Below are 72,089 nucleotides of genomic sequence, written 5' to 3'. Positions count from 1 at the left end.
TGGAGGACCTCGTTCGCCTGAGGAAACAACAGGGAGTGAAGACTTGTCAGGCAATAAAGATCTTGTCTCTTGCTGGGGAAATTATTGTTCAATAAAATCACAAATCAAACCCTGTAAGTTCTTTACCCTTCTTAGGATCCCACAGTGGTTCCTTTTCTTTAGTGGCCTAAACTAAGTCCAAGCTTTTTAGTGAGTTATGAAAACTCTCTACAGCAGCCTCTTTCCTAGCTCTCTAGCTGCCTCTCCTAATGAGGCCACCTGCCACCACCCCAGGTTACAGACAACCACATTCAAGTGCAGTTCTACCGACACATACCCTCCATCACTTGCAAGATGTGCACATTCTTTTTCTCCTGACTAGATGCCCATCTACCCTTTCTTGACTAGAATATCATTTATTGATACTTCAACTTGTAACTCCTACCTCCTCTTCCAGGAAGCTTTCCTAAACTTTCTTCTGAGTTTTGAATGGCTGCCAAGTACATAGAGCTGCCCTACCAGCTCTACCATTTGATGGCTGTGTGTTCTTAGGCAACTTATTTACTTCTCAGAGCATCATATATCTGAATTTTATAATGGGTAAGACAGTAGTACCTAATTAATATTATTCTGAGAATTAAATTGATAATCCACACACAGGATCTAAGAATACACTTAATTTAGGAAGTGAATGCTCTGTATACGTCAGCCATCAGCATTACAATCACCATCATCACCATCATCTTCAATGTATACCTGTATGATAACCATTATCTCACCATATCCAATTGACTATTTGTGCTTCTCAGCTAAGATCAAAAGCTTCTGGAGAACAACATTGTTTCTTAAATACGTATCCCCTATCCTGAGCACAAAAACTATTACATTATCTGCTAAATGACAGAAATGTTATATTTCATCTGGAGTTCTATAATAAATTCTATCTTTGGGAAGAAATATTTCTGGTTCATTTAAGAGATTCTAAGTAATTGTGGAGATAAAAGCTAAAAATGTAGAGATATTGCCATGCTCTACTTTCTCTCCACAAATGGTGCTGTGGTCTGAGATTTTCAAAAGAACCACCAAAGACCCTCTGACTCCCTCTGCTGTTTGTCCCCACTCCCCTTATTTCTCACCTTGACTCCTTTCCTGGGCACCAGCTCATAGTCCCGTTCAACCTTCTTCCTTGCTTTTAAGTAGAGACTGTGTCCTCCAGGCACACAGAAAGTTCCTCTGGAAATATTTTCCAGCAGGGGCTTTGAAAACTGCCTAAGCTCAGCTTGGCAATATTTGACAGATGCCTCTTCATTCTGCAGCAAGAAATCCTTCTTCTTTTTCTCTATGGTACCCTGACAGGGAAATATGGAGAAATCCAATAGAAAGAAGCTGTTAGAAGGGAAGGTCCAACTGTGATCCTCTTAGAAGAAGCAGTCTGATATCATCAGGAACTACTAGGACCCAGAATAATAGACTGGGAGTCAGGAGGCTTGTTTTAGTCCTAGTTCAGACCAACTCTCTATGTGACCTGTGGAAAGTCCCTTAATTCCATTGGGCTCAGGCTATTGGTTGGTAGACATTAACTCCATGGTTGCTTTTCACTTTTTTTTTTTTTTTGGTGAGGAAGATTAGCCCTGAGCTAATATCTGTTGCCTATCCTCCTCTTTTTACTGAGGAAGATTGGCCTTGGGCTAACATCCATGCCCATCTTCCTCTACTTTATATGTGGGATGCCTGCCACAGCATGGCTTGATAAGTGGTGCTTAGGTCGGCGTCCAGGATCAAAATCTGCGAATCCCGGGCCGCCAAAGCAGAGCACGCGATCTTAACCACTACACTACTGGGCTGGCCCCCCTTTTCGATTTTTTAATTGAGGTACAATTGACTTATAATATTAGATCAGTTTCAGGTGTACAACATACTGATTTGATGTTTGTATTTACTGCCAAAGGATCACCATAAGAAGTCTGGTTAACATGTTTCCTTACATTGTTACAAAAAATGTTTTTTCTTTTGATGAGAACTTTTAAGAACTACTCTCTTAACATCTTTCAAATATGAAATACAATATTATCCATGGTTACTTTAATAGTAGTACGATTAACAGTGATCCATCTATCGACAATGAGCAACGGAAAGTTCAATATGACTAGAAGTTGACTTTGCTCTGCAAACTTCGGTTGCTATGGATAAAGATATATACATAGCAAATCACCAAGCCAGCCCTGGTTGTCTGTGGTTAAGGTTCGGGGTTCTCACTGCTGTGGCCTGGGTTCGTTTCCCAGTCAGGGAAACACAGCACACATCTGTTGGTTGTCATGCTGCGGCGGTTGTGTGTTGCTATGACGCTGAAAGCTATGCCACTGGTATTTCAAATACCAGCAGGGTCACCCGTGGTGGACAGGATTCAGTGGAGCATCCAGACTAGACAGACTAGGAAGAAGGACCTGGCCACCACTTCTGAAGAAATTAGCCATGAAAACCCTATGAATAGCAGCGGAGCATTTTCTGATATAGTGCTGGAAGGTGAGAGGATGGTGCGAAAAAACAGGCAGAGTTCTGCTCCGCTGTACATAAGGTTGCTAGGAGTCAGAACTGACTCCACCACACTAACAACAGAGCAAAGCACCTGCCACTAATGAATTAAGTGGTCTTTCAACAGAGTTTTGAATCTTTCATGAATTTTTTCTAGTGAGGTGAGTGTGCAAAAATATAAAAGCAGAATTTTTTTGCTGTACTTGTAAATTACAAGCCAGTTGGCTTTCTTTCACACAAATGGAGAGATTTTTGTAACTTGTATGATGGTCAAAAACAGACTCAAAGACAAACTTTTGGTGAAGGTGCCTATGGTGAGTAGAGTTATGATGTCCTTCAAGAGTTCTCTCCCCTGGTGTCCACACTCCACATAGTCCCTGGGTCTGTGAATACCATGAATATTAATCCCATGATTAGATTATGTTATATGGCACAGGGTGTCTTTAAGAAATGGAGATTACCCAGGTGGGCATGACCTAATCACATGAGCCCTTTAAAGCAGTATTCTCCAGTTGGTGGCAGAGAAGGTAGTCAGAGCGATTAGAAACAAGAGAAGGATACAACACGCCATTGCTGGCTTGAAGGTGAAGAGAGTGCTCCCCAGAGCCTCCATATGATAATATAAGCCCATCTGAACCTTGTTTTCAGCTTGTGGTACACTGAGCAGAGCACCCATACACCTTGTGCTGGGACATGACCTGAAGAACTGTGAGCTAATGTGTGTGTTGTTGCTTGCACTGCTTGCCCTAAGGTAGACTACAAAGAAGGACCTGGCCACCCACATCCAAAAAAAAATTGGTCATCAAAACCCAATGAATAGCAGTGGAGCATTGTCTGATGGAGCCTGGAACACGGGAGCACGGCACAGGAAGACTGGGCAGGGTTCTGACCTGTGGTACACAGGGTCACTAGGAGTGGAAATGGACTTAATGCATAACAAACAAACAAAAAGCACATGGTAGTTTGATTTTCCATATTAGAAAATAACTAACCAATCTTTTAGAAAAAGGATGGACTGTAGCCTTAAGAGCCCTGTCACTCACAAGAATCTGAGCTTCTTGTATGGTGAGGAGCAATGAATCATGGAGTGAAAAGGGGGAGTCTAGGATCATCCTGGAAGAACAGGAATCAGGAAGGACATCTGCTAAGGCACATTACCAGGAGCTTCTTCTGGACCTCCTGCTTGTCATCCTTGAAGGAGTGCTTCACGAAGATTGCAGTGGCTTCCCCCTCACAGGCTGCATGCACATCTAGCAGCTCCTGGAGCGTGACTGTGGGCAACCTCACTTGCTGGGTCATCTGCTCACTGTAGTGGTCGGCTGCCTTCTGCACGGCTGCTGAGTTCTCACACTGGGCCAGAGTGATCACTGCATTTTCCAGACAAGGAACTGTTCCACTGTTGATGGCCTTTACGTAGGTCACCACCAGAGTCCCTAGCCCTGAATAACACACGATATTAGGGAATAGAGAGAAAGTTCTCACTCACTGTTTTACAAGCCTTAGACATCAGCATTCTAAAAATCACAAAAATTTTATTGAAATGGAAATGGAAGGCTATTTTGAGGATATGCAGACAACAGATTAATGGAAGAAGGGTAGAAAACCAATGGGCTACAAACTGTAATCTGAATGACTAAACTTTAAATGAAGACTAGACTAACAAACGCTGACTTTGTTAGGTAGCAGGAGTTGGTGCTCCATGAGACCTCTCATCAACAATTACTCCTTCCTTCTTTCCTTGCTTCCTCCCTCCCTTCCTTCCATCTCTCTCTGTCTGGCTCTCTCTCATCTATCTATTAATTCATTCTCTGGCTTTCTGGCACCAGAGGATAATATAAATTCTATCTCCCAGTTTCTAAGCCTTTAAGATCTAGGTGCTAAAATAGGGGACAGGTAGTGATTCTCATCCTGGGTCCCTCTTGTTTCTTTTCTTGCTATATAGCGGTAATTTTTTTCCTTAACATTTAAAATATTATTTATTTAAAGTTATAAAGCAATAAAAATGTTTTTTGTAAACAAAGCAAATGATCCAGATAAAGTGCAGCCCATCCCCCATTATATTTCCTTCCTCAGAGGTAACTTTTATGGTAAGTTTCAATATTAACGATGTTGTGGATGAGAATAACTTTCTAGTGAAAAAACAGGTTGACAGTAAGTAGTCTGGCTGGTTCTATTAAGTCTTTCTTGATTTAAACTTATCACCACTACTCTTGATACCACTGATCAGTCTGCTTTTATCATTTGCCTAACAGCAGGAAGAATACTTATTTATCGAATCAGATTTCTCTTAGGATGGGTCCTGGGCATGTACATTCTAACAGAGCTCTGCAGATAATAAATCTGCACACAAGCAGCCTTAATTTAGTACCATGGCCTTATGTGATCACCCTAGGTGATTGCACCCACTTCCTTGGTTTCAACCAACTTCTCTGTCTGGAGGAGGGCCTGAACGAAGGTAGTAGCCTGAACGAGGAGATACAACTCAAGATATTTAAGGGGTCAGAAATCATAATATCTACGTATAAAGGAAGAAATTGATGATGGTTTTTGTGAAAATTTCAAACCTACATAAAAGTTGAGAGACTAGAATTAGGTTGAACAATTTGAAACTGCCAATATTCACCCATTTTTTTGATCTACAAAAAGGACAATTTCATACGATTCAACATAATATAAAACACTCATATACACGTTACCCAGATTCATAATTATCAAGATTTTGCCTCTTTTGCTTAATCTCTTCCCTTTTACTTTTTATCTTTTTATTGCTGAGTGGTTTTAAAGCAAATCCGAGACCTTAAGTCATTTTACCCCTATATACTTGGCAGATAGCTCTAAAAAATATTATGGAACTTCCATGTCATTATCACATTAATTAACAATAATTCTTTGGTATCATCTAATATCCAATCCACATTCGTATTTCTCTGGTCGTCTTTAAAAATATCTTTTTACACGTTGATTGATTGGATCAAGTCCCTCAACAAGGTCCACACATCGTGCTGGTGGTTGTGGTTCTTAGGATTCTTTTCATCCTGGAGCAGCCCTCTGAAACACCCCCTCCCACGTTTTCCCCATGACACTGATTTGTTGAAGAAACTGGGTCAGTTACCTATCCTGTGGTTATGACCCACATTCTGAATTTGTTTGTTTTTCCACGTCACATAACCTGGCCCTCAATCTGCCGTCTTTCCCATAAACTGGAAGTCACGGGGCCTGCACTTATAGCCACTGCAATATCTTTTCTTGAGTAGACAGAGCCAGCCATGACCGAACTAGACAGGGGTGAGTGTGCTATTTTGGTTATGCCACTTACAAGCTGTGGCACCTTGGGCAAGTTACTAAACCTATCTAAGCTTCCACTTTCTCCTTCGTAAAACAGGAAGATAACAATTCATAACTTGAAGAGATTTGTAAAGATAAAATGAGATAATGAATACACAATGCCCAGCAGTACGCCTGATAAAGAGACAGGCAAGCAGTTGCTCAGCGAATGTCAGATCTGGCCAATGAAAGAGATGACTTCAGCTTATAAAACAGAAATATTCCCTCCAATAAAATACTTATAAAGTATCTGATAAATTGCATCTTTTTTTTGACATATCGAAGAATATGTACAATATTTAATCTGTAAGGGATTAAGCAATACCTACAGCAGAAGTAGAGAGTCCGTGGATTTTTGAAGAATAAATTGTCTTCAGGAATTTAGTTCTACTGCCAAGGGAGCAGAGTCTCCTCTGGGCCAAAAACATGCTACAGGATAAAAGAAAAATTTTTAAAGGGAGTAAACCTGTGATACTTATATCACTATCAGACACTGTAGCTAGCTGATAGATCAGAAGCTTATATAAAATATATACACAAATTTTTGATAGCTGAGTTTTCTATGATGTAATCTCATCACTAGAATCATTCTAATCACTTTTTTTTTAATTTTTTGTTTATTGCAGTAACATTGGTTTATGACATTGTAAAAATTTCAGGTGTACATCATTGTACTTCTATTTCTGCATAGATTACATCATGTTCACCACCAAAATACTAATTACAACCCATCACCACACACATGTGCTGAATTATCCCTTTCACCCTCCTCCCTCCCCCCTTCCCCTCTGGTAACCACCAATCCAATCTCTGTCCCTGTGTGTTTGTTTATTGTTGTTATTATCTACTACTTAATGAAGGAAATCATACGGTATTTGACCTTCTCCCTCTGACTTATTTCACTTTGCATTATACCTCAATGTCCATCCATGTTGTCACAAATGGCTGGATTTCATCGTTTCTTATGGCTGAGTAGTATTCCATTGTGTATATATACCACAGTTATCCATTCGTCCCTTGATGGGCACTTAGGTTGCTTCCAAGTCTTGGCTATTGTGAATAACGCTGCAATGAACACAGGGGTGCATGTATCTTTACAAATTGGTGTTTTCAAGTTCTTTGGATAGATACTCAACAGTGGAACAGCTGGATGATATGGTAGTTCTATCCTTGATTTTTTGAGGAATCTCCATACTGTTTTCCATAGTGGCTGCACCAGTTTGCACTCCCACCAGCAGTGTATGAGAGTTCCCTTCTCTCCACATCCTCTCCAACATATGTTGTTTCCTGTCTTGTTAATTATAGCCATTCTGACGGGCGTGAGGTGATAGCTCATTGTAGATTTGATTTGCATTTCCCTGATAGTTAGTGATTTTGAACATCTTTTCATGTGTCTGTTGGCCATCTGTATATCTTCTTTGGAGAAACGTCTGTTCAGGTCTTTTGCCCACTGTTTAATTGGGTTGGTAGTTTTTTTCTTGTTGAGATGCATGAGTTCTTTATATATTTTGGAGATTAAGCCCTTATCAGAAGTATGGTTTGCAAATATCTTCTCCCAATTGTTAGGTTGTCTTTTCGTTTTGTTGATGGTTTCCTTTGCTGTGCAGAAGCTTTTTAGTTTGATGTAGTCCCATTTGTTTATTTTTTCTATTGTTTCTCTTGCCCGGTCAGACGTGGTGTTTGAAAAGATGTTGCTAAGACCTATGTTGAAGAGCGTACTGCCTATGTTTTCTTCTAGAAGTTTCACAGTTTCAGGTCTTACATTCAAGTCTTCAATCCATTTGGAGTTACTTTTTGTGTATGGTGTAAGGTAAGGGTCTACTTTCATTTTTTTGCATACGGCTATCCAGTTTTCCCAACACCATTTGTTGAAGAGACTTTCTTTTCCCCATTGTATGTTCTTGGCTCCTTTGTCAAAGATTAGCTGTCCATAGATGTGTGGGTTTATTTCTGGGATTTCGATTCTATTCCATTGATCTGTGTGTCTGTTTTTGTGCCAGTACCATGCTGTTTTGGTTACTATAGCTTTGTAGTATATTTTGAAATCAGGGAGTGTGATACCTCCAGCTTTGTTCTTTTTTCTCAGGATTCCTTTAGCTATTCGGGGTCTTTAGTTGTTCCATATAAATTTTAGGATTCTTTGTTCTATTTCTGTGAAAAATGTTGTTGGAACTTTGATAGGGATTGCATTGAATCTATAGATGGCTTTAGGAAGTATGGACATCTTAACTATGTTAATTCCTCCAATCCAAGAGCACGGAATATCTTTCCATTTCTTTGTGTGTTCTTCAATTTCTTTCAGAAATGTTTTATAGTTTTCGGTGTACAGATCTTTCACCTCTTTGGTTAAGTTTATTCCTAGGTATTTTATTCTTTTTGTTGCAATTGTAAATGGGATGGTATTCTTAATTTCTCTTTCTGCTACTTCGTTGTTAGTGTATATTGATTTTGTATCCTGCAACTTTACCATATTCGTTTATTACTTCTAAAAGTTTTCTGGTGGACTCTTTAGGGTTTTCTATATATAAAATCATGTCATCTGCAAATAGTGACAGTTTCACTTCTTCCTTTCCAATTTGGATCCCTTTTATTTCTTTCTCTTGCCTGATTGCTCTGGCTAGGACTTCCAGTACTATGTTAAATAGGAGTGGTGACAGTGGGCATCCTTGTCTGGTTCCTGTTCTTAGAGGGATAGCTTTCAGTTTTTCACCATTGAGGATGATATTAGCTGTGGGTTTCTCATATATGGTCTTTATTATGTTGAGGTACTTTCCTTCTATAGCCATTTTATTCAGAGTTTTTATCATAAATGGATGCTGTATCTTATCAAATGCTTTCTCTGCATCTATTGAGATGATCATGTGATTTTTAGTCTTCATTTTATTAATGTGGTGTATCACGTTGATTGATTTGCAAATGTTAAACCATCCCTGCATACCTGGAATAAATCCCACTTGATCATGGTGTATAATCTTTTTAATGTATTGTTGTTGTGATTTGCTAGTATTTTGTTGAGGATTTTTGCATCGATGTTCATCAGTGATATTGGCCTGTAATTTTCTTTTTCTGTGTTGTCCTTGTCTGGTTTTGGTATCAGGGTAATGTCGGCTTTGTAGAATGAGTTAGGGAGCTTCCCCCCCTCCTCAATTTTTTGGAAGAGTTTGAGAAGGATAGGTATTAAGTCTTCTTTGAATGTTTGGTAGAATTCACCAGGGAATCCATCTGGTCCTGGACTTTAATTTTGGGGGAGGTTTGTGATTACTGCTTTGATCTCCTTACTGGTGATTGGTCTATTGAAATTCTCTACTTCTTCTTGATCCAGTTTTGGAAGGTTGTATGATTCTGAGAATTTATCCATTTCTTCAGGATTGTCGAATTGGTTGGCATATAGCTTTTCATAGTATTCTCTTATAATCTTTTGTATTTCTGAGGTGTCTGTTGTAACCTCTCCTCTTTCATTTCTGATTTTACTTACTTGTGCCTTCTCTCTTTTTTTCTTGGTGAGTCTAGCTAAAGGTTTGTCAAGTTTGTTGATCTTTTCAAAGAACCAGCTCTTGGTTTTATTAATTTTTCTATTGATTTTTTGGTCTCTGTTTCATTTATTTCTGCTCTGATTTTTATGATTTCTCTTCTTCTACTGATTTGGGGCTTTGTTCTTCTTTTTCCAGTTCCTTTAGGTGCATTGTTAGATTGTTTATTTGAGATTTTTCTTGTTTTTTGAGATAGGCCTGTATTGCTATAAACTTCCCTTTAGAACTGCTTTTGCTGTATCCCATAAATTCTGGCATGTCGTATTTTCATTTTCATTTGCCTCCAGGTATGTTTTGATTTCTACTTTGATTTCTTCGTTAACCCAGTCGTTGTTCAATAGCATTTTGTTTAATCTCCACGTATTTGTGGCTTTTCTGATTTTCTTCCTATAGTTGATTTCTAGTTTCATACTGTTGTGGTCAGAAAAGATGCTTGGTATTATTTCAATCTTCTTAAATTTATGGAGACTTGTTTCATGGCCTAATATGTGATCAATCTTTGAGAATGTTCCATCTGCATTTGAAAAGAACGTGTATTCTTCGGTTTTTGGATGGAATGCTCTGTATATATCTACTAGGTCCATCTGTTCTAGTGTGTCGTTTAAGGCCAGTGTTTCCTTATTGATCTTCTGTTTGGATGCTCTCTCCGTTGGTGTAAGTGGAGTCTTAAAGTCCCCTACTATTATTGTGTTACTGTCTATTTCTGTTTTTATGTCTGTTAATAATTGCTTTATATATTTAGGTGCACCTACATTGGGTGCGTAGATATTTACAAGTGTTATATCCTCTTGTTGGATTGTTCCCTTGATCATTATGTAATGCCCTTCTTTGTCTCTTTTTACAGTTTTTGTTTTAAAGTCTATTTTGTCTGATATGAGTACTGCTACCCCAGCTTTCTTTTCATTGCCATTTGCGTGGAGTATCTTTTTCCATCCCTTCACTTTCAGTTTGTGAGTGTCTTTAGGTCTGAAGTGTGTCTCTTGTATGCAGCATATATATGGGTCTTGTTTTTTTATCCAGTCAGCCACCCTATGCCTTTTAATTGGAGCATTTAGTCCATTCACGTTTAAAGTAGCTATTGATAAGTATGTACTTACTGCCATTTTTTAACTTTTTTTTTTCTCAGTGTTTTAGTATTCCTTCTCTGTTCCTTTCTTCTTCTATACAGAATTGATGGTCACCTTCTCTCAATCCCATAGAGCCGTGCAGGCTGCTGAGAACTCCTGCCCCTTTTCTTTGTTCTTGGCTGCCCACGGGCATTCTAACTGTACTGGTTGTCTCAGTGCTTTGAGTGAGGGAAGACAGAAGTAGGTCTTTTGGGCAGCACCAGGAAAGGCTAGGAATGTCGGATGCATGCTTCACTCATTCTTTATCAAGGGAGAAATTGTGGGCTGAGTGGATTTCTGTAGGTGCTGAGCTGTTTCAGCTTGACGGAGGGACTGACACGTATAAAGTACAACTGCTATTTTTAGCCATTTCAAAGAGGTTTTTCTCAGTTTTGTGCTCACTTGGGGTGTTGCAAATTCTTAAGTGGATTCGAGAGGTCTCATAAAGGTATTTTGGCCCAAAGGACATTGTTTTATTTGTGTTTCTGTGGAGGGATGAGGGCTGGGACTTCTTCTCCATCTTGCTGATGTCACTTCAGAATTTTTTATTTCACTACAAATTAAATTTCTTTAGAAGTTACAGGACAATTCAGGTCTTCTATTTCACCTTGTGTGAGTTTAGGTAGTTTGTGCTTTTTGAGAAATTGCTCCATTTCATCTAAGTTGTTGAAATTATGCATGTAAAGTGGTAATAATGATGATTTTTAGTTTGTCTATTTGTATATCAAATATTAAAAAGATTTCGTAAATCTTTATGCATGTGTTTATTTTTCAGTGAATACATTTTCATTGGCCTAATTGATTATTGACCCTGGAGGTGTGTAGGGCACTTTCACTGAGGGAGTTCTACTGTTTTGTCAGGATCAAATTTCCTGGCATGTTCTTTCCTTGTAGATCAAGGGAGTTTATATTTCCTTCACTAAACCCATAGAAGGAAAAGTAACAACCTGTCAGTTAAAACAAGAGAAGACATACTTCTCTAGGCTGAAAAGAATTTTGACACAGGAATATCATAAGTGTCAACAAAAGTAGGCGCTAACACGTGGTAGCTTTGCCAGACTGAAAGTGTGTAACCTTGAATTGCCCTTTTCTTGCCTTTGTAGCACTCAATGACCCATCTCAGATCTACTGTATCAGAAAGTCAGGGGAAGGGTAGGAGCCAGGGAATCTATATTTAATAAATTGATTTTAATGCACAGGTGGATTGAAGACCACTGTTGAAAGCAACATGCCTCCCTAGAAAGAGAGAGCATTATTTTATTGTCTATCTGTAGATATTGCAGAAAAAAGCACTAAACCAGAAGTCAGATGATTTGGAATCTGGTATAGACTCATGCTCCCAAGCTAGGAAGGAAGTTACTGAATTTTGCTTGGTTTCAATCTCCCTGTTTTTAAACGGTTAATGAAGAAACCACTATTTGATTTGAAAACAGAGTTATTCTTTTCTACCATGAAGTTTCTTCAAGTAATAAAAATGTATTTTATTTACTCCTTTGTTGCAGTGCAGCTTGGAAAAGAAAATACAAAACACATCTATATCTAAACACTCCATCTAATATGCTGTGTTTCACCTGGTCCCCTATCAAGTTAGTGTTCAAGTAAAGAAATACTGCTTAGCCACATGTAGTCAACTGTGGAAGGAGGCATTCTCCATCTGATGGGAGGGAAGGGGGTTCAATGGAATAAAATGTCCTAACACAATCAGAAAAAGCAGGTTTATTAATGTGGATTTAATGGCATTAGCTGCTTCCCTGCTTTTCTCTCATCATGTAATATTTTGAAACACTGCATAATTATTATCACAATCCTAACACATACAATCTAATCCATATGTTCCTTACAATGTAAGCAAGATAAAGCAGATGCATCGAACTTTGACCAGTGTTTCTGCAAACTATGGCTTGTGGGCTCCACCTATTTTCGAAAATAAAGTTATATTGGAACACAGCCAGGCCCATCCATTTATGTATTTTCTGTGACTGCTGTTGTACTACATGGCAGAGTTGAGCAGCTGAGACAGACAGTATGGTCCACAAAGCCATGAATAGTTACTATCTGGTCTTTTACAGCAAAGTTAGCCAACCATTGCTATGAAAACTAAAGTCTTATTTTTGGTGAAAGCTTAAAAAAACCACATCAAAAATAAAAAGCCTAGTGAAGCATATTTTATTTTATTATTAAGAAAATAACTCATAATTGCTTTAAGAAACACCAACCATTTACCTAGGACTTTTGATAATTAGGATGAAGTCTACATATACTAAGTAATACCAAGAGCATTATTTTATTGGTCAAAAAAAATGTCTAAAACAATCCATATTCTCTTTGGGGAAAATCAATAGGCTTTCAAGTATGACTGTTAAAAAGTGGGAAAAGATAGCTTATGCTTTAGGATTATAAACAATCTAATAAGTTATCTCAGTTTTGTAACACATTATCTGTCATCATTTAATGTCCATCTTTGTGAATTATACATTACTACAAATACACAATGCATAATTGTCATCATGTTACTATTAGTCCAGTGTCAATTATTTAAAGTTTTAAAGTGTCCCATTACAGTTATAGTCTGGGCGAATTGAGCAAAAAGGGAAAGTTTCCTTTTTTAGCCCATTTGTTTATGACCCAACTCATGCTAATTGTTTCTTCCATCTTCCTATGGAAATTCTGTAGAGATTCTAGATCTCTATATAAGATCGTTGGCTTTAGGTTAGAACCCATCAGTGAGGATTTTCCACTCCCAGGGTCCAGGAATCACATCACTGCTCACAGACTCTACAGTCTTGATACAGTGGAAAACTGTACCTTGTCTTCACTAAGAAGTTAGGATGATTGTTCTGGACATTGGAATCTATTGTACACTTGGCCAAACTGATGCCCAACTATGTCTCAAGACTTTTACCTAAGACTTTGCTCTTGATCCATTTGTCTACTAGTTGTCATCTGGAAGAATAAGCTTCTCCTGAGTGGTCCCAGCTCATGATATCTCCTATGTTGGTACAGAGGTAAAATCATTGTTATACAATTTATAATATTGTTAGGAAGATGGACATGATTTCAATTATAGTACTGCATATCTTTGCAAATTTTTGGTGTTATAAAAATGCAAGACCTAATTATTATCAAGTGTAGTGACATTTTTCCAAATTCTAAAACAGCTTGAGTTATGCCTTGGGTAAGAGTGACCAGGAAAGCTCTATTCTTTAGGCCTTTAGCTTATGACACATCTCCCTCTTGCTTCTTCCATACTCTTCTGGATGTTGCGTATCTCATTTTGAAGTTGTCTGCGTTCCTTTTCGAATCCTTCCTCTAGTAGTCGGCGTTTTTCCTAAAAAGGGACAGATGGAGCCTGAATAAGGTGTAGCATTAAGTAAATCTCTAACTTCTATCTAGTTTCCCCATTCATAGATTTTTTTAGTATTTAATTTGTTCTCGAAATTTTCTCTATCCTTAGTCTTCGTTACACTTTCTCTTGGGCAACCTAGCTCTGTGATTACTTTACCTAAATCTCCTTGAACTAAGAGAGATTTTTGGCTTATACCTCCAGGTATATTTATGATCCTAAATTACAGGTCTTGATCTTTTCCTCATTAATTTTACACAAGCTTTGTGGGCAATCTTACTCATATGTTTGGTTTCAAGTCTTATCTATGCATTATAGAACTTTTATACACACATACACACACACGCACATGCATACATATGTAACATAGAAATAAAGGATTCCCAAAATCTGATGAAATATCTGAGTCTTAGATAGGGAATTTGATCTACGTCTCCACAACTTGGTGGTGGAGGTAGCAGAATATAGATAAGGAAATCAGGGCCCCAGACTGATCATACGGAATTTCTGCACATAATTCCCAACACAACAGAAACTGGGAGCAGGACATAGAAAACAGGTAGGAGTGGCAGACTGTCACACAGATCTGAGAGTCAGGGTGTCTCTCTGCTCACAAAAGTTCTCCTAGAGCTAAAGTAATACCAGGTGTACAGAAAAGAGAAATCACTGTGGATCCCACTAAGTGGTGAAGACAGTTCAGATATCTTACCAAGATGCGTGACCCTATAAAAGTTATTTAGTCTTTTCTGAACCTCTGTTTTTTCTCTTAAGTTATAGGGACATAGAAGTTCTTGTATTAAGCTAGAAATACAGATAAGACATTTTTATAATGCCTAGCAGAAAGCAGCTACCATTGATTGAAGGATATACTGATAAAGGACTGGATGTGACAGAACTGCAAATAAAATCTCTTTTTTTTTCTGTGAGGAAGATTGGTCCTGAGCTAACGTCCGTGCCAATCTTCCCCTATGTTATATGTGAGATGCCACCACAGCATGGCTGATGAGTGGTGTGTAGGTTTGTGCCCGGTAACCGGGCCTGTAAACCCTGGGCCGCCGATGTGGAGCATGCGAACTTAACCACTATGCCACCGGGCCGGCCCCCAAATAAAATCTTTTAATAACCGGACACAGGCAGGGCGAGGTCAAGCAGGCACACAGAATTGAAAAGTACAAGCGGCAAGCAGGTTCCTTCTTCCGGGTTTCGTGTTCTCACTGCAACTCTAAGATGTGATCAGGGAGAGTGGAGGGAAAACAGAAAAACAGAAACCTCAAGGTAATGTAATGAAATACCTGAAGTTTGAAAGCGAGAATCCTCTCCTGCTCCTCCAGCAGCTGGGCTCTAGTCCTCTCCATCTGCTCAGTCAATTGTTTCACATGTTCCTGATGACTCTTTTCTTTCTGTGCCATCATCTGCCCATGCTTTATTCGCATTTCCTCCAACAGTTTTGCTGCAGCCTGTGCAGCTTCTGCTTTCACACGTTCCACTGTCAAGAGGAGAAGGAGGAGAAAAATTTATGTGGGTGAGCATGTTGCGTGTTTCTTCCTTGTACACTTACCTGTCATTGTTGCTGCTGACTGCATATGCCCTACTCAGAAATGACTTCAGCAAGGGACAGGCATTTTTGCTCATCTTGCTCTAGTTTAAGGATCCCAGCAAAATTATTTAAACTTTTAAGAGCTTTTGAGGTTATCTAGTCTCCTGACTCACTCCTCACCTTCAATCTCCTTTTCCTTTTCTGTGAGAGCCTGGTCTGTCTGTCGAATTGCATCACTAATAGACTCCTTGGACTTCAAGTATGTCTGAAGAGTCTCTTCAGCCTAGGAGCCAGAGATGATAGAGTTAGTAATAGGAAATGGCTGTGGGCACTTATTTCTATTTGTCCACCATCTTTTCCTCTAGGAATTGCTCCTTTTGGCTCTGGTGTGCCTGATGGTCAAGATTTCCTGTCACAGGAGTGGACACGCACTCCAGACTGGCCAATCATGGCACGCTACTAAGAAGAATCCTTACAAGAGATTGATAGAGATATAGATGCTTTGTTCTCTTAGACTGAGGGCTGTAATTTTGGAGCTGTTGGTGCTGTGGTTCCATATGGGGTGAGCTTGCTGGAGCATGAAGCCATCATGTAGAAAGCAGATCAGAGAAAAGGAGGCAGAGGGAGGGAAGTATGAGGTTGAGGGGAGCCACAGAGAGACAGATGATGAGGACATTATCTGAAATCTTGGATCTAGCTGTCCTTAAAGCCAGTTTGAAGCCTAAAGTGATGAATTACTATTTTTGTTTAAGTGACTATCATTGAGTTTCTGTCCCTTACAACGTGAAGATCCGGCTGTTATAGTGGATTGCAATAACAGCCTGGTGATTAATCTGATAATACAATTTTTAACTCAATTGTTAATAGAATGCACTCTGTTGGACGAGCACATAGGATCTATCTGGTATAACAGGCTCCCTGCACATTATTGAATGAAAGTGTGAATGCTGTCAGTCCTATAATTGCACATCTGTGTGCAATTACACTTGGTGACGTTGGTGTTTCGAGGAGGCATGTCAACAGCTTACCAGAATCAACAGAACAATCTTGGTTACCTGTATTCCCTTCCTGGGTTCCTGAAGGTACTTTTCCTTCAGCTCTTGTGTCTTCTGGATGAAGAGACGATACCCTCCTGGTTTGGAGTAAATCCCCAGCTTCACGTTTTCTTCTAGAGGACTGAAAATATCCTTAAGTAAAGCTGAGCAGCGATCTGATGATAATTTCATGTTCTGTTTACAAAAGTCATCCCACTTTTTTTCTAGCTGGTCCTTTAATGTAAAAATAGGAAGTAAAAAGGATAGGGAAAAGATGTTAGCCTGACCTCAGAATTTCTTGAAAGGCTTCTCAAAAAAAAAGCGTTTATGACTCCTAGGCAAACTTAGAGGCACCTAGCAGGACCGTATCCCTCTTCCTGATCCTGACTTTCTTCTGAAGTCCCTTTCTCCTTGGAGATGAAGTTCAGAGCAGAGATTACTAGCTTTATGCTACACCTTTAGAGATAAACTTCTGCTTTTCAGATTGGACAAAGGATTGCCTATGGAATAAAGGTGGCTCAACATAAGCCAGCTCAAGATAACTATGACTATAATTTTCTTGCTTTTGGCTAGAATGTCAAATCAATTTGATAACAGTGGGCATGTAACTTGATTAGAAGCTCTCATTGTTACTTATATGCATTAATTGAATTATGGGGAAGATTATTAGTTTATTTGTGAAAGAAAATTTGTTTTAAAACCTGGAGTCTATCATAATAAAATTGTTTCTTGTTATTATGATAATAACAAATAGTGGTTATCCCCATTTTAAAGACTAGTCAGAATTGCTTCTCTCAAAATAAATATCCATTTCATTTTCTAGTAGTACTTTGCTTTCTGAGACTCTATCCATATAAACTTGAGAAAAAATTTACCGCTAAATCCTTTTGAAATAAATGGTCTTCATCTTTGAAGGAACTCCTGAAGAAGACTTCGATGGCCTCTTTCTCACTGGCCCTGTGCAGGTCCAGCAGCTCCTGGAGGGTTTCTGTGGGCAGCTGCACCTTCTGGCTCATCTGCTGGTCATAGTGGGCCACGGCCTTTTGCACTGCGGCCGAGTTCTCTATCTGGGCCAAGGTCAAGACTGCATTCTCCATGCAGGGCAGATCCCCACGGCTGATGGCATCAACAAAGGTCAGCACCAGGTTCTCCAGACCTACAAGTGGAAAAAAATGATGATGTTTGTTGTAGGTGGGGGGAGGAAACATTCTATTGTGTGTAATTCTGATGATGTCCATTACTACCCATTTGCCTCACAGCATCAATGTCTTTAGCATCACCTGAAAGCTTGCTAGAAATGCAGACTCTCAGCCTCTGCCCCAGATCAACTGAATTAGAACCTCTTTGGCAAGATCCTCAAGTGATATGTATGCACATCAAAGGTTGAGAACCTCTGTTGTAGATAGCATAGGCCTGTGTTCATTGAGTGTATCCACTTTATCCCTAAGCACCGTTAGGACAGGAAATGTACTTCTCTCATCTATGTCTATATCAACCCTGGTCCATGGTAAGCATTTGATCAATACTTGTGGAACAAACAAAAGGAGTCCTCCATTTTGTTTATTCTGGCAGAGCATTGTCCCAGAGAACTTTCTGTGATGATGAACGTGTTGTATATGTACTGTCCAGTATGGTAGCCACTAACCACATGTAGGTATGAGCCCTTGAAATATAGGTGTGTGATCAGAATTTTAAGTTTTCTTTAATTTAATTAATTTACATTTAAATTTAGATAGCCACAATTTTCTGGTGGCTACCACATTGGACAGTCAAGTCCACTTCACTAGGGCAATTTTAAGCAATAGACCTTTTTTCCTTTGGCCTTTCCTATCTTTTCTCACCCAAGAAATTTGACTAATAAAATCTATTAGAAATGTTGTTGTCATCTAGAATTTAACACGATAATAGCAGTAGATTTGCATTTTTCAAAGGTGAAACTAGGTAGATGTTATTCTACCCTCCTTTAGTCTTAACAGTGAGAGTAAAGACTGGGAAGAGGACTCACGAGGTCCGTTGACCTTGATGCCTCCTGAAAGAGTTTTAGTTGTGGAGTTGCTGAAGATGTAGGAACAGAAGACTGCAACTTGTTGCACAAATTCGGGCTCTAGCTCATCATCATGCAGCATCTCAAGCTGGCCTAGCTTCTTCTGGTAAGTGGGCCGATCGAAGACAAAGCATTTCTTCTTTGGGAAGAACTTCCGGATACAGAGTCGGGGCAGATTAAAATTTTTATCTTTTTGACTGGTACCTGGAGGAAGATAAGTAGGACTTTGCCTAATATAGGGGCTTGCAGACTTTTTCTGTAAAGGGCCAAACAGTAACTATTTTAGGCTTTGCAAGCCAGGTCTCTTTTCCAAGTACTCAGTTCTGCTGTCGTAGCATGAAAGCAGCCCATAGACAATCTATAAATGAACGGGCATAGCATGATTCCAATAAAACCTTAATTACGAAGACAGCTGGCAGGCTGGACTGGCCATCATTTACCTGTGGGCCATAGTTTACCAACCCCTGGACTAGTGCACTCTTCATGCTTCAATCTATTTTCTTCAAGTAAATGCCTATTCTACTCCACATTCTTTGGTTAATTACACTATCACAAGCCGTAAGCAGGGAGATAAAATCAATGTGATCACAGCACAGGGAAAGGTGAAAGAAAAAGAAACTTGTTCTTAGCACAGGGTAGAAGATAATTTAAAATCAAATTTATTAATTTGGATATTAAACAAGCATTAATTCTTAGTAATAGCCAGCAGAGAATAAATAGAAAACTATGAATATAAGAAAACTGTAAATAGAAAACTAAAAAGGGATAGTTTCTAGTGTTTTGTCATTCCCATTTATCAATTCTAAGTCCTCTTTACCTTGCTTAAGCTTGAGTGAATTCTCCAGGTACTCATCTGCTGTGATGGGTTGTCCATCTACTTCCAACTCTAGGGAGAAATCTCTCAGCGTCCACACAAAGTCTGGAAAGAAGCTCACAAAGTCAGCTGAATCCTCAACCTCATTATCAACAGATGAGGATTTTGCCCTGATTCGATTTGACAGCTCTGTCACGTAGCTGAGTAATGAACTAAGGAAACCGGCAGAAAAGAACAGTGCCCCCCATCCCATATTAGTTCCACATATTCCAAAACCTTCATTTCATCTTTGTTCTTAACCCAGGTCTCAATGCTTTGGTAGCTACATGAGATCTTTCCCATGCCCTTGAATGATCTTTTATGTTTTCTCTTTTTGTGCCTGATTCACCAGGATTCAGAGTCAGGCAGCCAGCTTTTTAAATACAGTTCTCCTTCTGACTTTGGTGCTGTTCTGGACCACAAAAAGGATACTGCAGTTGGTCCATGGCCTGCTGGTTGATGGTTCCCATGCTGTTGTATATGAAGGTGCTGCTCAGGAGTATTGCTAGAGCAAAGATCCAGGAGTCATTCTGGTCGTCACCCTGGAAGTCAGAACACATTTGGGCCAGGAGTAAGTTTAATTCTCATGGCATTTTTCAAATGAGTATTTGTAACAGTATGCTCGTTTAATTAGACTGTCTTTTTAGACTAATGACCTATAGGAGGAACGCAAATCCAAAGAAAAATGATTGTTAGTAAAGGACTCAGACTTTGAATAGTTTTCTGATTATCATTTTTGGGTTACACTGATTTTTACTAGGCCCTCTCGTGATCATTGGCAGATCATGGCAAAAAAATAGTCAAGGTTGCTGGGCAGTCTAAGACCTTAAATATAATTTAATGTTAAAATTTTCTCTTATTTTTTATAGCAAAATTTTGACTTATGTAAGAATAATAATACTCGTAGCTGTTTTTTTTTTTTTTTTTTGGTGAGGAAGATTGACCCTGAGCTATCATCTGTTGCCAGTCTTCCTCTTTTTGCTTAAGGACGACTGTCCCTGAGCTAACCTCTGTGACAACCTTTCTCTACTTTTGTATATGGGACACCGCCACAGCATGGCTTGACAGGCGGTGTGTAGGTCTGTGCCTGGGATCTGAACCTGCCAACCCTAGGCCACTGAAGTGGAGCATGCAAACTTAACCACTATGCCACTGTTCCGGCCCCTTTGTAGCTACTTTATTGAGCAATTATTATGCACTCAATACTTCCTATTACTTATCTTATTAAATATTTAAAACAATTCTATGGGGCAAATATAGATCTGTTACATCCATTTCAGAGATCCGAAAACTGAGGTTAAACAGGTCAAATAATTTGCTAAGGTCACTGAGGTAGTGACAGAGTTCAAATTTAAACACAAGGGTATGGGGCTTCAGAACCTAAATCTTTAACTAAAGTTCTCTGCAGGATAAGACTCATGATACTGATTTTATTTGCACTACCATTGTGCCTCTGGGTTAGCTTACAGCCTGCTGTTAATAATTAGAATATTGTCTACTGACCACTGTGCTCTTCTGCAAGGATTCTGCCTTATGAATATTTTCCTGACCCCTGGTTGCTAAACTTGGTTTCATGACATGTAAACAGAAATGAAAAGATATATTATGGTTAAGTACAAGTTCTTATTTAAAGAAACATTAAAGAACTATTTAAAGAAACATTAAATAGTCTAGAAAATAGTCAGAGACGACGGGCTTATTCCAAAATGCAATCCTCAATCCTTACCTTCTCCACGTCTCCCAGGCCCTCAGTGTCAAGCAGAACTAAGACACGGTTTCGTTTCTCGGGATGGGGCACACACCACATCCAGATTCCTTTGGTGTGAGACTGCACTGTGGAGCCCATTGAGAAGCCTGCAAGGGGGAGTGGTGATAAGAGAGGGTGGAGTTTTAACAGCAGATGGATTTGGAAATTGAGACAAAGCTTAACATAATAAAAAGTTAACCTAAGTTAGGAGACAGAACTGAAACCTCAACCAGTATTAATCTTACTTACAATCAGGGAAATAATAAAATTGGAATATCCAATACTTGAAGAAATTCAACACTTTTTCATGATAAAAACCATCAACAAACTAGAAATAGAAGGAAATTACCTCACCATAATAAAGGCCATATGTGAAAAACCCACAGCCAGCAACAAACTCAACGGTGAAAGACAGAAAGCTTTCTTTCTATAAAAATTAACTCAAAATGGATCCAAATTAACTCAAAATTAACTCTAAATGTAAGAGCTGAAACTATAAAACTCTTAGAAGAAAGCATAGGGTAAAAGCTTCATGATATTGAAGTTGGCAATGATTTCTTGGATATACCATCAAAAGCATAGGCAACAACAAAAAGATAGATCCGTTGGACTTCATCAAAATTAAAACTTCTGTGCATAAAAGGACACTATCAACAGAGTTAAAAAGGTAACCCATGGAATGGCAGAATATAGAAAATATTTGCTATTTATGAATTTGCTATACATCCACAGTATATAAAGAATTCTCGTAATGCAACACAGAAAAACAACAACCGGATTAAAAAAATGGGCAAAAGACTTGAATAGACATTTCTCCAAAGAAAACATTCAAGTGACCAATAAACACATGAAAAGATGCTCAACATCGTTAGTCACTAGGGAAATACAAATCAAAACCACAATGAGATACTACTTCCCACCCATTAGGATGGCTACTATCAAAAACACAGAAAATAACAAGTGTTGGCAAGGATGTGGAGAAATTAGAACCCTTGTGAATTTCTGGTAGAAATATAAATTGGTACAGTTGCTGTGGAAAATGATATGACGATTTCTTAAAAAATTAAACATAGAATTACCATATGATCCAGCAATTCCACTTCTTGTGTTTATACCCCAAAGAAGTGAAAGCAGGGACTTGAACAGATATTTGTACACCCGTGTTCTTAACAACATTATTCATAATAGCCAAAAGGTGGAAGCAACCCAAGTGTCTATCAACAGATAAATGAATAAACAAATTGGTATACACATACAGTTATTCAGATTTACAAAGGAAGGGAATTTTGACACATACTACCACATCGATGAACCTTGAAGACATTATGCTAAGTGAAACAAGCCAATCACAAAAGGACAAATAACGTATAATTCCTCTTATATGAGATTCCTGGAGTAGTCAGATTCCTAGAGACAGACTGTGGAATGGTGGTTGCCAGGGGCTGGGAGGGATGGAAGAGTAGAGAGTTACTGTTTAATAGGTACAGAGTTTCTGTTGGGGAAGATGAAAACTTCTGGAGATGGATGTGGTGATGGTTGCACAACAATGTGAATTTACTTAAGGGCATTAAACTGTACACTTAAAAATGGTTACAATGGTAAATTTTATGTTACGTATATTTTACAACAGTAAAAAAAAGAACAGCCAACACAGATTTAAACATTTTTTTAAATCTTAAAGATCAGTGGAAACTTGCTCTTACTACATGAACATTTCGGTAAATGTCTTACAGTTTATTATTATTTACATTCATTATTTTTATTGCTGCCTTATTTCTTCTAGGAAAGGAACAATTTACACTTTTAAAAGGGAAACTAAGGCGAAGTGGGAAGAGAGATAAGCTGACTCTTTCAGATCATAGTGAAGACAAGAGCACAACTGCATTGAAAGTTAGGTTTCCATACGCCTCGCCATCTCCAGCTTGCTCTCCTCGCATCACTGTACTCCGTGTTGGTAGTGTTCGTGGACAGAGGGGACTCGGCAGAGCTTTGCTGGTGCCACTCACCCTTTTTCTTCCCAGCCAGCTTGTTCATCAGGTAGGACTTGCCTGTGCGGTAGAGGCCCACGATAGCCACCACCACAACAGGCTGTGAAATGGCAGACAGGATCTTCAGAGCTTCCTGATTAGCCACTAGTCGCCCGTTAGTGTTCTCAATGAGGCACACTGGACCTGGCATGCGGATGTCTGAGGCCATGTTCACAGTGTTCCTTTGCCTGCAAGGGAAGAGATGGGATGACTTAGAATTTCCAGTCTAAGTAGATCAAGAACTTTCACCAGGTTATTTTGCATTTGGAAGATAGAGGCATAAAATTCCCCAACATAACCAAAAGTTTTGTGTGTAACAGTGAGATAGACGAGGGGAGCCATCATTTTAGAAAGTTACAAAAGTATTATCAAAATAGTCCATTGAAAAAAGTATTGATATGACAGTGACTTATCAACACTTAACCACTTTCACAATCAAAATTTTTTGTTTAATTTACCATCGAAAACTTTCGTTTTGGATTCTCATTAAAAATTTACACTATACATTAAATGGAGAATAGAATAGGATTTAAAGGAATTTATTTTACATTTTGGCTATATGTAAGAAATTCAATCTTATTTTATTTATTCATTAATTCTTAAAATGAATAAACACATACATGAATAAATGTTTCATTCTTTGGTGTGTGCCCTTTTTGACAGTTTCCGGATATTTTAAACGTGTGTGTGTTTCCACTAGTTATGCTTTTCTTCGCTGGAATGAAGGACCACAGAACTCCTCACACTGCCATTCTGGAAGTGGAACCACTATAACTCACCGTTCCAAATTTTATAAAAATATATGGCCATGTGAAACACATGACTAGGGACTCTTCCAAAGCCTTGGAACGGGCTTGTGCAAGCAAGGGGGGCTCAACCTTAATCTTCATTTACAATAAGTTAGCCTCCAACTAAGTGGGGGTATGACCGCACAGTTGCAAATACTGAATGTTGCTAAAAGTAATGTGTGTCTGTATGTGCGTGTAAGGGAACAAAAGACTGTGAAATATGGATGAAAATATCAGGAGGCAGATCAGGAGAGCTAGAGAGGAAGTTGTTCAAAGAAAAATCTATAATTTCCAGCTGTACAGTTCTAGGTTTTCTGTTTTGTTCCGTTTTTCCATTTGGTAGAGGAGAAGGAGAATGAGGAAGAGGAAGAAGAGGGATAGGGATGGGGTGGGATAGGGAAGGGGAGAGACAGGGAGAAGGGGAGAAGGAGATGAAATGAAGAGGGAAAGCCATCAAACAAGTAGGTGAATGAAGCTAATTCTGTGCCAAGGAATTCAGGAGAGATGTTTTCAGAAGGCAGCATCAAAACTGCATGACAGCACAGAGAGGTCAAGGTAAACAAAGATGTTGGCTTTAGTGATGGGCTCCCCTAGAGTCTTGAAAGAGGAAGCTTTTGAGTAAGGTAGTTGGGCCCAGTTGTCGTCAACTGTGTCAGATGGCTGTTGACACTGCATCTCATTTACTATTCTTTCTTTCTCATGAAAATAACACACTCATAGCCCTTTCAATTTCTTAGCTGCAGTCAGATCAGGATCAAGCAAGTTCCATCAAAGACAATGATAATTTAATTGTGTCCCCAGTCAACACGGACAATATCAACAAAGAAAAAGACAATCCTAATGCATTTCCACCTCTCAGTTTAGCCCCACATCTGCCGGTACCTAATTCAACACAAGCACAATAGTGACACGTAGGGACATGTTGCCACTTGATAGTGCCAGGATTTCATCTGATCTCTTGTCTCACATCAGGCTCAGCTGCAGCCTATCTTGATGCTGGTCATTTTTTAGAAAACGTAACTGGCCCTTATAAACCCTTTCCCACTTCTGCCTCAATCTTATCATAGGCTCCATTTCCCAGAGCAGAACTCCTTTAGATCTCCAGAGAAAGCTGCTGTGTGAGAAAATAGTAAGAATTCTTACCTGTTTTCTCCCCTCAGTTGACGTGGAGTGGTTCTGCAATTTCTCTGTCTCTCTCTGGAACGTTGGACTTTTATTTCCATCGTCCAATGTTGTGAGGTTTCTGGATTTCCTTTAGAGAACAGATACTTACAAGCAAACCAACTTTTATAACAGATATGGAGGAATATGAAACTGAAAGCACTAAGTACAAACCAATAATTCAACAACCATAAAAGGAATTTATGGAAATTGTGTACAAGGGTTTAACATGATTTCTCAACTAGAATCTTTATATATTTTTTTGAAAGAGATCTTAGAGATCATTTGCTATTAATAAAATGTCCAGTAGATGTTTAAATATAGTAGAATGTATCTCAAGATTGGGGGTCAGTTTGAGGAGCCTAGAATGAGGAAGCATCATATTAATTTTTAGGTCTAATTTCCTTTAATAATGGTCACACTCAGAGTGGAACTGGTTCCTTATTTATACATGCAGTAAGTGAGGACAAGGACATGTCTTACACACTATGTCATAAACACCCAGCACCTAGCCCAGCACCTGGTACTGAATATCCAGTGTACAGGTAGGAGGGGCCTCCATGATTTACACACATGTTCCAGGCTCAGTACTGACTTCTTCACATGGCTTGTATAACCCATATCTCATAACAAACATTTCCCCATGATGTTTTAGAAACTGAGGCACAGAATGATTTAACGTCTTGTCCAAAATCATAGGACAAAAGTAATCTGAAGCGAATTGTTCTTGATCCCAAACCCTCCTGTTAAGCCACTTCACTATACATTCTGCCTTTCTCTGTTTGCTGAGTGAATAGCAATAGTAGAAACAGCCTTATTTCCTGATTGTTTTCCAAGAGCTAGATATGTTACAGGTCTGATTCAATCCTGACTATAGTCATGTGAAATAAGTGGCCTTGTCTCCATTTTACCTTGAAAACAGGGAAGCTGAGAGAGGGAGAACCAGAAATTGTAAGTAAGAAAGTTAATATAACAATCCCTATAAATTTATTCTTTTTCCTTCAGCTTCCTTAAAAGACATAAAGTTATATAAATCAATAATTATAGCAACAGTATAATATAACTCCAGTATAGTATTACTAGAGTTGTAACATATATATATATATATATATATATATATATATATATATATGTCAGCACAAAAAGGGAGAAGAGGGGATAGAGTTACGGAGTTATAGGTGTAACAATTCTGTGTCTTACTGGAATTAATTTAGCATAAATTTGAGACATATTCTGAGAAGTTATATATATATAAATGGTTAGCCCCGGAGCAACCACTAACAAAACAAGGGATCTCAAACTAGTATCCTTTCACTTTAAGACTCTGGTAAAAGAAGAGCAAACTAAATCTAAATCAAGCAGAAGAAAGAAAATAATAAAGATTTTTGTAAATGAATGTAGTGAAATTAACAAAATAGAGATAGAGAAAAATCAATGAATCCTAAAGCAGGTTCTTTGAAAAGACCAACAAAATTGACAAACTTTTAGCTAAACTGGCCAAGCGCAAAAGAAGACTCAAATTAGGAATGAAATAGAGGACATTACCGTTGACTTTACAGAAATAAAAAAGATTATAAGGCAATACTGTGAACAACTGTATGCCAAAAACTGTATGCCAACAAATTAGTTTAAAAAAGTGGACAAATTCCTAGGAAGACACAAACTGCCGAAACTGTCTCTGGAAGAAATAGCCCATCTGAATAGACATAACAAGTAAAGAGATTGAATTACTAATCAAAAAACTACCACCAAGAAAAGCTCAGGCCCAAATGGCTTCACTGGTGAATTCCACCAAACATTTGAAGAAGAATTAATAGCAATTCCTCACAAACTTGGCAAAAAATAGAAGAGGAATGAACCCCAATCCCCAAATGCTATCTTACCACGTTTACTTTCTTTCTCTGGATGAACTATTTGAGAGTTAGTTAGCGACATATTCCATCTTTTCTCCTAAATAATCCAGCATGTATTTTCTAAACAAAAAATTATTTTACAGAAGCATAATATATTTATGCAATGTTCTTCTGAGATCATACAATTTTTGTAGGTGCTTTTGTAAAAAGCTGGAATTCTGCCCCTTCCCCTTGGGAGGGGACACCAAATGTCTGAACAGACATTTTAGACTTGTCATTGCAAATGTAAAATGGACATGTAGCTCTAAGAAGTGAGTAGTTAATATCTTTTTTTTTTATAATTTTTATTCATTTATTGATTTTTCCCCCAAAGCCCCAGTAGATAGTTGCATGTTATAGCTGCACATCCCTCTAGTTGCTGTATGTGGGATGCGGCCTCAGCATGGCCGGAGAAGTGGTGCGTCAGTGCACGCCTGGGATCCGAACCCAGGCCGCCAGCAACAGAGCGCACGCACTTAACCAATGAGCCACAGGGCCGGCCCAATATCTTTTATCTATATGCCTATCTATGTTATTGTGAAATGATGAATGTTTGAATCAAGACTTGTAGCATCCTTTGGTATCCTTCTTTAAGCTTCTAAGTCGAGGGATTGGAGTCATTCTGTTAGGACTACTTAGGTCTACATGTGTCCCTGAGCTAATAAACAATATTCAACTTTTAAAAACTTTTCAAATGATTATGAGATCCTACCTAGCCTATTCCAGAAGTAAAATTTTGCATATGGTGTTCAATTAGTAAATTATTGTCACCAGGACAGGCATTACTTATAAAATGGTTTTCAACCTGGGTGAATATATCAAGAACCCTCAAATATGTTAAAGACTCTACAGCCTTGAGTTTACTTGAAAACCGTGTAAACCAAATATAAAAGCATTTACCAGTGTCTTAAAATTCACTATTATTTTGAATGCATTGTTGCAATTATTACATTTTAAAATGAGGTTTGCTCTACTGGAGGTCATGATGAAAAGTGACGTTCTTCAAATAATGGAAATTTCATGGAAATCATCAAACTACTTGTTGAATTTGATCCATTTATGCATGACTACTTGAAAAAAATGCCAAAATTAAAAAAAACAAGTGTAGTACCTGTATCTAAAATAGATTATGATGAATTAGTCAAAATAAAAGGAAAACATGTATAAGGTGAAGTGTTAGAGTCCCAATACGACTCCATTGTTGTAGATTTTTCATGATTTTGAAAAATACTCATCAATTGGTGATTATTGTGTGCTTAAGTATTTTCAGAAAACCCTAAAAATTTTCTGTTTTCCCAACTGAAATAAATTATCTGTGACTTTATTCAGCAAAACGAAGCATGTTCTGGATAATGTAACTTGCCATTGAACAATATTTGTGGGCGTTAGTATGACTATGTCATATGACAATGCAGCTACTATGAAAAGCAAGGACAAAGGGCTGCATGCACTTTTTATACACAATAATAAAGAGGTAGAATGTGCTATGTGGAGCTCACTAACTTTATCAGAGAATAAGCTAGACTTCGAGTACCTGAAGTTATTGAATCTTTAAGTATCTTTCCAGTTATGTTTTCTCTTTGGATCTCTTGTCTTGTAGAAGGAATGTTTTAAGCACACAGCTCAACTTCTTTTCAATACCTTAAGGGGGATGAATGCTTACTTTTGGCTCTGACGAGGAAAATCTAGAATGGGTGGTGGAGGAGGGAGATGAAGGACATCAATTATAGCCTTGTGACAAGTTGCAGGAGCAAAGTGTATGACATGCACCACTAGTTCATGTGTATTAAGTCCTTTATAGAATTGCAGATGGTCACCAACTTGAAGATGTAGTGATGGATTGAATTTAACACAGGGCACAGTGATCAGAGTGGTGCAAGGGGTGAACCGTTTTAGATGCATCTGGAGCACTGACTCACATCCTCTCAGTCTCACCTCTGATCCCAGCTGAGTCTGTAGTGGACAGTGCAGAGAAGGGCTGAACTCAGCTCAGGCTGACAGCATCTTGCTTTAGGATGTGTAACACCCATATCCTCACAAGAGATTACAGGGGTTATGAGATTGCGGTTTCCCACCCTCTAACTTCCCTCTCCTGGCCTCTCTCGAATATGCTAGGCATGATCTTTCCCTGGGTCCTTTGCACTTGGTGTTTCTTCTGTGACTTATGCTGTTTCCCCAGGTATCCAAGTGACCCATTCTCTTACAGCTTTAGGTCTTTGCTAGAATGTCAATTCATTGATGCTATTTCTGACCCCTATATAAAAACTGGCGTACTCCAAATTGTCAGCACTTGCTCTCCTCTATCCCTGCTTCACTGTTCTGTATAGCAGTTGTCATCTGACATTCTGTATGTTTTACGTTTTAGTTTCTTGCCTGCTAGAATGTTATCTCCATGAAGGCAGAGATTTTTGTCTCTTTTTGACCGCTGAATCCCTACTAATTCAAAACAGTGCCTGACACATAATAAGCCTTCAGTAAGTATTTGTTGATTGAATGAATCAAAACTGTGGAAGTGAACATATTGGTTAAAGGTTATATTCCCTTTTTTTTTTTTCCTGAGGAAGATTCGCCCTGAGCTAACATCTGTCGCCAATCTCCCTTTTTTTGCTTGAGGAAGATTAGCCCTGGGCTAACATCTATTGCCAATCTTCCTCTACTTTGTATGTAGGTCGCTGCCACAACATGGCCACTGACGAGTGGTGTAGGTCCACACCTGGGAACCAAACCCAGGCTGCCAAAGCAGAGCGTGCAGAACTTAACCACTAGGCTATGGGGACACCCTCAAGATTCTGTTCCCTTTAAAGACTTTTGAGACAAATGAAATTTACCTCAGGGAATATTTACATCCCTCCTACTTCTCCAAGTGTGTATAAAAGCATCTGTGCTCTCACATCCTCCTGAAGAGGTGGAATCACACTTTTTGTGTGTGTGTGCGTGAGGAAGATCAGCCCTGAGCTAACATCCGATACCAATCCTCCTCTTTTTCTTTTTGCTGAGGAAGATTGGCCCTGGGCTAAGACCTGTGCACATCTTCCTCTACTTTGTATGCGACACTGCCACAACACAGCTTGACAAGCGGTACATGGGTCCATGACCTGGAATGCGAACCCCCGGGCTGCTGAAGCGGAGTGCGTGAACTTAACTGCTATGCCACCGGGCCAGCCCCAGGACTTTTTCTTTTAAATGTTGGGTATAAGGAAGCTATACTTCCTCACTTTCCAGTGTACTTGGATTTGCAGTCTCTAGAATACTTATGTTATTCTAAAAGATATTCACAGATCAAATTAATTTTCATGTTAGTATTATTACATTGAATATCCCTATATGTATACACGTTTAGTGGTTTCAAATGTCCAGAATTCTAGGTCCCAAGAACAGACTCTGAATTTCAAGTGTGGAATGTTTCCATATTAAGCTGCTTTTCATGTGAAGAACTCCATGGAGCAGGTTCCAGGGTACTCAGCAGCAGGGACTCATTTATTCAACTGGGGTCACTGACTCACATTCAATGGAGGCAAGACCAGCAAGTTAGAAAAACAATCTGCAATAAGTGCATGTGTGCAAGGAGTGTATGTATTATATGCACAGCACTGTGTTAGGTACTGAGGGTTATATGAAGATTAGTTACATATAGTCATTGCCCTAAATATGCCTTAATCTAGTGGGCGAGATTGACTTGCACTCAAATAATAAAAGCAAAGGAATGGATGGGAGAAGGAGGGAGGGGCAATGATGACTGAAGCAGCTAGTCTCAAGATCTCAAAATGGAACATTTGAAACTTTTACTTATGAAGAATTTACTTGGATGTCAGTTATATGAATTGGATTGAATTTTAATTTTTTAAAAAATGGATGACAGTGGTTCTTATTGATATTTAAAGTTATTTCTCAATTATCTATTTTGTTCTGTTGTCTGTCTATCCTAGTAAACTCAGTACACACTTTATTTTTTTCTTTTATTATTTTTATTGCAGTAACATTGGTTTATGACATTGTATAAATTTCAGGTGTACATCATTATATTTCTATTTCTGCATAGATTACATCATGTTCACCACCCAAATACTAATTACAACCCATCACACCACACATGTGCCGAATTATCCCTTTCGCCCTCCTCCCTCCCCGCTTCCCCTCTGGTAATCACCAATCCAATCTCTGTCTCTATGTGTTTATTTGTTGTTGTTATTATCTACTACTTAATGAGGGAAATCATACGGTATTCAGTACACACTTTAAATGACTACCATTTATATTTTGTTTTAATAACATAGTGGATTCTTTTCCAATGCCTTGTTTTGGCTCCTCTTGCCAACCAATTTTTCTCCATGAAAATTAGGATCACTTTGTGCAGTTCCTCCAGAATTGGGATTATATTGGATATAACAGGCAAATAAGAACTGATTGAGAGATATTATATTTAGTTAATTGCTTTCATTTTGAAATATGAATAATTGCTCTATTTATTTAAAACCCTTTTTTAGTCTTTCAGTATTATTCGGTAGTTTTCTATATTTCTGTTCAAATCAAGTTATTTAAGTATATTGCTGCATTATTTTTCCTTTTTTCTAATTGTAGTTAAAAAACAAATAACATAAAATTTACCACCTTGAGTTTTCAAAACAGGCTGGCTGGTGCCAGACACCAGAGGCTGAAAGAATGAGCAACAAAAGCAGACTCTCCCAGCTTTGCCTCTGCTCACCCCCAGGAGTGGCAGGTGGAACCTGCAACCAGAGGATTCAAGAACCACAGCAGAACTGGTGACCCCACCCCCACTGGTGGCACTCCCAGCATCAGCTCCACCAGCAGCAGGTACTGCAAACAAGCCCTCATGCCCCTGGGGCCCTGGCAGTGACAGTGACACCTGTGAAACCTGTGTCCCTGGCAGTGGTGCAATCAGCACCTCCAGACAACCTGAGAGAAGCAGCACAGTTGGTGCATGGGGCCACAGCATCCAAGATCATGGAGGACCAATGGAGAGCCAGCAGAGGAACAAGAGACCGAGGTGACCCTCGAAGCAGGAGAAGTGCTCACAGCCTGGTGACCCTGGAGGCAATACCTGAGACTGCAGTGATATCATAAGCAGCAAGTCCGCCACAATCTCAGAGGCACAAGCAGCACAAGGAGGGCACTGATGATGACTCTAGCAGATGCAGTGGAGAGAGGAAAGTGCAGGCTCTCAAATACAACCAGAAGCAGCTCAGAAACAAAGTAACCAAAGCCATACCCAAAGAAAGGTGGTTACTACCACAAATGCCCCAGCAGAGGATCAATTCATCAAACACCATGAAGAGATACAGTGACACGGCAGAACAAAAAGAGAATGACAACTCTCTAGGAACCAAACTTGAAGTCACAGAAGACTACAGTCTGACAGAGAATTCAAAATAGCTATCATAAAGAAACTCAACAAGTTACAAGAAAACTCAGAGAGACAGTTCAATGAGCTCAGGAATAAAATTAATGAACAGAAGGAGTACTTCATCAAAGAGATTGAAACTCTAATAAAAAACCAAAGAGAAATTCTGGAGATAAAGAAAACAATTAATGAGATGGAAAAGAATGTAGAAAGCATTAAAAATAAAGCAGATGATATGGAGGAGAGAATTAGTGAGCTCAAAGATAGACATCTAGAAATGATTCAGATGGAGGAGGAGAGAGAACTAAGATTTTTTTAAAAAATGGAGAAATTCTTCAAGAAATATCTGACTCAATTAGGAAAAGTAACATAAGGATAATAGGTATGCCAGAAGGAGAAGAGAGGGAGAAAGGAGCAGAGAGCTTATTCAGGGAAATAATAGCTGAGAACTTCCCAAACCTGGGGAAGGAATTAGACATGCAAGTACATGACGCTAATAGAACTCCTAATTACCTCAATACAAAAAGACCTTCTCCAAGGCATTCAATATTAAAACTATCAAAAGCCAATGACAAAGAAAAAATATTAAGGGCAGCAAGAGAGAAGAAAATAGACTACAAAAGAGCTCCCATCTGGCTTTTAGCAGATTTCTCAGCAGAAACCTTACAGGCTAGGAGAGAGTGGAATAATATATTTGAAATACTGAAAGACAAAAACTATCAGCAAAGAATACTCTACTCAGTGAATTTGTCTTTCAGATATGATGGAGAAATAAAAGATTTCCCAGACAAATAAAAGCTGAGGGAGTTCATTGCCACCAGACCTGCCTTATAAGAATTGTTGAAAGGAGCCCTCCTATCCCAAACAAAAAGGCAAAGTTTTACAAAGCTTTGAGTAAGGGGATAAATAGACAGCGTCAGAAAATTGAAGCTCTATATCAGAATAGGTTAGTAAACACTTAATTATAACATAAAAGATAAAGGAAAAGAAATCATCAAAAATAACTATAGCCACTTTAATCCTGTCACAAACTCACAACACAAAAAAGGATAATTTGTGACAACAAAAGCATAGAAGGGGGAGAGGGAAAGGACGGAACCTGCACAGGCTAATAGAGATAAGAGGCTATCAGAAAAAGGACTATCTCATCTATGAGATCTTTTATACAAACCTCAGGGTAACAACAAAAGAAAAAATCACGCAGAGTCACAAATCATAAATAAAAAGAGAACTGAGAAAAGCATCACAGAAAACCACCAAACTGAAATGGTAGTCAGAAATACAAGGGGAAATAAACAATGGAAATATAGAACAACTGGAAAACAAAAGATAAAATGACAGTATTATGCCCTCATTTATCAATAATCACTCTAAATGTAAATAGATTGAATTCACCAATCAAAAGACACAGAGAGGCTGGATGGATTAAAAAACAAGATCCAATATATGCTACCTCCAGGAAACACAGCTCAGCTCTAAAGACAAACATAGGCTCAGCGTGAAGGGATGGAAGATGATACTCCAAGCAAGTGGCAAGCAAAGGAAAGCAGGTGTAGTCATAAATATATCAGACTAAACAGACTTAAGACAAAAAAGATAACAAGAGATGAAGGTGGGAATTATATAATGATAAAAGGTACATTCCATCAAGAAGATATAACACATCTTAATATATATGCACCTAACACAGGGACACAAAAGTATATAAAACAACTATCAACAGACCAAAAAGGAAAAATTGACAGCAACACAATAATTGTAGGGGAACTTACACCCCACTGACATCAATGGATAGATAATCCAGACAGAGAGTCAATAAGGAAACAGTGGCCTTAAGTGAAACGCTAAACCAGATGAACTTAATAGATATATATAGAGTATGCCATCCCAAAAGAGCAGAATACACATTCTTCTGTAGTGCACATGGAACATTCTCAAAGATAGACCATATGTTGGGAAACAAAGCAAGCCTCCATAAATTGAAGAAGACTGAAATCATATCAAGCATCTTTTCTGACAACAATGCTATGAAACAAGAAATCAACTATGAAAAAAGCTGGAAAAGTCACAAATATGTGGAGACTAAACAACATGCTACGGAGCAACTATTGGATCAATGAAGAAAACAAAGGAGAAATAAAAAAATATCTAGCAACAAATGAAAATGAAAACACAACATACCAACTCTTAGGGTATGCAGCAAAAGTGGTCTTAAGAGGGAAGTTTATAGCAGTACAGGCCTACCTGAAGAAACAAGAAAAATTTAAAATAAGCAATCTTACACTATATCTAAAAGAACTAGAAAAAGAAGAATAAAAAAAGCCCAAAGTCGGTAGAAGGAAGGAAATAATAAAAATCAGAGCAGAAGTAAATGTAAAGAGACTAAAAAAACAGTACAAAGAATCAATGAAACTACGAGCTGGTTCTTTGAAAAGATAAAAAAAATTGATAAACCCTTATTCAGAGTCACTAAGAAAAAACTAGAGGAGACTCGAGTAAATAAAATCAGAAATGAAAGAGGAGAAATTACAATGGATATCATGGAAATGCAAAGGATTATAAAAGAATACTATGAAAAGCTATTTGCCAACAAATTGGATAACCTAGAAGAAATGGATAAATTCTTAGACTCATACAACCTCCCAAAACTAAATCAAGAAATAGAGAATCTGAATAGACCAATCACAAGTAAAGAGATTGATACAGTAATCAAAAACCTCCCAAAAAACCAAAGCCCAGGACCAGATGGCTTCTCTGATGAATTCTACCAAAGAATAAAAGAAGATTTAATACCTATCTTTCTCAAACTCTTCCAAAAAATTGAGGAGCACAGGATGCTTCCTAACTCGTTTTATGAAGCCAACAGTATCCTGATACCAAAACCAGACAAGGACAACACAAAAAAGGAAAATTACAGGCCAATATTGCTGATGAACATAGATGCAAAAATTCTCAACAAAATGTTAGCAAATCAAATATAACAATACAGTAAAAAGATCATCCACCATGATCAACTGGGTCTTATTCCAGGGATGCAGGGATGGTTCAACATCCACAAATCAATCAATATGATACACCACATTAACAAATGAGGAATAAAAGTCACATGATTATCTCAATAAATGCAGAGAAAGTATTTGACAGGATCCAACATCCTTTTATGATAAAAACTCTCAATAAAATGGGTGTATAAGGAAAGTACCTGAATATAATAAAGGCCATATATCACAAACCCACTGCCAACATCATACTCAATGTTGAAAAACTGAAAACTATTCCTCAGAGAACAGGAATAAGACAAGGATGCCCATTATTGCCGCTCTTATTCAACATAGTACTAGAAGTTCTATCTGGAGAAATTAGGCAAGAAAAAGAAATAAAAGGATCCAAATTGGAAAGGAAGAAGTGAAACTGTGACTATTTGTGGATGACATGATTCTATATGAAGAAAACCCTAAGGAATCAACGAAAAAACTAGTAGAAATAATCAACAACTCCAGCAAAGTTGCAGGGGAAAATCAACATAAAAAATCAGTTGTATTCCTATACACTAACAATGAACTATCAGAAAGAGAAATCAAGAATATGATCCCATTTATAATCATAACAAAAAGAATAAAATATCTAGGAATAAATTTAACCAAGGAGATAAAAGATATATATTCTGAAAACTATAGGACATTATTGAAAGAAATTGAAGATGACATAAAGAAATGGAATGATATTTTGTGCTCATGGATTGGAAGAATAAACATAGTCAAAATTTCCATTTTACCTTAAGCAATGGACAGATTCAATGCAGTCCAAATCAGAATACCAATGACATTCTTCACAGAAATAGAACAAGGAATCCTAAAGTTTATATGGAACAACAAAAGACCCTAATAGCCAAAGCAATCCTGAGAAAAAGAAACAAAGTTGGAGGTATCACACTCCCTGAATTCAAAATATGCTACAAAGCTATAGTAATCAAAACAGCATGGTACTGGCCCAAAAACAGGCACACAGATCAATGGAACAGAATCAAGAGCCCCAAAATAAAACCACACATTTATGGATAGCTAATCTTTGACAAAGGAGCCAAGAATATACAACGGAGAAAGGAAAGTCTGTTCAATAAATTGTGTTGGAAAAACTGGACAACGGTGTGCAAAAGAATAAAGGTAGATCATTGTGTTACATCATACACAAAAATCACCTCAAAATGGATTAAAGCCTTGACTGTAAGACCTGAAACCATAAAACTCATAGAAGAAAATATAGGCAGTACACTTTTTGACATTGGTCTTAACAGTATCTTTTTGAATACCGTATCTGACTGGGCAAGGGAAACAAAATAAAAAAATAGACAAATGGGACTACATCAGATTGAAAAGATTCTGCATGGCAAAGAAAACCATCAACAAAATGAAAAGACAACCCACCAACTGGGATAAAATATTTGCAAATCATATATCTGACAAGGGGTTAATTTCCAAAATAGATAAAGAACTCATACAACACAACAACAAAAAAACAACTTGATCAAAAAATGGGCAGAGGATATGAACAGACATTTTTCCAAAGAAGATATACATATGGCCAACAGGCACATGAAAAGATGTTCAACATCACTAGTTATTAGGGGAATACAGATCAAAATTACAATGAGATATCACCTCACACTTGTCAGAATGGCTATAATTAACAAGACAAGAAACAAGAAGTGTTGGAGAGGATGTGGAGAAGAGGGAGCCCTCATACACTGCTGGTGGGAATGCAAACTGGTGAAGCCACTATGGAAAACAGTATAGAGATTTCTCAAAAGATTAAAAATAGAAATACCATATGATCCAGCTATCCTACTACTGGGTATCTATCCAAAGAACATGAAATCAGTAATTCACAGAGATTTATGCATCCCTATGTTCATCGCAGCATTATTTACATTAGACAAGACATGGAAGCAAGCCAAGTGTCCATCAATGGATGAATGTATAAAGAAGATGTGGTATATATATATACACTGGAATACTACTCAGCCATAAAAGACAAAATTGTGTCATTTGCAACTACATGGATGGACCTTGAGGCTATTATGGTAAGTGAAATAAGTCCGACAGACAAACACCACATGCTTTCACTCATATATGGAAGATAAACAAAGACATGGATAAAAACAACAGGTTAGTGGTTACCAAAGGGAGGAGGATGGGGAGAGGACATAAGGGGTAAAGAGGCACATACGTATGGTGATGGACAAAAACTAGACTATTGGTGGTGAACATGACGCTGTCTATACAGAAGCTGAAATATAATAACGTACACCTGAAACTTACACAATGTAATAAGCCAATATGACCTCCATAATATAAAATAATAATAATAATCAAAAAAGGAGAATGATGAAGTACAAAATAAATATTAGTGAGACAGAAAACTGGTCAAAACAAACAGAAAAACAAATTTAAAAAATGGTCAAATATTTTCAACAAAGTTATGAAACTAAATACAATAATAGAACTAATTGTTAAAAAGTGAACTTTGCAATGTTGTCAAAGTTTAAAAACAATCTATAAGTCATAAAATATATCCATCAAACTAGAAAATGGGAGAAAGCAAGAAAACAGGCTAGACTTATGTTACATAGGGGATGGGTAGACTATAGATATTTTGACACTAAAATTGAGAAAATAGGTTTAAATATGTGTTGTGTATATATGTAACATGCACATGAAATGAAATTCCTAATGGAACAAAAATTGGATATTTAACTTCCAAATTATTAGAGCAACTATGATAGATTCACCTATGTGGTTCATATAGCAAATGAGAGGGAAGTAAAAGAAATAGCAAGGAATATATCTCTCTCTTCTTCCAGAAACAAGCCCCTTCATGTTTTGGGCAGATCACTTTTATTCATTGCTGCATTGTATTTTATTCGGTACACCTGAAATTTACATAGTCTTATAAGCCAATATGACCTCAAGAAAATAAATTTAAAAATGTACAGCACGTTCAATTATGTACATAATGCTTGATAATGATAATAAATGACCATGTTAGAGTTTATGCATTTACTATATTATACTTTTTATTGTTATTTTAGAATGTACTTTTTCTTATTTATAACACATGGACAGAGAACTGTTTGGTGGTTACCAGGGGCAAGGGAGTTGGGCGGTTGGCACAGGGGTGAAGGGATACATTTTTATGGTGACTGACAAACAATAATGTACAACAAAAATTTCACAATAAAGAAAAAAAGTTCATTGTAAAACATTATGCTGTATTATGCTGGCAGAAGCCTCATACATCTCATGTTTACCATGTCTCTTGACTGCATCATTCTGTCTTGTGCTTGATTTAATCTCATGTTGTTATGTTCATCATGGCCCCTAGGTGTACAAAATCCACTGCCAATGTTGTCAGTAAGAGGCCACATGAGTGATTGATCTGGAAATGAAATTAAAAGTGATGAAGGACTACAAAGTTGGAAAATCAGTGATGGTTATTGCTCATCAGATCCAGTCCACCACAGCTACGATCTTGAAGAATAAGAACAAAGTAACGGAAGCTGTTAAAGGATCTGCTTCACTGAAGGCAATGGACTAACAAAAATTTGAGAAGGGCCGGAAGAGGAATGCATAGCTAAAGAAGAGGCAAGAGAAAAGGCAACAGCAGAAGAAAAAGAAGAACTCCTAAGAAAATTCACAGTGAAGGGTTTAGCAGAAGCTTTTGCAGACCTCAACAAGATCCTTAAAAAGTTTGAAAACATGGACTCCCCATACTGAAAGGTTTTCATTAAAAGAGAGGAATGGTGCATTATCTGCTGAGAAGCAAATCTATGATGAAAAAAAGAAACAAACCAAGCAAACCGCTATGGACATATTTCTAAAAAGAGTGACACCTCCTCAAGAAGAGCCTCAGGCTGGTTCTTCAGGAGCTATTCCAGAAGAAGGCATTGTTATCATAGGAGATGACAGCTTTATGAGTGTCATTGCCCCTGAAGACCTTCCAGTAGGGGGGCAAGATATGGAGGTGGAAGACAGTGATATTGATGTTCCTGACCCTGTGTAGGCCTAGGCTAATGTGCATGCTTGTGTCTTAGTTTCTAATTAAAAAGTTTAAAAAGTAAAAGAAATAAAAATTTTAAAAACAGGAAAAAACCTTATGAAATAAGGACATAAAGAAAGAAAATAGGGGCCAGCCTGGTGGAGCAAGCGGTTAAGTGCGCGCGCTCCACTGCGGCGGCCCGGCGTTCGCCGGTTCAGATCCTGGGCGGGCACCGACGCACCGCTTGTTAAGCCATGCTGTGGCAGCGTCACATGTAGAGTAGAGGAAGATGCTGTAGATGTAGAGTAGAGGGCATGGATGTTGGCCCGGGGCCAGTCTTCCTCAGCAAAAAAGAGGAGGATTGGCATTGGATGTTAGCTCAGGGCTGATCTTCCTCACAAAAAAAAAAAAAAAGAAAAGAAAGAAAATATTTTTGTAGAGCCTTGCAATGTGTGTTTTAAGCTAAGTGTTATTACAAAAGAGTCAAAAGGTAAAAAAATTTAAAGGTTTATATAGTAAAAATTATAGTAAGCTAAGGTTAATGTTGAGAAATGAAAAATATATACTTTTTTTATAAATTCAGTGTAGCCTTAGTGTACAGTGTTTATAAAGTCTACAATAGTATACAATAATGTCCTAAGGCCTTCATATTCACTCACCACTCAACTCACTGACTCACCCAGAGCAACTTCCAGTTCTGTAAGCTCCATAGATGCTAAGTGCCCTATGCAGGTGTACCATTTTTTAATCTTTTATACCATATTTTTACTGTACCATTTCTATGTTTAGGTATGCTTAGATACACAAATACGTACCATTGTGTTACATTTACTTCCAGTATTCAGTACAGTAACATAGTATACAAGTTTATAGCCTAGGAGCAATTGGCTATATAGCCTAGGTGTGTAGCAGGCTATACCATCTAGGGTTGTGTAAGTACATTCTATGATGTTTGCACAACGATGAAATCACCTAATGCAACATTTCTCACAACACATCCCAGTAGTTAAGCAATGCATGACTGTATCTGCGCCTGATTTGGTACCACGTAATTCTTGCCTCATAGAATGAATTTGGAAGTGATCTCTCCTTTTCAATTTTTTGGGAGAGTTTGAGAGAGAGTCCTGTTAATTGTTCTTTAAATGTTTGGTAGATTTCACCCATGAAGCCACATGGTGAGGGCTTTTCTTTGTTGGGAGGTTTTGATTGCTAATTCAATCTCCTTACTAGTTATTGGTCTGTTCAGGCTACTATTTCTTCTTGATTCTGTCTTGATAGGTCGTATCTTCCTAGGAGTTTATCCATTTATTTTAGGCTACCCAATTTTTTGATATAATTGTTCATAATTGTCTCTTATAATCCTTTTAATTTCTGTGGCATCAGTTGTAATATCTCCTCTTTCCTTTCTCATGTAAGTTATTTGAGTTTTCTATCTTTTTTCTTAGTTTAGCTAAGGGTTTGTTAATTTTCTTGATCTTTCAAAAAAATACAGCTTTGTTGATTTTTCTATTGCTTTTCTACTTCTATTTTGTTTATCTCTGCTCACATCTTTATTATTTTCTTTATTCTGCTAACTTTGGGCTTAGTTTATTCTTCTTTTTCTAGCTCCTTGATGTATAAAATTTAGTTGTTGATTTGAGCTTTAATCTAAGCATTTACCACTCTAAAATCCCTTTTAGTGCTGCTTTCACTAAATCCCATAGTTTTTGGTATGTCATGTTTTCCTTTTTATTTGTCTCAAGATATTTTTTAATTTCTCTTGTGATTTCTTCTTTGACCATTGTTGCTCAAGAGTATGTTGTTAGGGCCGGCCCCGTGGCTTAGTGGTTAAGTGCACGCCCTCCGCTGCTGGCGGCCCGGGTTCGGATCCCCGGCGCGCACCGACACACCCCTTCTCTGGCCATGCTGAGGCCGCGTCCCACATACAGCAACTGGAAGGATGTGCAGCTATGATGTACAACTATCTGCTGGGGCTTTGAGGGAAAAATAAACAAATAAAATTATAAAAAAAAAAAGAGTATGTTGTTAAATTCCATAGTTGTTGACTTTCCAGTCTTTCTTGGAGGTTTATCCCTGTGTGCTTGAAAAGAATGTATTCATTTTTTTTTAATTGTTTGTTTATTGCAGTAACATTGGTTTATACCATTGTAAAAATTTCTGGTGTACATCATTATACTTCTATTTCTGCATAGATTACATCATGTTCACCACCCAAATACTATTTACAACCCATCACCACACACATGTGCCTAATTATCCCTTTCACCCTCCTCCCTCCCCCCTTCCCCTCTGGTAACCACCAATCCAATCTCTGTCCCTGTTGTTTGTTTATTGTTGTTATTATCTACTACTTAATGAAGGAAATCATATGGTATTTGACCTTCTCCCTCTGACTTATTTCACTTTGCAGAATATCCTCAATCTCCATCCATGTTGTCACAAATGGCTGGATTTCATCGTTTCTTATGGCTGAGTAGTATTCCATTGTGTATATATACCACAGCTTCTTTATCCATTTGTCCCTTGGTGGGCACTTAGGTTGCTCCCAAGTCTTGGCTATTGTGACTAACGCTGCAATGAACACAGAGGTGCATGTACCTTTACAAATTGGTGTTTTCAAGTTCTTTGGATAAATACCCAACAGTGGAATAGCTGGATGATATGGTAGTTCTATCCTTGATTTTTTGAGGAATCTCCATACTGTTTTCCATAGTGGCTGCACCAGTTTGCACTCCCACCAGCAGTGTATGAGAGTTCCCTTCTCTCCACATCCTCTCCAACACATCTTGTTTCCTGTCTTGTTAATTATAGCCATTCTGACGGGCGTGAGGTGATATCTCATTGTAGTTTTGATTTGCATTTCCCTGATAGTTAGTGATTTTGAACATCTTTTCGTGTGCTTGTCGGCAATCTGTATATCTTCTTTGGAGAAATGTCTGTTCAGGTCTTTTGTCCCTTTTTTAATTGGGTTGGTAGGTTTTTTGTTGCTGAGATGCATGAGTTCTTTGCATATTTTGGAGATTAAGCCCTTATCAGATGTATGGCTTGCAAATATCTTCTCCCAATTGTTAGGTTGTCTTTTCGTTTTGTTGATGGTTTCCTTTGCTGTGCAGAAGCTTTTTAGTTTGATGTAGTCCCATTTGTTTATTTTTTCTATTGTTTCTCTTACCCGGTCAGACATGGTGTTTGAAAAGATGTTGCTAAGACCTATGTCGAAGAGCGTACTGCCTATGTTTTCTTCTAGAAGTTTCATGGATTCAGGTCTTACATTCAAGTTTTTAATCCATTTGGAGTTAATTTTTGTGGATGTTGTAAGATAAGGGTCTACTTTCATTTTTTTGCATATGGCTATCCAGTTTTTCCAACACCATTTGTTGAAGAGACTTTCTTTTCTCCATTGTATGTTCTTGGCTCCCTTGTCAAAGATTAGCTGTCCATAGATGTGTGGGTTTATTTCTGGGCTTTCGATTCTATTCCATTGATCTGTGTGTCTGTTTTTGTGCCAGTACCATGCTGTTTTGGTTACTATAGCTTTGTAGTATATTTTGAAATCAGGGAGTGTGATACCTCCAGCTTTGTTCTTTTTTCTCAGGATTCCTATTTGGGGTCTTTAGTTGTTCCATATAAATTTTAGGATTCTTTGTTCTATTTCTGTGAAAAATGTTGTTGGAACTTTGATAGGGATTGCATTGAATCTATAGATGGCTTTAGGAAGTATGGACATCTTAACTATGTTAATTCTTCCAATCCAAGAGCACGGAATATCTTTCCATTTCTTTGTGTGTTCTTCAATTTCTTTCAGAAATGTTTTATAGTTTTCGGTGTACAGATCTTTCACCTCTTTGGTTAAGTTTATTCCTAGGTATTTTATTCTTTTTGTTGCAATTGTAAATGGGATGGTATTCTTAATTTCTCTTTCTGCTACTTCATTGTTAGTGCACAGAAATGCAACTGATTTTTGTATGTTGATTTTGTATCCTGCAACTTTACCATATTCGTTTATTACTCCTAAAAGTTTTCTGGTGGACTCTTAAGGGTTTTCTATATACAAAATCATGTCATCTGCAAATAGTGATAGTTACACTTCTTCCTTTCCAATTTGGATCCCTTTTATTTCTTTCTCTTGCCTGATTGCTCTGGCTAGGACTTCCAATACTATGTTAAATAGGAGTGGTGACAGTGGGCATCCTTGTCTGGTTCCTGTTCTTAGAGGGATAGCTTTCAGTTTTTCACCATTGAGGATGATATTAGCTGTGGGTTTCTCATATATGGTCTTTATTATGTTGAGGTACTTTCCTTCTATAGCCATTTTATTCAGAGTTTTTATCATAAATGGATGCTGTATCTTGTCAAATGCTTTCTCTGCATCTATTAAGATGTTCATGTGATTTTTAGTCTTCATTTTATTAATGTGGTGTATCACATTGATTGATTTGCGAATGTTAAACCATCCTGCATACCTGGAATAAGTCCCACTTGATCATGGTGTATAATCTTTTTAACGTATTGTCGTATGCGATTTGCTAGTATTTTGTTGAGGATTTTTGCATCGATGTTCATCAGTGATATTGGCCTGTAATTTTCTTTTTTTGTGTTGTCCTTGTCTGGTTTTGGTATCAGGGTAATGTGGGGTTCATAGAATGAGTTAGGGAGCTTCCCCCCCCTCCTCAATTTTTTGGCAGAGTTTGAGAAGGATAGGTATTAAGTCTTCTTTGAATGTTTGGTAGAATTCACCTGGGAAGCCGTCTGGTCCTGGACTTTGATTTTTGGGGAGGTTTGTGATTACTGTTTCGATCTCCTTACTTGTGATTGTTCTATTCAAATTCTCTACTTCTTCTTGATCCAGTTTTGGAAGGTTGTATGATTCTAAGAATTTATCCATTTGTTCCAGATTGTCGAATTGGTTGGCATATAGCTTTTCATAGTATTCTCTTATAATCTTTTGTATTTCTGAGGTGTCTGTTGTAATTTCTCCTCTTTCATTTCTGATTTTACTTATTTGTGCCTTCTCTCTTTTTTTCTTGGTGAGTCTAGCTAAAGGTTTGTCGATTTTGTTGATCTTTTCAAAGAACCAGCTCTTGGTTTTATTAATTTTTTCTATTGTTTTTTTGGTCTCTATTTCATTTATTTCTGCTCTGATTTTTATTATTTCCCTTCTTCTACTGATTTTGGGTTTTGTTTGTCCTTCTTTTTCCAGTTCCTTTAGGTGCATTGTTAGATTGTTTATTTGAGATTTTTCTTGTTGTTGAGATAGGCCTGTATTGCTCTAAATCCTTGTTTCTACCATTACTTTACTTTAGAGCCCATATTTCATTTCTGATATGAGAACTGTAATATCAGAACAGTATTTCTGACAATTTCTCGGATTAATCTATTATTCAACAAACATCTAATACCTGGTCGATTCACTGCACACCACGCAAGGGCTAGGGAAATGATCATAAGTTTCTTCACTTGGGATGGATGCCTCCCTTTCCTCCTCAGAAGTAATTTCTTCACCTTGACTCTGTACAAAAACAGGGTTTTCCATGCCTTGAGTAGATGATCATAAGGTTGATTTGCATGATTTAAAAAAAGTAGATTTACAGGCACAGGAGTTACAATGAGGCAAAGATCCCTGGAAATGAAATTCCTCAGCCCCCTTGCCTGAAGGCTGTCTCTTTAATGATCTTTTTCCATCTCTGCATGTGACAATCCCCAAATCCAAAATTCCAGCATGTCTAGAGAGTGTATCAGGAAGTTCTTTCCAGAACGCAAGTCCTTTGTCTTTGACCGGCCTACAAGTGCTGGAAAACTATTACTCCATATTGAGGAAGCATCAGAAAACCAAATGGAATGGGACTTCCAGGTTCAATCAAAAAATTTCTGTTCATGTATCTTCACCAAGGCAAAAATCGAGACCCTAGGAGAGGGAATCATTGTCACTGGGAATGGTGAGTCTCTTTTGTTACAGCATGCCTCTCTGGGGTTCAGTGTGTGTGATGAAGCTTGATTGCTGTCTGGGTTTGTCAGTAATTTTGTTTCCTTCTGTATGTGTGGAGAAGCAGATATTCATGCCACATATATAAATACATGTTCCTTCATTAAAGTTTCCCTATATGAAGGTTTACTGCAGCCTACTGTATATCTCATGAAACTAATAGACTAATAACATAAGCACAAGCAGCTACTAAGGATAGAAATTTGCATGGTGATGAGAAATCCAATGGGATAAATGTTCCTCTGTGAAAATACACAAGATATTTTGTGAATTTACACCAGTTAGAAAATAAATCATATGCCATGACTCCCAGCAAGCTCGTTGAAAGTTTGAGGAAAAAATTTAAATTTAATCTTATGTATAGGGCTGGCTTCATGGACATCTGACCTCAGTAGTCACACAGTGCCGTGTGCGGAGGTGGACCCAAGCTTGGTTTAATGTTTGTGTCACTGTCCTGAAATTTTTGATGCATTTTTTACTTGGGGACCCATATTTTCATTTAGAAATCATGCTCAAAAATTCTGTAATTTATTTACTTGTGTAATAAGCTCTTTTTTATTTTGTTACAATGCAAAACTGTTCTGGGAAACCCTTGAACATATTAGTTGAGATTATTAATTTATAATGTGATGAATTTGGAAACCATAAAAGAGAGAGTGAGTAGAATACAGAGTGATGTTATTACAAGGAAGTGGATTCGTGGAACAGGAAGGAGGAGGAGACCAGGAGGAGGAAAAGGAGGAAGATAAAGAGGAGAAGAAGAAAGAGAAAACGCAAAACTTCACTTCAATAACATTTTGGTGAATTTTAGAATGTGGATCTTTATAGCTTATAAAATAATGAGTGACAACTTTTGGTCTATTCCCTAATATTGTGTGTCATTCAGAACTAGCGACTCTGGTGGTGACCTACGTAGAGGCCATCAACGGTGGAGCAGTTCCTTGTGTGGAAAATGCAGCACATTCGAATCCTCATTAAAAGAATTCATGAAAGATTCAAAACTCTGTTCAGAGAACACCTGACTCATTAATGAGCAGGTGATTTGCTTTGTTGTTAAGTGTTGTCAAGCCGATTCCAATTCCTAGTGACCCTGTGTACACCAGAGTGAACCTTGCCAGACGCACCATCATCTCATCTTCCATAGCTATATCATACAATGCTCCGCTGCAATTCATAGGGTTTTCATGGCATATTTTTCAGATGTGGGTGGCAAGATCCTTCTTCCTAGTCTGTCTTAGCCTGGAAGCTCTAGTGAAACCTGTCCATCATGGGTGACCCTGCTCATATTTGAAACACCAGTGGCATAGCTTTCAGCATCACAGTAACATGCAGCTACCACAATATAACAACAAACACAAGGGTGTTGTAGTTCCTTGACCGGGAAACAAATCCCCGGCCACAGTGGTGAAAGCACCAAATCTTAACTGCAGACCACCAGGGCTGACTTGGTGATTTGCTACGTATACATTTTTATCCATAGCAACTCAAGTTTGCAGAGGAAAGTCTACTTCCAGTCATATTGAGGTTGCTCATTGAAGATGGATGGATCACTGTTATTCCTACTACTGCTGAAAGAGCAATGGATAATACTGTATTGCATATCGAAAAGTTGCTAAGAGAGTAGTTCTTAAAAGTTCTCATCAAAAGAAAAAAGATTTTTGTAATAATGTAAGGTGACGGATGTTAACTAGGCTGATTGTGGTGATCTTTTGGCAGTGTATACAAATATCAAATCATTATGTTGTACACCTGAAACTAACATAATGTCATATGTCAATTGCACTTCAATTATAAAATTAAAAGGAACCATGGAGTTCATGTCTATCAACCCCATCATTTCAAGATCTTGAGCCTGAGCCCAAGGGAATTCAGGGACTTTCCACAGGTCACACAGAGAATTGAACTAAACTGGGGCTAAAACAAGCCTCTTGACTCCCTGTCTATTATTCCAGGTCCCAATCTCCCCTGATACCATCAGATTGAGTCTTCCAAGACAATCACACCTGGACCTTCCCTTCTAACAGCTTCTTCCTATTGGATTTCTCCACATTTCCCTGGCAGGGCACCATATAGAAAATGAAGGAGAATTTCTTCCTGCAGAATGCAGAGGCACCTGTCAAATATTGCCAGGCTGAACTTAGGCAGATTTCAGGGCCCCTGATGGAAAGCATTTTGAGAGGAACTTTCTCTGTGCCTGGAGGGCACAATCTCTACATGGAAGCAAAAAACAAGGTTGAATGGGACTATGAGCTGGTGTCCAGGAAAGGAGTTAAGGTGAGAAATAAAGGAAATGGGAAAGAACAGCACAGTGGAGTCAGATGGTCTTTGTTGGTTCTTTTGAAAATCTCAGACCAGAGCACCATTTGTGGAGAGAAAGCACAGCATGGTGACATGACTACATTTTTAGCTTTTATATCCACAATTAATTAGATACTCTTAATAAACCAGAAATATTTCTTTCCAAATATAGGATTTATTATCAGGAATCCAGAAGAAAGAAATATTCCTTTCATTTAGCAAACAACACAATAGTTTTTGTGCCAAGTATAGGGGGTACATAATTAAAGAAACAACGTTGTTCTCAAGAAGCTTATGATCTTACCTGAGAAGGACAGGTGAATAATCAATTGGATATGGCGGGATAATGGTTATCATACAGATACACACTGGTAGTGATGGTCATGATGATGATGATGGTGGTGATGACAGTGATGGTAATGGTGATGGCTGACATATACTGGGCTTTCACTTCCTAAATTAAGTATATTCTTAGATGCTGTGTTTGGGTTATCAATTTAACCCTGAGTTAGGTACAACTGTCATCCTCATTATAAAATTGAGAGATGTGATGCACTGAGAAGTTAATAAATTGCCTAAGGACACACAACCATCAAGTGGCAGGGCTGGTAGGGCAGCTCTAGAACTGCACATATATGTGGTTGTCCGTAACTTGGGGAGGGTGGTAGGTGGTCTCATTAGGAGATGAAGCTGGAGAGCTAGGAGAGAGGCTGCTCTAGAGAGTTTTCACAGCTCTAAAAAGGTTGGAATTAGTTTAGACCACTGAAGCAAAGGATCCACAGTGGGATAGTAAGAAGGATGAAGAATTTACAGGGTCCAATTTGCCATTTTATTGAACAACAATTTCCCCAGCAAGAGACTAGATCTTTGTTGTCTGAAGAGTCTTTGTTCCTTGTTGTTTCCCCAGGTGAACAAGGTCCTCCAGAGCTTCCTGCAGTCACTGGCAGCAATAAAGGAATCCATCCTGCAGGCAGACAAAGCCCTCACTGATGGGGAGAAGGTCATAGCAGGTACAGCGTTAGGGCTTGGCTCACAGCAGGGTGGGTAGGTTTCTGCAGTCCCCCCTGACGGGTGTGAGAGCAAAACCTTCCTGAAACAACAGGCTTCCTCTACCTTGCAATGCACACTCTGCTGTATCTGAAAATAACCCGGGGAGTTTGGGTTGTTCATACAGTCAATCAGTGCCTTTCCATCACATTCTAAAATGTGCTTTACTGGTGTGGCTCCTAGGAGAATTCAGAGATTCCTCTCTGCCAATTTAAAGTCATTTTAGTCTCTGATCTCAGGAGGGTACAGCTCTACATAACTGTTATTTGCTTCCCTCTGTAACACCATTGTGGAACAGCTGAGCATGCCAAGAATCAGGCAACTGAGAAGGAACAGGAGCTGCTAAGACAGAAACTGAAGGAACTGCAGCAAATAATGGAGGCTCAAAATAGAACCTTCCAAGAAAACATAGCCCAACTGCAAGAGAAGATGGAGAGGGAAAGAGAAAACCTTCTGAGTGAGCAGGAAAGGATACTGGAACAGCAGCTGAAGATAAGTCTACACAGAGCCTGGGCAGTGCCTGATTGAGAAACACTAGTTCCTCAGACAGAGAAGAAGAAAAATTTTAACCAAATCAAAATTTTAACCCTCATGATCCTGGAGGGAAATCCAAAGGCATGTGATTCACTGAAACGTCAAATAAACCTGGATTGTGCTGAAGCCCTAAATCTATAAGACTCCAGCACCTTCTGTAGCTTTAGAGTTTGGAGGGTACAAATAACACGCCTCAGGCTCCCGGACTGCTGTTTGTGGTGATATACGGTCTCTTTGTGCCCCCAAGTGAATAGGACCTTAGTCCTATAGTCCTTAACATGCTTAGTACAATCTTCAAAGAGACCTGAAATAGATCCATATGGTCTTGAGAGTATCATATTGTGCCTGATGGGAACTATGGGGTGCTAAAAGATCTAAAACTTGATGCACTTTCTTCCAGGTCTGCCTGATTCATTGTATACACCTACAGTAAAATGCATTGTTTGTTCCAACTTTAAGCTTGATGACCAGTGTTCTATAGAGAGTCAAGAGTTTCCATCATTAGAAATGTGTGGTCATGCTACCTCGGTGGAACTGAGAATTCATTAGAATTCAATCTATATTCCACCTCCAAGTGCATCCTTAGAGCTGGAACACATTACTGAAAGAGCTGTCGGGCCTCACCTAGTGCCAACTCCTCTCTTCCTCCAGTGATGTGGTGCTGAGGGACCATAGGAAAATGTAAACCATAGATGCTCCCACTATTCAGGTGGAAATATTGGACAGACTCCTCAAAGAGTGTTCTAGGGTGATAGAGAAATAGACACAGGTACTTAGCTGCTGAGGTTGTTAAATACAAAACCCTGATAATTGGGGATTTTCAAAAGTAGGCTCTCTTCTTTTTACAGGTCCCAAAAGAACTACTTACTGAAGGATTTAAAAAGAAATCTGAAGAGTTAAGTAAAGAGATAAATGAACTAAAAGAAGAGATTGAAAGAACTAAAACAATGGGCCTTCAAGACATTCACAGATCCTTGATGCAGCTAGCAGAGTGTTAGCTACCTGTGCTACCTGAGCCTTGTGGCTTCTGAATTGCATTTTCCTGATGATTAGTGATGTTGAGCACCTTTTCATGTATCTTTGATCATTTGTATGTGTTCTTTGGAAAAATATCTATTCAGACCCTCTGCCCGTTTTCTAATCAGATAGTTTATTTCTTTGCTATTGAGTTGTATGAGTTCTTTATATATTATCAGATATATGATTTGTAAATATTTTCTCCCATTCCATAGGTTGCCTTTTCATTGTGTTGATGGTTTCTTTTGCTGTGCAGAAGCTTTTTAGTTTGTAGTCCCATTTATTTTTGCTTTTGTTGCATTTGCTTTTGGTGTCAAATCCAAAAACTCATAGCCAAAACTGATGTCAAGGAGCTTATCACCTATGTTTTCTTCTAGAAGTTTTATGATGTCAGATCTTACATTCAAGTCTTTAATCCATTTTGAGTTAATTTTTGTTTATGGTGTAAGATACTGGTCCAATTTTATTCTTTTGTATGTGGCTGTCCAGTTTTTTCAATACCAGTTATTGGAGAGAGTGCCCTTTGCCCATTGTATATTCTTGGATTCTTTGTCATAAATTAGTTGACCACATATGCATAAGTTTAATTCTGGGCTCTCTATTCTGTTTCGTTGCTCTGTGTGTCTGTTTTTATGCCAATACCATACCATTTTGATTACTATAGCTTTGTAATATAAAGGAGCTTTGAAATCAGGGAGTGTGGAGTCTCCAGTTTTGTTCTTCTTTCACAGGATTGCTTTGGTCTTTTGAGGTTTCATACAAATTTTTAAGTTGTTCTATTTCTGTGAAAAATGCCATTGGAATTTTGATACGGGTCACATTGAAACTGTAGATTCCTTTGGGTAGTGCGAACATTTTGACAATATTAATTCTTCCAGTCCATGCACATTGGATAATTTCCATTTATTTGTGTCTTCTTCAATTTCTTTCATCAATGTCTTATAGTTTTCAGTGTACAAGTCTTTCCTCTCTTTGGTTAAATTTATTCCTAGGCATTTTATTCTTTTTGATGCAATTGTAAACCGGATTGTTGGGAAGTTTTTGATTACCAATTCAATCTCTTTACTAATAGTCAGTCTGTTCCGATTTTTTATTTCTTCCTGATTGAGTCTTTGTAGGTTGTGTTTCTAGGAATTTCTTCCATGTTGTCCAATTTGTTGACATATAATTGTCCACAGTAGTCTCTTATGATCCTTTGTATTCTGTGGCATCAGTTGTAATGTCTTCTCTTTCATTTCTGATTTGATTTATTTGAGTCCTCTCTCTTTTTTTCCTGGTGAGTCTAGCTAAAGGTTTGTCAATTTTGTTTATCTTTTCAAAAAACCAGCTCTTAGTTTCATTGATCTTTTCTATTATCTTTTTAGTTTCTATTTCATTTGTTTCCACTCTGCTCTTTGTTATTTCCTTCATCTACTAACTTTGGGCTCATTTGTTCTTCTTTTTCTAGTTCCTTGAGCTGTAAAGTTAGATTATTTACTTGAGATCTTCCCTGTTCCTTGTTGTAGGCAATTATCTCTATGAACTTCACTCTTAGAACCGTTTTTGCATCATCCCATATGTCTTGATGTGTTTTATTTCCATTTTGATTTATCTCAAAGTATTTTTTGATTTCTCTTTTGATTTTTTCCTTTGACCCAATGGTTTTTCAGTAGGTTGTTGTTTAATCTCTACATGTTTGTGAATTTTCCAGTTTTCTTCTTGTAGTTGATTTCTAGTTTCATACCTCATGGTTGATGCTTGATATAATTTCTCTTCTTAAATTCATTAAGACTATATATTTTAAATCTTTCACATTTACTCTGGAGAGATTGTTAATTGTGTAATTGGGATGCATTTTACAATGGAGATGGATCAGATAGGTTTTATTCAGGGTAGACTTTTTCTTCCTCATCCACATCACCTTTTCAGATATCCTCAGCCCATGCTCTAACTCAAGTTTTTACTCTTGTCATGGAATGGGATTGGAGTATTACGATCTCCTAAAATCCTATTATTTGACTCCATTTTCTCTCTGCATTTCTGTTATGACATTATTTCCTGGAAGCCATTGAGAACAAAATGCCTAGGTAAGAAGTACAAGACAATAGAAGGAAAAAACAAGAACAATTTATTAATACAAAACTATTAGTAAACCCCACGATTTAAGGATGTATATCACTCAGAATTCTTTGGTGCAAACAAAATTGGCACTGATTTTTAAGCAAAAAAGAATTTAAGACTATTAACTAGTACACAGATTCTCCAGGATGGGGAGAAAGTCAGACTATATAGCTCTTCAGCAAGGAGCAATACACTCCATACAATGAAGGCATCTCAAGAGAAAACACCACAGAACCTGCCACCTGGCACCATGATCTCCATATCAAATGCCAGAAGCTCTACTAGGGTCAGCTTTGAGGAACTGGACTCTTCCATCTTCACATTTGTAGAAAACCAACTACCCCATGAAAAATACCATCTCTGGGTGACTCATATCTGCATCTAAGTCTCACAGAAGTGGATCCGCTAGGCAGAATCTAAATCATATGCCTCCCCATGGGAGCGTCTAGGAATGAGAGTTGTCTGTCATCTATTTTTGGAAATAAAGACTGATAATGGGGAAAATTTTCATCCACATTAAGGTCATCCACTCTGCCCATGTAGACCACTGAGTTGGGATGTCCACTTTAAATTGGGAATAATATAAGGGTCTTTTTAATATTTTAATGCACATCACATACAGCACTCTTTTTTTTCACTTTTTTTCTTTGCCATGGTATCTCGATAATACTTTTAATTTTTCCCTGTATTGGTTTGTAAGGTAAACACATCATTACGTCCTTTAGGTTACTCTTGACTTTTAACATTTATACAAGTACACTCCTGTCCCTGTCTAACATATTATTTTGCTCTGCATTTAGCTATCATCTTATTTCTACTCTTCAAATTGGGCATTTTTCTTACTTTTTATGAAGTTAATATTCTGTATCTTCTTATGTCTAAGCAGAAAGCAACTTTATCCTTTCTCAATAACTGCCCCTTTAATTTAAATTATAGGATCAGCCTCTCCTCCATAGTTTATTAGTAATTCAAGGAAAACGAATAGTATCTTTTTCAAAATAAAAAAGACCTTTTCTATCTAATTAAAATTAAAAATCTCCCTCTTAGATTTGACGCACCCTCCATGCTTCTGCCTTGCCCACTACCCCCATCCCACTCTTTCATACAGTCGAGGCCTGACTCAGCTTTACAGGCACACAATGAGGAAGAGGAATGGTTTTATCTTCTCGTTCCCAGCTCTCATTCCCCCTGGGCACACTAGCTCCTGTTCATCATACCTTCCATTGTGTCCATGATGTGCAAGAAATCAGGGGAAAGGAAACCCCCTAACATGACACATTAGTAATATGATGTTGGAGCCCTCTGGCGGTGACTTAGGTCCTTTTCCTCTATGAAATGATTAATGAGTTCTTTGCAGATCCCCCTGCTGGGTCTTCCACCAGCAGTTTCCTACTGTGGTCCACTTTGACTCCTTTCCTCAAACCCTGACTTCTAGGGATCCGCTCATCCCATGCACTCTCTATGTTGAGGTCAATGCACCTTGCCATGTAGATGTATAGGGCAGAGTTCTTTTCAAGATGATGCATGTCTAGGGCGATGGGCAAAAAAGTGAAGGGAGTCAAAAGGTACAAACTTCCAGTTACAAGATAAATAAGGTCTGAGGATGTAATGTACAGCATGGTGATTATAGTTAACAATATGTATTGTATATTTGAAAGTTGCTAAGAGAATAGCTCTTAAAAGTTCTTATCACAAGAAAAGAAAATTGTAACTATATGAGGTGATGGATGTTACCGAAACTTATTGTGGTGATAATTTCACAATATATATGTGTCAAATCATTATGTTATACATAAAATTAATATAACATTATATACCAATATATCTCAATAAAACTGAGGAGGTAAAGAAAAAATCCAAGGATTTCAGAAATGCTATTATTCTAGGATATGACCCTAATTCAGTGCTTATTCAAAGCCATTGCCAGTATAAGAACAATTGCAGACTTTAATAAAAACCAATCTTATTAAAAGAAAAAAAAGATGACTCAAGTCTAGAGAATCCCCAGTGATCCACCCAGGAGAAAAATGTACGCACACTGACCTAGCCTGGAAAGGCAGGCTGCTCCCAGCTCTCACCCTCTCCCTTCCTTCTGTTGCCACAAACCACTTCAGCCACAGCCTCTGATCTTTAGATGATTTTAGACACGACTCAGGCACAACTCTCAGTGTCTATACACTCCAGGGAGCACGTGTCAGCTTTCAAGAGGATCTTTGAAGTTCCAACTCTACTTAGCGATGGAGAGGGAGGAAAAGCAATATCCCTCAACATGCCATTCGGAAGGTATAAGGAGAAATGGGGGGGGTTGGGTAGCAAATGCACCAATAACTCTCTTCAGTGGAATTCTCCACTACTAGTTACTTTTGATTAGTCTCTTCAGCTCTGTTCACATACACCAAAGTTGGAATTTGGTCTAAAAGATTAATGTGAGAAAACTCAGTTTTTTCCTTTTCCTGTGTATGAACAAACCCGGTTCTTTCCTACTATGTGTTTCCTCCCTGTGTGTGTCCTTTACTTTCACATAGAACACTTCACTTCTGACACTTCTAGTCACCAAGTGTGTGGAAGATTTTCCCCACACCAAGCAATTCTCTGTGACACTAGCTGAGTGTCCTACAATTTAACTCAATTCTGACACTATCTACCCACAGATAGCGTAAGGCCCCACACGTGAAGGGCTCAGTCCCACAAGATTTCTCTCCCTTCCCCCACTCCCCACCACACACACACACCTCGCATGCTGGTCGCAAGCCCAGTTATCACCTGTGCCTCTGACCAACTGGCCATAGATTGGAGGTTCCAATGACCTCCTTCTGGGATTTGCTTAACTTGCTGGAGTGGCTCACAGAACTCAGGAAAACATTTATTTCCATTTACCAGTTTATTATAAAAAGATATGATAAAGAATACAGATGAACATCCAGATGGAAGAGATGCATACGGAAAGGTATGTGGAAAGGGGCACAGAGCTTCCATGCACTCTCCGGGTGCGCCACTCTCCTGGTATCTCCACTTGTTCATTAACCTGGAAGCTCTCTGAACTCTGTAATTTTGGGATGTTTAGGGAGGATTCATCATATAGTCATGATGGATCATTAATTCCACTTTCAGCCCTTGACTCTTCTCAAGAGAATGGGGGGCAGGGCTGAGAAATTCAAGCTTCTAATCATAGCTTGGCCTTTCCAGTGACCAGCCCTCATCCAGGAGCCATCTATGAGCCCACCAGAGTTGCCTCATTAGAAAAAAAGACATTTGTATCACCCAGGAAATTACAAGTGTTTTGAGAGCCAAGGGCAGAGACCAATATATATTTTCTATCATCTCACAGGGATACAAAAATGTTTCGCAATCTTAGAAGATTAAGCATAGTGATATTGCGTCCATGGCTTACATTCTTTGGAGCTTCCATCTGTTAAAACTCCAAGAAATGAGAAAAAAATTGCTCTTAAAGTCCTATTACATATGTTTACATGTACCCATATATTTGCTGTTATCTTTCTTCTTGGTTACTTACTACACCTCAAGCCTTCCTGTTAGCATCATCTACTTGATCTTGAAATTTGTCTTTGAAAGCACCTGAGAATTTCTTGACAGGAATAACTGCCTCTGTTTTTGCATATCTGGGAATGTCTTTATTTTACCCTCACATCTCCTTGATGATTTAGTTTGCCTGGGTATGAAATCCAGGTTGACAGTTATTTTTTCCCAACACTTCAAAGATATTCTGACCTCACAATTTTTGTTGAAAATCTCATTAAAGTATGATTCACTCTTTTAAGGAATGTATCATTTGTCTATGGCTGCTTTGACATCATATCATTGTCCTTGTTTCACTATGACGTATCTAGGTATGAATTTCTTTTCATTTGTTTTTAGGATTCACAGTAACTTTTTAAGGTGAATATTCATGTCATTAGCCAATTCTGGAAAATTCCAGTTATTATTCCTTTGAATACTTTTCCTCCCTTTCTCTTTGGAATGCTGCTTAGATCTTCTGATCCAGTCTCCCTGCCTTTTCACATTTACCAGATCTTTGACTCTGTACTGTATTCTTGATAATTTATTGAGAACCATTTTCACAATTGTTATTTCCAGAATTACCTTATTTTCTCATTTAACTGTCAACATTAACTCTATTATTCACTTAAGAGAAAATTTTACTTCTTTTTCAAAATCTGCCTAGTAGTATTTTATGATATCTTGTTTCTTGCTTATTTTTCTGCTTTGTCATATTTTTAAACAGTGTAAACAGTTTATTTTATAATGTGAGTTCAAAATTAGTGTGCAGAATCCTGTGGCTGTTTCTGCTGTTTGTTGCTCTCAATAACTATTGCTTATGGGGGATGCCTGCCTTGTTAAAGATTTCACGTTGACCCCATGTTTCTCTGGACAGTATCTGTGGGAATCCTAGGAGTCCAAGTTGAAGACAGCCTTACAAACAGGATGTGCTGCTGTCAGGAGCCCTGGAGCACCAGCAACTTCAGCCCAATCTAAGTAGTTTCCTAAACCACACTGGTAGCCTAAATTCAGTCCAAAACCATGAGGGAAGGCTTTCATTTTTAAATTCTAAGGTAGGCCAAAATAGCCCTCTGCTATAGACAGATATTTATTGACTAATCCTTTCCTGGAAGTCCTTAAAGATCCCCAAATTATTCTAAATTTCCAATTACCAAAATCTACCAATCTCTGCTCCAAGACTGCATCACCCGCTTTTTTATGGTCATTAAGAGTCAAGGAGGGCTGGCCCTGTGGCTTAGTGGTTAAGTGCATGCGCTCCACTGCTGGTGGCCCGGGTTTGGATCCCGGGCGCGCACCGACGCACCGCTTCTCCCGCCATGCTGAGGCCACGTCCCACATACAGCAACTAGAAGAATGTGCAGCTATGACATACAACTATCTACTGGGACTTTCGGGGAAAAATAAATAAATAAAATTAAAAAAAAAAAGAGTCAAGGATACTAACATCTAGATTGGCACATGACCTCACGGCAGTCACAGCGTCTGATTCCACTTACTACCATGGTTTTCTTCTTATTTTTTATATTTGATTTCTAGGACCTTCATTTATGTTCTTGTGAACTCAGCTATACATTTCAAAATGTTAGTAACATTTCTTTTGGCATTTATGGATGTTTTGTAGGGGAAAGGTTTTTCCCTATATCTAGCCTGCCATTATTTAAAGTCTGATTATCAAATGCAAGTAGACAAAATAAGTTGAAAAAAGGAATGAAAGTAAGGAAGACGGTTTCTTACTTGTGCCAATGTATAGAGAATAAGTAGTCTCTTAATCCCTTGGCTTTGGAGCAACAATAATGTACCTGGTCATGTAGTTACGCTCTCTTTCTACTAGAAGAGACACAATATTCAATATGCAAATTGTGAGAGAGACACAAATTGCAATATGCAAATGGATTTCTTGGGTGAATACATTTAGGTACAGAACCAGCCCTATTCATTATACTCAAATAGTTCACCATGGAATCTGATTGAATCCAGAAGTGACTTCAAGGATGAGACTTATACTCTGCAAGCAGTGGTGTGCTAGTTTGGGAAGATTTTGTATAAAGCATCATGATTTAGAGAAGATGACCTTTTGTTTACCAGAATACATTAATGAGCTGTTCAATATAAAAAGGTAGGATAGGAGCCTGGTTTGGAGTAATGGACTAGTCACCTAGTGACCACCTAAACTGCTGTACATAAAAAGTGAATAGTAATTTGGGGATTGGAGGTAGAGAAAAGAACGGTCTTAGAGAGAAAAAAGAGGCCTCAAAAGATGACTAGATTGACAAAATCACCCACCACCACCAAAACTTTGAGTAAAGTTTAAACTTAAACACAACTGTCCTATTTAAGTGGAACTCCAGAAGAAGGAATTAGGATGGTGTACAAGCTGGGAAAAAGGGGTGAAAGGGGAGCTGTGGCGGCAGGTCACGTCCAGGGTGGAGAAATCAATATGCAGGAGACTCAAGTCTCCTGTCTTGGAGAGAGTAAAAAGTCCTCTCTAATTCTTACATCTTACCTTTGAGTTCCTCTGTCAATAGTTTGTACAAAGATGAATGAACCCTTCATAGGTCTACTGCCCAATAGAGATCCACAAATCAAATTTACTTTTGCTAGAACTAAGCACTCATATCTGTGTGACCATGCCTATCAAAGTGTCAACCTGCAGAAACAGAAGCCAGTTTAAGAGCCAAAGTGTTTATCTGGGATCAAAGAATTGCAATTTGGGGAGCACAGATTCAGGTAGAAACCCAAATACTGTCCTGCTAGGGAGGAAAATTCAGGGGCTTTTAAGGGATAGTAAGAGATGTGGTATTACAAAATAGAGCTAGTCTTGGCTAAACATTGATTGAATATTGATTCTATCTTCAGAAAGTCCACAATCCTCAGTCTTTGTGATCAGGATATCCATTCTCCTACTAACATCTCAAACAATGGCTTTTAAAATAATTGCCATTTTAGCCCAGTCTAAAGGTTTGGCCCAGTTCAAGGTCCAAGAGAGCAAGGCAGTTTCTCTGGAAAGGTAGCTCTGACTCCATTTTAAAATGGCTCCACTAAAGTCAATTTTGACAAAAGTGGAAGTTGGGCTGAGAAGCTTATATGATGCAGTTTAGAAGAGCATATGACTCGCTGAGAAAAAAAAATAAGAGATAAAACTCAGTGTAAAGCCATTGATACACAGTGATCAGTCTACTAGAATATATCGAGAATCCTGCCTGTAGGTATAAAGGAGGTTATGGTCAGGCAGTGACCAGTTTCTACTCAAACAGCAAAACATGCTGAGAAAATCAAGTGAAGACAACGTTGATCATGGATGCTTTTAGATATAACTGGACAAAGACCCCATCCTACCCACTCAGGGAATGAGCTAGAGGTATATCTTCAATTCTGTCAGAATTTAATCAGGCCTTACAAAGTGATGATTTAAAGACTTTGGTCTTTCCTTCTCAAAATAAAAGAATAAACCCATTTTCATAATGTAATATTCTTTGATTGTGAAGCTGAGTTTTGGCATCAAGAGAAAGGCAGGGGAGTGTAGGGAAGGAAGAAAAATTCCTCTGCCCTTCTAGGCTCTTCTGGCTGGTCTAAGAATTAAACTGACAATGAGACAGAATAACAGGAGAAAATCGAATGAATTTAATAACATGTATACATGGGAGAAACCCGGGAAAACTGAGTAACTGGCCAAAATGTCTGAAGCCATCATCTTCACCTAAAGACAAAGGAGGATGTGGAGGTTAGTGGTTTGGGACTTCAAAGGGGAGAAAGGCAATTCACAGGAGATGGAAAAGAAAATATTTGGTATGGGCCTTGCTAAGTTCCTCCCTGTCTACCACACCTAGTTCACATTATACTATAATTATCTATGGTATTAGCTCCTTTCTGGAAAAGGCCTTTTATCTTAAATTCTTTTACATAGTTAGGGCAGAGGTCAAAGTTTTTCCCTGAGTCTTTTGTTCTTAGAAATAATCAAGCCAAAGAAACACATTTGGCAGTAGCAAATTCTGCTGCCCTACAGGAGGAATGTATGGAGGTACTAGTTTCCTCACTCAATAAAGCAGGAAGTTGACCAAGTGTTCAAAATTACCCATTTTTTACCCTCTGCTTTGTCTTAACCTAATTTTAGTCAGCCGTTTCTCCTCCCTACAGGTCCCTGAACTCTGCTTTCCCCCAACCCTGAGCAAATACTAAGAACTGAAAAATGCTCCCTTATCAGCATGTCCTGAGAATCACAGCAGAACCAGACTTTGCTGGTCATTTCCTCTTGCTTGCCCAATTCCCTAAAAGTTTCTGTAAAGCATGCCTTACCCCTCCCTACCCTAAAAATGAAAAGCCTTTGTATGTTTGATGTTGAGAAATTTGCAGATTTCTGAGATCAAAGTGTTCTCTTGATTTTAAAAGTCTTTCCTCTGAATAAAGTCTCACCTTGTCTATGTCCAAATTTGTTTTTATTAAAGTTAAAAGACACACAGAAAATAACAAATTGGATTCAGTTTATGTCTATTGTAGTCATTTTATTCCTCTGCACTGGGGCCCAGGCCTGTTGGAAGGCTTCTGGGGAAATATTTTCTTCAAGGAGAATAATGAAAACTTGGGAAAAACAGTACCTTTTCATTCTCAGTATGTTGAGTGAAAATGTGATGCCTAGAACTATAGCTATCATTTTGGGAACGTGCAGGGAGCTGAGCCAGGAAAATAAAAATGGGGTAGTCAGAGAATAAAGTAAAAATAAAGCTGGGTCATTAATGAGGCTCTTTGAGCTGCACATGTAACCACTACCTTTAATGACCTACTTTCAGATTTCTTTTTTTGGGGGGTGGGGGTGCTAAATCCCTGAGCTAAATCTGTGCCAATCTTCCTCTATTTTTTGTATGTGGGATGCCGCTACACCATGGCTTGATGAGCAATGTATAGGTCTGCGCCTGGCATCCGAACCCACAAACCCTGGGCTACTGAAGCAGAGCGCACAAACTTAACCACTACGCCACCAGGCCAGCCCCTACCTTCAGATTTCTTGAGGAATGTGTTATAAATGTCCTATAACAGGCCATTTTAAGTAGTCTTCTAATTTTATTGCCCAAATTATTAAATTTTGCTTGTGCTTGCATTATTTTTATAATTAAAAAATTTCTTTCAAGACAAAGGCTAAACACATTTAAAAATTCTTACAAAAATTTAAAGGAAGTTGGCCACAGCATCATAAAAAAAAAAAGATATTGCTTCAAGAAAATGAGAAGACAAGCCACAGACTGGAAGAAAATATTTGCAAAAGATATATCTGATAAAAGACTATTTTCCAAAATATACAAAGAACTCTCGAAACTCAACAATAATATGATGAACAACCCAATTCAAAACTGGGCAAAAGACCCAAAGAGACACCTCACCAAAGAAGATATACAGATAGCAAATAAGCATATGAAAAGATGCTTAACATCATATGTCATTAGCAAATTGCAAATTAAAAAAATGAGATACCACTAACACCTACTAGAATGCACAAAATCTAAAACACCGATTTCACCAAATGAAGGCAAGGATGTGGCATAACAAGAACTCTCATCCATTGCTAGCGGGAATGCAAAATGCTACAGCCACTTTGGAAGGCAGTTTGTTATAAAACTCAACATACACTACAAGGTAATCCAGCAATCACGCTCCTCAGTATTTTCCCAAAGGTATGTGTAGAAACCTTGTCGTAGGAACATTTCTTTGGCAGATGGTTTTGCTGCTCTGCTGAGATTTTTACATGTGCAACGGACAGAATCCAATTTGGTTGGGAAGAATAAAAACTACTTTACACACAAGCATACTTGCTTTCATAGAACTAGCAGAGGTCTGTGAACTATAAACACAGGAATTAGGGTGAGTTCTAGTCTAGAGTTGCCATTCACAAAGGAATAATATGTGGTGAATAATGCAGTATATACTGCATTATTGAATGTATTCCTGATAAGAAACTTCCATTTTTTACCAAATTTCCATTTTTGATCAAACATTGGTAAGAAGAACTGATTTCCTCATTTAAGAGGTTATAAAACTTATGATTGGAAAATTTTTGCACAGCCTGGCTGTGGTTCTTTACATTTCAAACCTTGTTTTGCATCCACTACTCACATATCACTACTGCTGAGTACCTTAAGATGTGGTCCCATGTGTGGCCTCTGGCCTTGCACCTTCACATCATAATACACAATCAGCAGTAGGAAAATTCCTGCAAGCCATTACTACACTGGGACAGCTAGAAAAGATTTCACTATTCATGAAAGTAATTGCAAACCCAAAAAATATACATCCCACTGAACCCAAACGAAACGTATCTTAACCTCAACTGTCCTTAGCAAATACACAAAAATTCCAAAGCCAATCCAATGCCATATGACACAAAGAAAAATGAGACGGAGAGGAGTGGAAAGAGGTAGCAGTATGTATGATTGCAGTTTACATGACCTTTTAAAAAAATAACAGCTTTGTTGGGATATAAATCGCATAACACAAACTCAAAAGGTACAATTCAATGGTTTTTAGTATATGCATAGAGTTGTGCAACCATCACTATAATCAGTTATAGAAATTTTCATCACCCCAAAAACAAACCTAGTATCCTATTACCAGAAGTTCTCCTCAACCTGCAGCCCTGGGCAACCACTAATCAGCTTTCACTCTCTGTGGATTTGCCTACTTTGGACATTTCATATTAAAACAGAATTATAGGTCTTTATAATTATACATAGGTCTTTTGTAACTGGCTTCATTTCTCAAGGGTATATACCTAGGAGTAGAATTACTGGGTCATATAGTAACTCTTATGTTTAAACTTTTGAGAAACTGCCAGACTCTTTTTCAAAGTGGCTGTATCATTTTATATTCCCACCAGCAGTGTATGAAGGTTCTGATTTCTCCACATCCTTGCCAGCACTTTTCCTAATCTGTCGTTGTGCTTATATCCATCTTAGTGGGTATAAAATGGTATCTCATTGTGGTTTTGATTTACATTTCCCTCTCGAGCAATGATTTTGAGCATCTTTTCATGTGCTTATTGGCATTTATATATATATATATTTTTTTGGAATAATGTCTATTCAGATCCTTTGCTCATTTTTTAATTGGGATATTTGTATTGTATTAAGTTGTAAGAGTTCTTTATACATTCTACATAAAAGCATCAAAGGAGATTTGGAAGATGGAAGTAGAGACAGCACAGTTATTCTTGAGCAGTTGTGGCTTCATACACAGGGGCAGTCAGATGCCATGTTTCAGCAGACCTTTCCAGGCTCCCTTTGGCACCAGATGGCACAGTATTCAGACTTCTCCACAAACTACAACTTTCTACCCTCATCAATGCTTCAGGTTGTACTGGTTAGTAATCATTTCTTTATCCTCCCCCGAATCTCCTCTTTCCAGAACTTCATACCCCTGGATCCCTTTGTCATTTAAGTTAGCCCTATATTCACATAATTCCTGCTGTAATGCTTGGTAGTGACCCTGTTTTCCCGACCAAATCCAGACTGATCACCCAACATTGTATGAGGATAAAATTCTAATAAAGGATAATTTCAACATTTTTGAAGTCTTCCCTGCCCTGTGCCCCTACACTGTTCACACAGTGTGAGCACTGGACAAAAACAGAGAAGTCATTTGATTAGAATATGGTGTTTGTAAAGCCATGGATCTAACAATTTTATTTAATTCACTTTTATTTAACAGAGAAGTAAAGCTATATAGTAAGATCATTGTGTATCCTCTAATCCTAATTAGACATTTTACAAGTGTATGAATTATGAAAAGAGAAATTAATCAAAGAATTAATAATAACAACATAAAGGATCATGAATTCTTACAAATTTGTAACCTGAAAACTTAAGTATCAAATCGAGGAAATATCTTTGTTATTTAATTGTTAATTAAGAGGTAATTTTTAAATGCTAATGACCATAACAATGTGATAAGAGTTTTATACACATTATCTCAATTATCTCTCACAAATCATTATGAATTGGATATTAATATACCCATTGAGAAGATGGTGAAGTAATGCATAGAGAACTGATGAGGCTGATGCGTAGCAGAATGGGTTTGCAGACTTGGTTTACCCACAGCTCCCTCAAGTGTTTTTTCTCCACATTCCTAATTTGACAGAGCTGGAAGCGAAGTAGATTAGATGCCCTTCTTGCTCCTCATTTTGGCTTCCAGATCATTAATCCTCTTTCTTTAATCCCTCCATCCCCCCCTCAAAAAACCAACACAAAACAACAAGAACAAACCATACAAAGTGTCTTTACAGCACATATCACTGGACTATACTACTTCTCACTCCTTATTCCAGGTATCCTGGATCTCCCAACCCCTTTGTTCACTGCAGATTTTAGCCCCTGGCTGTTCTCTCTTCACCATTTCTCTTAGTGTAAATCTTGGGGCATTTAGCATCCCGTACACAAACATCGAATACCCTCACCTCTCAGTTCCTCAACCTCCTCATATTTTCCATCATTTCGTCTCGGCCTGGGCATTTACTTATATATATTATAATACATCTATATTATGTATATATAGGTAATACATCTATACTATGTATTATATAAAAATTATATATACCATATAATTACATATCATGTAATTATTTAAAATTACATAATTTTTAAAAATTATATATATTATTATAGTGTATATATACTATATATTTAAATAAAAATACTACTATATTATATATTACAGAAAAGTATGCCATAATTAATAAACAATTATATATAATTATATATTAACTTCTGTTGTATAATTATGTTATATATGTCTATAATTTATATATTATATTACATTAATTTTCTAAATTTTACATTAAATACAGTGACATGCATATTAGAAGTACAATCCTGGAGGGCAGGTGTCCAGGCCCGGGTTGGTTTTCTCTCCTCTCCGCGAGCAGACAGTTAACACTGCAGGTGGGAGGGGCAGCCTGTCTAGTCTTTCTCGAGTCTCCTGTTCTTTCTCCTCCAGCCCTCCGAGGTTTCATCCTTTCAGTGAGCAGCTGCTCCAGGCCCACAGCATAGTCTTCCAGCAGCTTCCATCGAGGACTTGGGTGGCAGAGTAGCGGAGTGTGGACCCCTAGCGTTGCTCACCAAATTTTGTGTGTGCACGTGCACTTTTGATCTTAGGAGAGGGACTAACGCTCTTACAACATTCTCAAAGATAGCCGTGCCCCCCACAGCTCCCATCCAGTGAACAAATGACGCAGGTGCAGAATTTGAGCGCCCAGGAGGGTTTGTGGGGCAAGTGCCCACAAACCGCCCCGCCCGCCCCTCCCCGCAGCCACCCAAACCCCAGCAAAGAGTTTCCCCAAAACCTCTCAGCGCCGAGAGGGTGCTGCTGTCTTCAGGGAGTGTGCGGTGTCCCTCAGGCCGTCCGCGCCCTCCCCTCGCGGCTCGCTGGGCAGAGGCAGCCTGTGCTATGTGTCCTCCGGGGCTCTTCTCTGTGTGGACCACGAGCCCCCGCAAGGTCCCCAGGAGCCGATCAGCCAAAACGCCACCGTCTAAAGTCTGCTGCCAAAGCAGCCTGTCCCCTCCCACATGGGGCTGGGGGCTGCGTCTGTCTGTCTCCCCGGGTCCCCTGGGCACTGTGCCCCACCCCAGCAAGGGGCCGGCTCTTGCACGTTGCTCTGTGCAGGGATGCTAATAAACAACGGAGAACCGGAAAAAAAACAAAAACAAAAAAACAAAGTCTTTTCCATCATTTTTCTCAGCCTGGACATTTTCCTTGCCAGTAACCACAACTCCTTCATAATCTCAGTGTCGAGCATCCCCCACAATCAGCCCCGCTCCAGACCTCCTCCAGGTTGCTACATCAAATGATCGATTTCCCAGTCCTCATCTTATTTTATGTTGTAGCCACATTTGGTGAAGATATTAATCACTTCCTTCTTGGTGCATCTTATTTTTCTGGCTGCTTTTCTATCATATACTCTTTTGTTTCTCCATTTCACTGGACATTCTTTTTCAGTTTCCTTTTCTGGATTCACTCTACTTCTTGATCTCCAAATTTTGTGGCTCTTCTGTTTTGAGCCTTTTTTTCTTTAATCCAGTCCTCCAGTTCCAGGGCTGGAGTAAATCTATAAAAATGATGCCTGAATTTATATTTTCGGCTCTAAATTCACTCCTGTGTTTCAAGCATTTAAATTCAATTCCCTGTTTGACGTCCCCACATCTTGTCCTATAAGTATCTCAAGCTTAACATATCCAAACTAAAACTTTTGATTGTCTCCTGTGATCCTAAATCTAATCCTCACAGTTTCCCCCATCTTGGTGAATAATAACTACTTCAATTCATCCTTGATTCCCATTTTTCTCTCAGGCCTCAAATTCAGTCCAACAGCAAGTCCTGTCAACTCTAAATTTGACACACATCTAAAGTCAGACAAAAATCTCACTGTTTCTAGTTCAAGTCCATATCATCACTCTCCTGGAATTCTATACTAGACTCCGAACTTGCCAATGATGTTCACTCTTACCCTCTTAGATCTAATCTAGTCTTAGCAATTTTTTTTCTAAATCACTTAATCAAAATTTCACATATATAAAGAGTAGCCAAATTATAATATTACAGTAGATGATTTTCAAAAGTAGACGTGTCCTTGCCATCATATCAGTCAAGGAATAAGATTTTATAAATACTCCCAGAAGCTTGAACTCCTTCCCTTCCACAAAGAAACTGTAGTGTGCGATTTCTGACACTGGTTCCCAGTGATCCCTGCCTCCTATTATTCACACGCTTGTGCAGTCGCCTCCCCCTTGGGTGTGAGCTCAACCTAGTGAATTGCCTGTAATGACAGAATATCATAAACAGTATGAGATGTTACCTCTATGACTAGTAACATATTGATAACACTAGAATATCATAAACAGTATGAGATGTTACTTCTATGACTAGTAACATATTGATAACACTCGATTTCCATATTGATAACACACTCTCTCTCTTGCTGCCTCTCTTTCTCTCTCTCCCCCTGCTCTTTCTCTTTTCTCTCTCTCTCTCTCTCTCATGCTCTCTCTTTCTTGGCTTGCTCACATGGAGGAAGCAAGTTACCATGGTGGAGAGGCCCACTTGGTAATGAATTGAGGGTGGCCTTCAGGCAACACTCTGCAAGAAATTGAGGTTCAACAACCCATAATGAAATGAGCCCTGCCAACAACCACATCAGTGACCTCAGGAAGCGGATTCTTCCCCATTGAGCCTTGAGATGACTGCAGTCCCAGTCAGCACCCTGATTACAGCCTGTAAAAGACACTGAAGCAGAGGACCCAGCTGAACCACACCCAGATTCTTGTGACCTAAGGAAGCTTTGAGATTATAAATATTATTTCAAGCTGCTAAGGTTTGAGGAAATTTGTTATGCAGTAACATAACTTGTACAGAAACGTTTATCTGACTTCTAACACCATAGATTGCTATTGTCTCTTTTTGTCTTTACATAAATTGAATTATAGAGGATGAGTCATCTTATTTTGGCATTATATTTTTAGATTCACCCAAGTTCTTGGGTTTAGTAACAATATTTCCCCATATAACTGTGAGTGAAATTATTTGGTCATAGGGTAAGTATTTGTTCATTTTATGGTTGGTAATATCTGTTTTTCAATGTGACTGTCCAAATTTATACACTCACGAGCAATGCGTAAGAATTCCCAATACTCCACATTCTCATGACTTAGAAATGCTAGACTTGTAAGTTTTAGTCATTCTGGTAAGTGTGTAGTTTTAATTGCATGATTAATTTTCTTTTCTTTATTAATTTGTGATAATTAGGGAGGTTGAATACCTTTTCAAGTCTACTGCTTTTTGCATATCTTTCTTTTGATGTGTCTATTCAGTACTCTTGCTTATATTTCTAATGAGTTGTCTTTTTTTTTCCTTGATTTGGAGACTGCTTTATATATCCTGTATTCTATCATTTTTTCTGCTAATATTTAATTTTCTCTTTTATTCTCTTAATGGTGTCTTAGGATGAACAGGAATTATTAAAATTAACACATTAAATTTCCCAATTATTTGTTTTCAAGTTATTGATTTTTTTGTCCTATTTCGTGACCTGGAGGACATGAAAATAATCTCTTTGTTTTTCTTCTAAACTCTTTATTGTTTTGTCTTCCACATTGGGATTTACAGTCCACCCAGAATTAATTTTTTAATGTCAGAAGATAAGGATCAAGTTTAATTCTTTTTCATGTGTATGTAATATTGGCCTAGCAGCATTTATTGGGAAGACTATTCTTTTGCTACAGTTGTCATGAATCAATTCTCCTTACGTGTGTGAATCTAGGAATTGTATTAAATCCATAGATAAATATTTGAAGAAATGACACACAAAAAATAGTTTCAATTCATCAGCATGATATGTCCCACAATTTATTTGCCCTTTTAAATCTTTCAGTAATATTTTATATTTTTCAGCATACATTCCTCGCATATTTTGTTAGATTTATTCCTAGATATGTTTTTAAATAAACTTCTTTGCAGCGTAAATATACATATTAAAAACTGCACACTTCCTAAATGTACGGGTCTATGAATTTTCACAAACTAGACATATTCACATTGCCAACAGCCAAATAAAAAATCAGAACATGATCGTTTCCCTAAAGCCCTTTTCTTGCTCCCAACCAGCCTCTAACACTTCCCCTGTCCCGTCAAGAGTAACCACTACCCTACTTCTTCATTATATAAATGGAATCCTAAGGTATGTACTCTTCAGCATCTGGTGACTTTTACTCGACATTATACTTGTGACATTAGTCTACATTTTTGCATGTAGCTGTAGATCATTTATAGTATTTATTGTATGAATATCTCATAAATTACTTATCCACTCGACTGGTGATGAACATTTGACTGCTTTCATTTTTATGGCTATTATGAATAGCACTGTTATTAACATTCTTGTATATATATTTTAGTTCACATATGTGCATATTCTTTGTGTTTATATTTATGGGAATGAGTTGCTATAAAAGGCATGTGTTGACCACATATGGATACTGACCATCAGTTTTAGAGTTGTACTAATTTATATTCATATCATTAACGTATGAGCATTCCAAGTGCTCCACCAGCTCCTCAAATCTCAATATTGTCTGACTTTTTTTCCATCTTGCAGATGTGTGATAGTTGCATGTTGTGGTTTTTAATGATTCATATAATTGAACCATTTTTATGACTCAGTAGTCATGTTTACTGGTCATTTTGATGTCATCTTTTGTTATTTTTGTTAAGAAAATGATGTCATTTATGTATGTATCTGTTTTCAACATCCTTTTTCATGTAATCATTTCTTGGGGGGAGATCTTTATATCTGCATGTGTTTGTGTGTGTGTGTTTGTATTTATATACACAAAAATATCTACTTATGACCATATTTCATTTTTGGCTAGAGCTTATCCTCCAATATTGTCTGATTTCAGAGGCAATCTCATACAATGAACCCAATATCAAGTACATTCTGTTTTGATGCATGAGACAGAGTGAAGAACTTAGAGCAGTCCATGAATATCTGGCATGGACCTCAATTCCTTTCCCTGGAAATTTACTTTCAGAGCTCTCTTTCATGTGCTGGTTCCTGACAGATTTCTTTGCTCTCCTAGGATCACATATTGGAACAAACACACATTTCTCTAACTCAAACATAACATCTAAACTGCATGCCTTCCCAAAACAGAAAGCAGATCAAGGAATAATTTTCATTATTTCCCTGTGACATTTGGGTGTTTTCAAGGGCTAGCTGAGACCATGCTGGGTCATTGTCTGATCCCTTGCCGCATGACTTTTGCCAATCATGGTGAATGTTGGTAATTTAATCTGAGACAGAGCTGTATGTAGGTCCTCCTATAATGCCTACTCACAAATGCAAGACAATCCATAAAGCAAGTATGAGTGTACTAAATTTTATTGAAGCTGTGGGTGGGGGAAGATATCTTTTTCCTAAGATATCTTTGCCTGGCAAAACTTGGAGGGAAACCACAGCTGTTCAGTCCACAAAAACCCATAATGCCTTTTTCTGCCTTGCTGACTCTACTCTCACCTATACCATATTCTGTTTTCTTTCCTCTTCTCACTACTTTGCTTTTATAAGCAAAATTTCTCTAATAAGGTTATTTAACAGTCCTTTTTTATTGCTTGAGTTTCTGCTGATACAGATGGTCCCCGACTTACCATGGTGCAAAAGCAATATGCATTCAATAGAAACTGTACTTTGAATTGTGAATTTTGGTCTTTCCCTGGGCTAGAAATATGCGCTATGATGCTCTCTTGTGATGCTAGGCAGTGGCAGCAAGCCACAGCTCCCTGTTAGCCACACGATCACGGGGGTAAACAACCAATACACTTAATGACTGTTCTGTACCCATACACCCATTCTGTTTTTCACTTTCAGTTCAGTATTCAATAAATTACATGGGATATTCAACACTTTGTTATAAAATAGGCTTTGTGTTAGATGATTTTGCCCAACCGTAGGCTATTATAAGTGTTCTGAGCACATTTAAGGTAGGCTAGGCTAAGCTATGATGTTCGGTAGGTTAGGTGTATTAAATGCATTTTCAACTTATGATATTTCCAACTTACAATGAGTTTATCAGGATGTAACCCCATTGTAAGTGGAGGAAGATCTGTACTTACATCCTTGGAGTCACCTCTCCGCTTCATAAATTATTTCAAAGTATGTTTACAAACACACACATTTCCCTCTCCATCAAGGACTTTAGGGCCAGATATTAACATAATAAATCATTGTTTTACCTTTTTATATGTTATCCCAATAGCTGTTCTCCTACAAGTGACAAGAAGGCTGTGTGTAAAAACTGTTAAGAGTCGCAAATAGTGCACTGGCAATGTTGCTTTGGAAACTCCGTGGCAAAATATGTCACAAGAAGACAGCGACACACAGCCTAAAGTAAATTAGGTGCTTTGAGGCTCTGAGGCTTTGGTGAATTTCCAAGCAAGCAGCGGCTGCACATGCCATTCAACTGTCATGGACCATGAAATGGAGGTAGAACTCAGTGCAAGAAGGATGCCAGCTCTGAAGACATCTTCAGGAACGATGGTTTATTTAGTTCTCATTGGATGCTTCTCATGCAGTCGCTATGAGTTTATATTTTTAAAAATTAAATTCTAGTTTTACTACAACAGAAAAGGAGCAGATCTTAGAAATGAGCCTATTGTATAAGCAGCTCTTCATTGCTTTCAGTTTCAAACAGAATTACAATTATAGGAAATACCATTTCCAGTAGCCTTGAATTCAACTAAGAGATTGTTTCTCTGGCTGGAAACCCTTTATATAAGACCATTGTAAAACATAAGGAAAGGAAGTATATGCAATTTGGAGGGGTCCGTGGGAGAAACAGCATATTTGAGAGTTCCAGCGCCTTCCTTTTGCTGTTGTTCTTTTTCAAGAGCAACTACAAGGCAGTCAATTCTCTTAAATCTTTCTACAGAGAGCCAGTCATTTTAGGAAGCTGCAGGTGAACCTATTGCCAAGGGCAATGGCATGGTCAAAAATTATTATTTTTGGCTCTCACCAATTTGATGACATACACCCATACCTCATTTTACTGCACTTTATTTTATTGCACTTTGCAGATACTGTGTTTTTTTCACAAATTGAAGATTTGTGGCAACCCTGCATTGAGCAAGTCTATTGGTGTCATTTTTCAAACGGCATTTTCTCACTTCATATTTCTGTGTCATATTTTGGTAATTCTTACAATATTTCAAATTTTTCCTTATTATTATATTTATTTGGTAATCTGTGACCAATTATGTTTGATGTCACTATTGTAATTGTTTTCGGGCACCATGAGCTGCATCCAGATGAGATGGTGAACTTAATTGATAAATGCTGTGTGCATTATGACTTCTCTGCCAACTGGCTCTTCCCCCATCTCTCTCCCTCTCCTTAGGCTTCCCTATTCCCTGAGAAACAACAATATTTAAATTAGGCCAATTAATAACCCTACAATGGTGTCTAGGTGTTCAAGTGAAAGGAAGAATCGCACATCTCTCACTGTAAATCAAAAGCTAGAAATAATTAGGCTTAGTAAGGAAGGCATGGTGAAAGACAAGACAAGTTGAAAGCTAGGCCTCTTGTGCCAAACAGTTAGCCAAGTTGTGAATACAAAAGTTCTTGAAGGAAATTAAAAGTGCTACTCCAGTGAACACACAAATGATAAGAAAGTGAAACAGCCTCCTTGATGATATGGAGAAAGTTTTAGTGGTCTGGATAGACAATCAAACCAGCCAACAACATTCCCTTAATCCAAAGACTAATCCAGAGCAA

General features: G+C 38.1%; 3 protein-coding genes across 3 annotated transcripts; 2 read left to right on the top strand and 1 right to left on the bottom strand.

The window, feature by feature from the left end:
* Window positions 1–13,342: 13,342 nt before the first annotated feature.
* On the bottom strand, window positions 13,343–23,225 carry LOC131404131 (guanylate-binding protein 1-like). Its single transcript, XM_058538458.1, has 10 exons — window positions 23,036–23,225; window positions 21,009–21,136; window positions 19,715–19,824; window positions 19,247–19,443; window positions 18,391–18,633; window positions 17,261–17,541; window positions 16,407–16,619; window positions 15,532–15,634; window positions 15,107–15,300; window positions 13,343–13,799 (listed from the first exon to the last, which is right to left on the bottom strand). The coding sequence occupies exons 1-10, from the start codon at window positions 23,223–23,225 to the stop codon at window positions 13,683–13,685; spliced, it is 1,776 nt and encodes a 591-aa protein (XP_058394441.1). The 3' UTR covers window positions 13,343–13,682.
* A 21,722-nt stretch (window positions 23,226–44,947) lies between these two features.
* On the top strand, window positions 44,948–46,249 carry LOC131400908 (guanylate-binding protein 3-like). Its single transcript, XM_058535727.1, has 2 exons — window positions 44,948–45,224; window positions 46,158–46,249. Exons 1-2 carry the CDS (start codon window positions 45,008–45,010, stop codon window positions 46,247–46,249), a joined length of 309 nt encoding a protein of 102 aa, XP_058391710.1. The 5' UTR covers window positions 44,948–45,007.
* A 1,095-nt stretch (window positions 46,250–47,344) lies between these two features.
* On the top strand, window positions 47,345–49,510 carry LOC131404130 (guanylate-binding protein 4-like). The gene is made up of 3 exons (XM_058538456.1): window positions 47,345–47,545; window positions 48,477–48,579; window positions 48,915–49,510. Exons 1-3 carry the CDS (start codon window positions 47,348–47,350, stop codon window positions 49,142–49,144), a joined length of 531 nt encoding a protein of 176 aa, XP_058394439.1. The 5' UTR covers window positions 47,345–47,347; the 3' UTR covers window positions 49,145–49,510.
* The last annotated feature ends 22,579 nt before the right edge of the window (window positions 49,511–72,089 follow it).

Source organism: Diceros bicornis, chromosome 4, assembly GCF_020826845.1.
Source record: "Diceros bicornis minor isolate mBicDic1 chromosome 4, mDicBic1.mat.cur, whole genome shotgun sequence".
In the NCBI taxonomy this organism is placed as follows: Eukaryota; Metazoa; Chordata; class Mammalia; order Perissodactyla; family Rhinocerotidae; genus Diceros; species Diceros bicornis.
The sequence above is the reverse complement of the archived record's forward strand: the minus strand, read 5'-3'. Positions and strand labels throughout refer to the sequence as shown.

What these genes read in the sequence shown, in the direction of transcription:
- LOC131404131 (XM_058538458.1), bottom strand. Translation starts at nt 23,225, where the DNA reads ATGGCCTCAGACATCCGCATGCCAGGTCCAGTGTGCCTCATTGAGAAC. An exon ending in CAGGCCATGGACCAACTGCA is followed by an intron (nt 19,444 to 19,714) that starts GTATCCTTTTTG and finishes TTCATTACTCAG; the next exon opens with CTACGTGACAGAGCTGTCAA. An exon ending in CATCAAGGTCAACGGACCTC is followed by an intron (nt 17,542 to 18,390) that starts GTGAGTCCTCTT and finishes TTCCACTTGTAG; the next exon opens with GTCTGGAGAACCTGGTGCTG.
- LOC131404130 (XM_058538456.1), top strand. Translation starts at nt 47,348, where the DNA reads ATGAAGGAGAATTTCTTCCTGCAGAATGCAGAGGCACCTGTCAAATAT. An exon ending in TGTCCAGGAAAGGAGTTAAG is followed by an intron (nt 47,546 to 48,476) that starts GTGAGAAATAAA and finishes TTGTTTCCCCAG; the next exon opens with GTGAACAAGGTCCTCCAGAG. An exon ending in TGGGGAGAAGGTCATAGCAG is followed by an intron (nt 48,580 to 48,914) that starts GTACAGCGTTAG and finishes ATTGTGGAACAG; the next exon opens with CTGAGCATGCCAAGAATCAG.
- LOC131400908 (XM_058535727.1), top strand. Translation starts at nt 45,008, where the DNA reads ATGTCTAGAGAGTGTATCAGGAAGTTCTTTCCAGAACGCAAGTCCTTT. An exon ending in AATCATTGTCACTGGGAATG is followed by an intron (nt 45,225 to 46,157) that starts GTGAGTCTCTTT and finishes TGTGTCATTCAG; the next exon opens with AACTAGCGACTCTGGTGGTG.